The sequence below is a fragment of the Rosa rugosa genome, chromosome 7, assembly GCF_958449725.1.
Source record: "Rosa rugosa chromosome 7, drRosRugo1.1, whole genome shotgun sequence".
NCBI classification, from domain to species: domain Eukaryota; kingdom Viridiplantae; phylum Streptophyta; class Magnoliopsida; order Rosales; family Rosaceae; genus Rosa; species Rosa rugosa.
Window position 1 is genome coordinate 27085973 of NC_084826.1, and position 66795 is coordinate 27152767.

General features: G+C 38.2%; 6 protein-coding genes across 8 annotated transcripts; 3 read left to right on the forward strand and 3 right to left on the reverse strand.

Moving 5' to 3' along the window:
• The first annotated feature begins 6826 nt into the window (after window positions 1-6826).
• On the forward strand, window positions 6827-12624 carry LOC133720659 (protein ABC transporter 1, mitochondrial). The gene is made up of 8 exons (XM_062147072.1): window positions 6827-7562; window positions 7653-7881; window positions 7979-8131; window positions 8407-8565; window positions 9537-9696; window positions 9852-9961; window positions 11443-11559; window positions 11934-12624. The coding sequence occupies exons 1-8, from the start codon at window positions 7060-7062 to the stop codon at window positions 12327-12329; spliced, it is 1827 nt and encodes a 608-aa protein (XP_062003056.1). The 5' UTR covers window positions 6827-7059; the 3' UTR covers window positions 12330-12624.
• Window positions 12625-13317: 693 nt separating this feature from the next.
• Window positions 13318-20272, forward strand: LOC133720660 (pectin acetylesterase 6-like). 3 transcript variants are annotated; one of them, XM_062147074.1, is made up of 13 exons: window positions 13321-13665; window positions 13813-13895; window positions 13988-14117; window positions 14247-14320; window positions 14725-14811; window positions 14890-15014; window positions 15103-15163; window positions 15681-15734; window positions 15846-15923; window positions 16326-16431; window positions 16562-16707; window positions 18880-18983; window positions 19919-20272. In XM_062147074.1, exons 1-13 carry the CDS (start codon window positions 13425-13427, stop codon window positions 20052-20054), a joined length of 1425 nt encoding a protein of 474 aa, XP_062003058.1. In that variant the 5' UTR covers window positions 13321-13424; the 3' UTR covers window positions 20055-20272. The 3 variants fall into 3 exon arrangements, with proteins under 3 accessions (XP_062003057.1, XP_062003059.1, XP_062003058.1); XM_062147073.1 differs by having other exon boundaries at window positions 13318-13665; window positions 15681-15923; XM_062147075.1 differs by lacking the exons at window positions 18880-18983; window positions 19919-20272 and adding an exon at window positions 17380-17782 and having other exon boundaries at window positions 13320-13665.
• Window positions 20273-20317: 45 nt separating this feature from the next.
• Window positions 20318-22696, reverse strand: LOC133720661 (uncharacterized). Its single transcript, XM_062147076.1, has 2 exons — window positions 21396-22696; window positions 20318-21233 (listed from the first exon to the last, which is right to left on the reverse strand). The coding sequence occupies exons 1-2, from the start codon at window positions 22333-22335 to the stop codon at window positions 21133-21135; spliced, it is 1041 nt and encodes a 346-aa protein (XP_062003060.1). The 5' UTR covers window positions 22336-22696; the 3' UTR covers window positions 20318-21132.
• Window positions 22697-40115: 17419 nt separating this feature from the next.
• LOC133721146 (uncharacterized) lies at window positions 40116-43058 on the reverse strand. The gene is made up of 7 exons (XM_062147680.1): window positions 42717-43058; window positions 42442-42621; window positions 42131-42316; window positions 41662-41792; window positions 41036-41204; window positions 40791-40920; window positions 40116-40667 (listed from the first exon to the last, which is right to left on the reverse strand). The coding sequence occupies exons 1-7, from the start codon at window positions 42969-42971 to the stop codon at window positions 40381-40383; spliced, it is 1338 nt and encodes a 445-aa protein (XP_062003664.1). The 5' UTR covers window positions 42972-43058; the 3' UTR covers window positions 40116-40380.
• A 741-nt stretch (window positions 43059-43799) lies between these two features.
• LOC133721373 (meiosis-specific protein ASY3) lies at window positions 43800-49708 on the reverse strand. The gene is made up of 10 exons (XM_062147962.1): window positions 49516-49708; window positions 48858-48927; window positions 46714-48306; window positions 46458-46611; window positions 46008-46071; window positions 45747-45896; window positions 45615-45673; window positions 45077-45211; window positions 44409-44500; window positions 43800-44149 (listed from the first exon to the last, which is right to left on the reverse strand). Exons 2-10 carry the CDS (start codon window positions 48888-48890, stop codon window positions 44078-44080), a joined length of 2352 nt encoding a protein of 783 aa, XP_062003946.1. The 5' UTR covers window positions 48891-48927; window positions 49516-49708; the 3' UTR covers window positions 43800-44077.
• A 12509-nt stretch (window positions 49709-62217) lies between these two features.
• LOC133721915 (protoporphyrinogen oxidase 1, chloroplastic) lies at window positions 62218-66216 on the forward strand. Its single transcript, XM_062148691.1, has 9 exons — window positions 62218-62715; window positions 62935-63126; window positions 63221-63305; window positions 63799-63946; window positions 64035-64115; window positions 64241-64412; window positions 64647-64806; window positions 65027-65130; window positions 65597-66216. Exons 1-9 carry the CDS (start codon window positions 62299-62301, stop codon window positions 65894-65896), a joined length of 1659 nt encoding a protein of 552 aa, XP_062004675.1. The 5' UTR covers window positions 62218-62298; the 3' UTR covers window positions 65897-66216.
• The last annotated feature ends 579 nt before the right edge of the window (window positions 66217-66795 follow it).

The window sequence follows — 66795 nt, forward strand, 5'->3', positions numbered from 1 at the left end:
ATATGACATGTCTTGCAAAAATTATGTAGGGGTATAACTAAAAATTCTTGACAAAGGCGATTTTCTTTAATTTGGCAAATCTAGAACAATTATTCTTTTGCAAAACAATGTGTCATACTACACAAATGCATACTTTTTGAAAATTCTAACAATTGTTTCTAATAAAGTTCAAAGTCTCTTTCAATATCCCACACCCTGGTCAGAAGGGAATCAAAATTTATAACAAACAACGAGTGGCTTTGTGGTTTGCCATGGATCTATATCCATCAAGAGGATGACCACATTCACACCTACAGATGAACAAGCTCTAGCAAAGAAAAATGGCTGCAGAAGGGGCTAGAGTTTTTTTTTTTTATTTTGAATTATTTTAATTAAGGGTAAAATTGGATTTTTAAAGTAATAAAAAATTTAGGAGATCCAGATACCAATTTTGAATGTATGAATAGAAGCTCCCTCATATAAAATGTCTACTGTTATTTATAGATCAACAATGATTTGTTGAACAAACTTTATTTCATTAGCAGAAGAAAATAAATTAATGGAAATCTTCATTGCATGATTAGTATAGTACATAAAAGGAGAGACCACATACTCGCAACCAAATGACTACATAAACACATGGTGCAAAATGAGTCGACCAAATAAAACTAAATATATATAAATAAATAAATACATAATAAAAAATATATTGTAAACAAGCAAGTTTATGTACTATAATATTGCCATGAAGGGATATATATATATATATATATATATATATATATATATATATATATATATATATATATATATATATATATATGGCCCTTCTAGTGAGAGATCCCTTTTTTTGGTCTTTTGTAGGGATATGGCATTAGACCAACTTTTCGATCATATTTTCACATCTCAACCGTTCAGTTTTTAGGTCCTAATGTATATATATATATATACATATATATATATATATGTATATATATATGTATATATATATACATACACACACTAGCATGGGCCTACATACAATGTGTGTAGGGAGTTTTTTTTTTTTTTCAACAGTGTGGGGAGGTAGTGGGGAGTTTCTTCATAGAAACCCACCACGTTTCAACTACTTTTCTTTTTATTTTGTAAATTGACTTTATTATCTCTTTATTATCGGGTGCCCAGATCAATTTGGAATACACACACTAGCATGGGCCTACATACAATGTGTGTAGGGAGTTTTTTTTTTTTTCAACAGTGTGGGGAGGTAGTGGGGAGTTTCTTCATAGAAACCCACCACGTTTCAACTACTTTTATTTTTATTTTGTAAATTGACTTTATTATCTCTTTATTATCGGGTGCCCAGATCAATTTGGAAGTCCAATTCAGTATGGGTGTCCAAACCAATTTGGGTACCCAAGCTAATTTCTAATCTGAAGCCCAAAGTGATGAGTTCTGGTCTTATAGGGTTTCACAATTGCGATCCAGGAAATTGACGATATTGACTCAGCTAATCACTCTTTTCTTTATGTTTTTGGGTGGGTCTATGTACTATGGTTATTTCATAGTTTTATAGGCTCACTTTTAATAAGTGAGCATTAGATGTATAATGAGTGGTGCTAGCATGTCAGTTTCTTACTTGCCCGCTATGTTGGCAATGAAAAGTATGTATTCGTGCCGTTTTGACTTGAGATGAATTAGAAACTACTATGTCTTGATTCCAAAAAAAAAAAAAAAAAAATACTGTAATATTGCCATGAAAAAAAAAAAAAAAAAAAAGACTTAAATGTCTCTAACACCACAAGCCCAATTTGTTTTGAAAAATATATACTTGTCATTTTTAGGGTCTTTTGCCCCACACAAGTGCATACCTTATTGGTTAGTAAGCTTGAACTCATAAACGAATAAAAATGACCAGCATGATGCTCACAGCAATTTGTCTTTCGACTCACAGGTTAGCCAAACCAATTTTCTCGTCATGCAAACTCTAATTTATACCCAATTTCATAAATAATTAGTTACTCATCTTCATGTAAAAGAAGCATAAGACATACATAAAGTGGTCGAAAGGATATTGATCATGATAGTATCATGACAGAGACGCTAAAGTTTGGGATCTTGTGTTGCTCATTAGGAGCGACTGGGCCAGTGATCTTCAAAAACAAAAATTAATAAAATCAAGTGAGAAAGAAAAAAGGTCCAAACAAAACAACAATAGAGGACGGTGAAGGTGTACCATATTCGTTAGTCATTCGTGTGTCATCATTGGTGATGCCATAATAAGCGTTCCAATTTAAGATCTTCATTGAAACTGTTTGTGCTTTGCTCCCTTTTGCAAGAGAGGGCGTCCCATAGAGTTTACAAGTAACCATACCTTCCCATTAGCCTCAACACGTATATGAGAGTTTGAATCCAACCCCATAATCCCAAAACACTTATCAATCATAACTATCTTGAAAACAAAACAAACCTAATAGCAATGCTTCTGGAAATAACAAATTACTTTTAGGTTGTCTTCAAATCTCTGCTCTTTCTTTGTAATTGCATTATATGATCCAGCCAACCGAAAATTAAAAATTTTCTTTAACTTTAGAAAAGAAAAAGGAAAAGCTAGAAAGGGACACTGTTACGTCCCGTATATCAAATTTACCGGTTTACTAGTTATTTGGATGGTAAACGGCAATTACTTTCACTTTTTACTTTGTTTCGATACTTTTAGTGGCCCTAAAAGTTGACTTTTTTTTTTGGGTCAAAATTTGAGAAAATTGCCTTCATGAAAGTTGTAGAGGACGTTAAACCGAACGCATGCATATGTGGTACATAAAAATCGGAGTTCGTATACAAAAGTTATAAGCGAAATACTAAAGTTACTGTAGATGGTAAGTAATATATATTTGAATTTCTACTGTAGCCGGGTAAAAACTCTCTCTCTCTCTCTCTTCCCCCGCACTCTCTCTCTCCTCTGCAACTCCGGCCATCTCTCTGTTCCGGCCACGTGGGGACGAACGACTAGCACCGTTCGACTCCTCTACTCCTACCCAACCCCCCTACGGTGATGTATCACAGCATCGAGGTCGGAAAACGAAGGAACAAGGCGGGGAACCTCACGGGGCCAATTTCGGTCAACGTCCCGTTCTCCAGATTCCGGCCACCAAAAACCGGCCAAAATTGACCGATCAGAAGCTTCTTGAGACGTAGATCATCCTCCCCAAATATTTTGCCGAGAATCGAAACGTGGAGGAAGTACTGACGGCTGGAAGCTACGGGCCACTATTCACGAATCGGGTTCAAGCTTCTCCTTAATTGTTGAGGTACTTCTAGTCGTTTTCTGACTTTGTCACAGTTGAGGAAGTTGTTAGGCTTGTTGAGTAGGTGTTGCTGCCAAAATTTAGTGGCCATCGGAGGTGGTGTCCGGCGGCGCTGGGGGGCCCCACGCGCCGCCACTGTGGGTGGCGCGTTGAGGCGCATAAAGCATGTTTCTGGCTTCGATTTTTGGCTAGTTAAATCCTATAATTGTTGTAGAGCTTATATATATGAATTTGGTGAAGATTGGAGAAGTTTTTAATCGAGTATGAATTTCTGAAAATTTAAAATTTCGGTTATCGATTTACGAGAATCCGACTGTTGGATTTAGGGCTGGCTCGGTACCGGTAACCGACATTTTGTGGCCAACACCGTTACCGAACCGAAACTCATCGGTTTGCCTTTTTTTACAACCGCTGCCGATACCGATAAATCGGTTACCAATGAATCGGTACGCTGATGTTGCGGTCGGTTTCGGTTTGTCGACCGACTATCTCAGCAGCGCCGGTAGCGAGGAAGAACGGTGGCTAAAACGACGGCACGACGACCCTCCTCATTCGAGATCAAGAGATTTAGCTGTAGATTTGATTTTGATTCAAGTCTGAGAAGGAAGAAATGGAAGAATGAATAAGGAAAACGAGAAGAAAATGGAGGAAGAAGCAATAGAATGGAAGAAGAATAGAAGTCAAAAATGAAGAGAGAGAGAGAGAGAGAGAGAGAGAGAGAGAGAGAGAGAGAGAGAGAGAGAGAGAGAGAGAGAGAGAGAGAGAGAGAGAGAGAGAGAGAGAGAGAGAGAGAGAACGAAGAACATGAGAGAGAGAGAGTCGTTTCTGGAAGAAGAAGGAATAGCGAATAAGAGAGAGAGAGACACCGGATATGTTTCTGGAAGAAATGGAAGGTGAGAACCTTTTTAATTGTTTATGAATTTCAATTAAGTGTATATATATACGTCTTTTGCTTAACTTATCAGAAGTGAGCTTGTGGTCCAGTGGTAAGTGGCTTGAGTTCGCATTGAGGTTGCAAGGGTTCGATGCTTGGCAGACCCAAAAGAGTGGGAGTTTTTGGAATTAAACCAAAAACTTTTATGTCGGCTGGTTCGGTAATACCGAACCTATATGATAGGCTGTACCACTGCCGAGCCGAGCACCTACCTCCGGTACGGTACTACCGGTACCGATCGACTGGCAACCGTATTTGTCGGCGCCGACGGCGGCGGTTCGGCCGGTTTCCGGCCGGTTTCGGTAGGTACGGCATTTTCAGCCACCCCTAGTTGGATTTCTCTTGAATCTGCCCTAGAACTTGTAAATTAATGAAATGGTGTTAGTGGTAAAGTTTGGGTTGAATCGGGGAAGAAAATGAAGATGTTGACTTCAGAGGATTGATTTTGGAATCGTATTTAATTGCCGAATTGTTATTCACGGAATATAATTGTGTACAGGGCGCTATACCGAGTTACCGCTCGACGAAGAAACCCGTATGCGTGGTCGCCTAAATAGTACTGTGAGTGGACTTTTGTTTTAAATGTTGATGCATGCGTTTATTTCTTGAATTAACGCTTTATTTAATTTATCACGTTATATTTTGAGCATATAATTTTATTTCAAAATTTGATTTTCGATTTATCTTGTGGATTTGCTTTCAAGGACGATTCTCGGAGATCGAATATACTTTACCTTGATTATGATTTGCGAAATGGATTTGTATTACTATTCCTCGGATATTGAGCTTTCAATGGTTTATTTTTGACCTATGAGTATTATTCAAATTTATGTTTTATCTTGGTTATAATTTCATAATGATTTTGGCACTACGTTTTACATTCATGCTGCTCAATCATACCTAGATGACATAGCCTCTGTGTCTAGAGCTAGAAGGAGTGCTTACTCCAGTTCTTAGTCTTTTTGCTTTTTTGTTTGGGTCTGCTTGGCCCCGGTTTGTAACCAAAAAAAAAAAAAAGATGATATTGCGAGTTTCAAAATAAAGTATGATTTACGATTTTATTAATGATTTTCGACGAATTATTTTCTGAGGTGGTTTCCGGAATTAATTATATTTCTATTTGTCAATTTGTGATTTCTGAAAGATTTTCAGAATGGGATTTCGATGGAGATATATTTCTTATTTATTTATCGACTTTCGGTTTTGGCATTGGGAATGCCTTAATGATGATTTTGGATTTGGTTTTGTTTCTGATTTACTATTTATAATTTAATCTTATGAATTTTTACCTGTTTGAAATTAATTTGACGTGTGGGACACGTCGTTACTTTATTCGGATTTATTATGAGATTTTCACTGGAATTATAGTTATCGATTATCTCTCGCCTATTTGTTATGAATTTGAGAATATTTTGGCGTGCGGGGCCACGTCATTGGAATATACTTATTTTTCTTGTGAGGAATTGGGGAAACTTTATGGATTTACTGGTTTTCGATTATTTTCTTCACCATGCTGGGGTCGTTCTATAGTGTCTCCTCCTCACTTACTTTGTGTTTGTGAGTGGTAGTCGAGGTTATTAGTTCTCCTCGTCACACAATCTATGTGTGAGTGACAGTCGAGGGTAGAGCCTAAGGGGCTCCTTTACCCGTATGGTGATATTTCTTTCCTATATCCTATTATTACTTGACTAGCGGGACTAGTATGTTTTTACGAGATTTTGAGTTTAAAGAAATATGTTTTATAAACGTTGCATGCATCGAGGTTTTATAAATTTAAATAAGTGGGAAAGTATTCAAGTTTGTTTCATTTAAATTATCTTGATTATTTATTTTTGTCCACTCACTCTAACGTGTTTTTCAATACTTTTCCCCTGGGCCCTTCGATTTCAAATGCCCAGTTTGCAGGCTAGATTAGTTGAGGTCGGGCGTACATGGAGTTGAGGTATAGTTGTCACTGCTTCCGCATTGTAGGATATATCGATCTGTTACACTCTTTACATTTTATTCTAGTATACCTTTTGTTTTAGAATTGCTCTGATAACTTGTGGGATTAATGTTATTAAGTTGAGATTTGTGTAATGTGAATTGGAAGATGTTGTGATTTGGGGAGCAGGATGGCTCCAGGAGGATAATGATGGATTGTTTAGAAGTGTAAATGTCTTTCTACAGGTCTTGGGTAGTCCACTTTTAGGGGAAGTTCTGTCAAATTTTTTGGTAAAATTTCTCCTAAGGTGGGCCCCGCATGGCCACTTCGGATTTCATGGTGAAATTCGGGGCGGGTCCTGTCAGACACGATGCATAGACAGGGTCGCATCCTCATGTCTCACTTTCTTCTTCTTTTATTTATTTATTATTTTTTCTGGTCATAGTTTGTTATCCAAGATGTGGACAGCTGAATGTTGAGAAGTTCGAGAAGCCAAACTTAACTCATTAATTTGACGTATTCTCGTAACAAACTCAGTTTGTAAATATTTTTTTCAACCAGTGCCCCGCAACACTAGTATCAAAATACATGTTATCTTACTCTTTGGTCCTCTATCATTGAGAAGTCGAGAGAAGAAATGAATATTGCCATTTTCATTATTTATTTTATTACATCATAGATAGGGATCAAACTTTCTAATTCCAATGATAGGGTCGGGTACTCGGGTTGTTAGAGGCATTTGCTAATGGTGGTTTGGTTCAATTTGATTGTAAAGCGAGGGCAAATTGATTTTCTCTTTCCCCTTCCCCAAGATATTATGAAAAGAAAGCTTTTCATGTTTGGTCATTGGTGACTCTGGCTCTTAAGAATGGGGATATATGATTGAAGCCAAATCATAATCATAATATATAGCAAGAGAGAGGAGAAAAACAGAAATGGTACTGAGCGGGAGGAAAGGGAAGGACATTGCGAGATTGGCCAAAGGCTTGTCTCTAATCGCCGAGGAATTTGCGAAGCGATCTCCGACTCTCCAGAGCGCCAAGAACGGCGATTTCCAAGCCCTACTCAAAAACGCCGTCGTTTCCGCCACCGACCTCTCCGGCCTCACCAAAGGCACCCTCTCCCAATTCTCCAACGCTCCTTCTAACCCTACCTCCGCCGGTCCCACTGCTAACAAACCCGATTCCGTCGTCTACTTCAACCACCACCACGAACCTCCTCCTCCTCCTCCTCAGCCGCCGCAGCTTGAAGAACAACCGCCGCCGCCGGCAAACAATGCCGCTTCCTCCGTGGAGGTGGAGGTGCTCGATTCGAGGGCTCAACAACCGTTAGAACCAGAGACACAGTCGCCACAACCACAACCTCCGCCGCCGCCATTGCAGAGGCGGAAGCCCAGAGAGAGACGAGTTCCTTCCACTCCTTTCTCTAGAGCACTGGGGTGACTCTCTCTCTCTCCATTCTCAATTCACTGACATTGTGTTTTGAACTTTTGATTGATTGATTGATTGATTGATTCTTTTGGTGCAAGGTTTGCTGGTCTGGGAGCTGGGCTTGCCTGGGGAACACTTCAGGAGTCTACCAAGAGACTCATTTACGGCACGCCGCAGAGCTCACCGGGCAACCAGTCTGCTGTTTCTCCGTTTTTGTCTCCACAGAATGCAGAGCGTTTGGCTCTTGCACTCTGTCGAATGCGAGGAGCTGCTCTCAAATTGGGGCAGATGTTGAGCATACAGGACGAATCGCTTGTGCCTGCTCCTGTAACTATACTGATTCATATTCTTGTCTCTGTACGTTAGTTAGTTACATGTGTTAGTTTAGTCTGTTAATGTGTTTCTTCATTTCATTTGCTTGTAGATATTGGCTGCTCTCGATATTGTTCGTCAAGGTGCTGATGTGATGCCGAGGGCCCAGCTCAATCAGGTTCTGGATGCTGAGTTAGGACCTGGTTGGTCATCAAAGTTAACAAGTTTCGATTATGAACCTTTGGCTTCTGCAAGTATAGGCCAGGTGAGGCAGACTAGACAATGCTTAGTGCTAAATTTATAATAGCTTAGATTCTTTTTACAACCCCTTGTGCAGACAAGTTGCCTTTGATTTGGGAATTAAACCAATGAAAGGATCTATATGATATGACTCAATGTGCTTGGTTTATATGACATCTTTGTGCGTAACAACATTATCTATCATGGACTTGCTGCATTTATCGATGGATTTCTGTAATGATTTTGTCATACATCTTTACCTTCCCAGACTGTACCATTCTAATTACAGAACAACTTCAGGTGCACCGCGCTGTCACCAAGGATGGCATGGATGTTGCCATTAAAATTCAGTACCCTGGTGTAGCAGATAGCATTGGCAGTGACATCGAAAACGTTAAACTACTTCTAGATTATACTAATCTAATTCCAAAAGGACTTTACCTTGAAAGAGCTATGAAGGTAAGTTTATATGTCATTTATTTCTGCATTCACATACTTACCTGTTTGTTATATCAGTTTGAGTCATTGAATGGCCTTCGAAAGCTAGATGTTTTGAGTGTGTAAACTATGCCTGATGTAAGACAACACAAGATAGTGCTGCTTATGATTCTGTTGAGCTGTAGATGACAGAAGTTTTAGTAACAGAAGAACTGTAGACCAAAGAAGAAGAAGCTTTATGGTTCCTATAATTACAAATAAAATAAAATTAGAGAGGAACAGTAAGTGGGAGAGATATATAAGGATATTGCATCAAAGGCTTTCATATATGTCATTTTGATATATCAGGATAGGAATTCCTTTACAAGGATTACCTTACTTCTCAGCTCTAAATTTAGATCCCCAAAGGACTCTTAGAAATATTAAAACGCATTTAAGTAGAGGACTCTTATGAAACTAAGACATCTTCGTGGAATCCAAATACATTGTCTCTTCCTAACTCATGGCATATTTGAATAAATCTTTAGCGGACGATTTTTCTAGTGACATAAGAAAATGAAATAAATGAACTAGGCTTTTTTTTATTTTTATTTGTTTATAATCATGTACTTTCTGTTTCAACCAAAAAAGGCTTTTTTGATAGACTTGTGGTAAGTGGTAACTATTTTAGTCTTGGGCATCCAAAAAGGATATCTTGGCATAATCAAACTGTTGATGTTGCACTAAAATCACTTTCAGTCTTTAATAGGGACATTCTAACCGATCTTATTTTACAAATTTGGTGCCTAATCTACTTAACCCCTTACTATGAATGTATATAACCTCTGTTTTCTCGCTTGTTATTTCCCATGGAGTATGGAATTATTCCATTTTGGATGTTTTGGGAGGGAAATGAAGTTATGAATAATAACAAATGGAGGGCACAGATATGTGATAAAATGTCTTCTACAATTGATTGATTTTGAACTGCATATTTGCTTAATCTTTTATAGGTGGCCAAAGAAGAATTATCTCGTGAATGCAACTATGAATTGGAAGCAGAAAGTCAAAAACGGTTTCGTGATTTGCTCTCTGATGCACAGGGGTTTTATGTTCCGTTGGTTGTGGATGATATATCAAGCAAAAGAGTTTTAACTACTGAGCTTGTGTCTGGCAAGTAAAATGTCATTTGTGTTAGTCATTGATTAATATATGATTTTATGTAATTAGAACAATTGTTATCAGATTTATTCTGATGCGGACAAATAAAGTTAGTTGTGGACCAATGGAGCGAACTCATGATTGTTTTTTGTTCCCACTTGCTACAGGAATACCTATTGATAAAGTGGCGTTATTGAACCAGGAAACTCGTAACTATGTTGGAAGAAAGTTGCTAGAACTCACTTTGGAAGAGTTATTTGTTTTCCGCTTCATGCAGGCATGTTTTGTGCTGTCTACACACAAGCACACACACATATATCATTGATTTACATGTTTAATTTTTATTATTTGGTTCCTTTTGTATTTATTATGAGCTTTGTTCATCTTAAGTTTCTTTGTAAGCATTCACTGTAGTCTTCAGTCAACCTTAAGACTAGCTTGCACTCATAAGATGAAATTGGTACCTTAAGTGAAAGTGCTAGTAGCAATCCCTATAGATAGATAAATCTTCAAGAGTTAACACCATTGATGCAGCAACTATATTTTGATTAGAAAAGAATCATCCTCGTCTTTAGAAGCCCATAGTTAAGCCTGCTAAGTCAAGTACTCAAGTTTGTCAGTGAAGCCTTTTTGGTCCAAAGAGAATGATCCATGGTAGCAAGTAGAGTTTTATTTTCAATATCAGTCCACTTTCTCAATTGCCATTTTGGAGTTGGTTAAAAAGTAAATTCAACTCTCTGTATCTCTAATTTCTCTTCAATACAGCAACCCTAAATCATTTTATTTTTCTCGAGTTATTTAAACCATCTAAAGCGTATTATAGTCATGAGAAATACCCATCTTCCCTCGGATCAATATGGTACCAAAAATTTCGATGTGGTCAAGTTAGGAGCTGGACCAATTAAGAATGAAATTATGACCTTTATCCCTCCTTAAACAAAATGAAGGTGCTCATTTCATTCTTGGTGTAGTTCTAATTCACTTGGATCTAGTTCTTTATATAAAATTGATGTAGGACAACACAAGATGAGTATTGTCTTCGATTACTATAGACTGTAGATGGCAAAATTTTAGGAATTGAGCAAAGATTAGAGTAAAGAAGAAGAGGATTTAGGTTTGCCGTAATTGCAGAGAAGTTAGAGAAGGATTAAAAATACGTAGGCTTTGGCACCTGGGAATGCTATATAAGATTCCTTTGCCTGTCTGCTAAATTGGGAATGAATGGTATAGCCTTCCCCATGGTTTTGAAAGACCACACTCCACAGTATGGAGGTTTTGGATTCTGTTTTTCTTAGTGCTGAGATCTCTCTTTGGACCGAAAAGGCCTGCCTCATTGACAGATATGGGTCACCAGTCTTATCGTCAAGCTTCCATGAGGATATTTCCCAAAAAATATTATTTTTGCATCACACATTAGATTTAAACCTTCAGCTGCAGATGTAAACTAAATGTACGTTACTCAAAAATCCCTGAAGTGGACACAGTTCACTCAGTCGAATAGTCACCATTACAGGCAGGCTCAAGTTGCACAAGACTGACAGTGTAGTGGAGTTCATATATATGAAATACTTTATTTGTTCCGTCAGTGTGTTTAGCATCTCAGGGTGTCCTTTCTGCTGGTCATTCGTCAGTTGTACTTGGTTCTATGTTTATGTTTACTTTGTCCTCTACAAATTCTGAAGTTAATTAAGTCATGTGTTCCCTTTTTGTTTTAGGCTCTCATCTTTTCTTTCTTTTATCGCACTTGATGCAATGCAGACTGATCCTAATTGGAGTAATTTCTTGTATGACGAGGCTACAAATACAATCAATCTGATAGACTTTGGAGCAGCTAGGGATTATCCCAAGACTTTTGTTGATGACTATCTAAGAATGGTGAGATCTCTTTACTTGAAATTTAGCCGGTTTTTTTTGTTTTTTCCTGTTTTAATCCCCTTACAGAGTTAAAGGTTCCTACAATTTTATTTCCTACATACGGTATAAATCATGTCAGCCGAGCCACACAATGCAGGCCTCTCTTCCGTCACCAATTATGAGAGGGCTAATGTCATTTGAAACCTGCTCATGGAAAAATCGTATTTTAATCTTGAAGCGAATTCTTTTAGTTTTGACTAACAACTAAGTCATAGTTGTTGGATGAAGGCTTCTTGGTTGTATATATGGTCCCATAATAGTTGTTTATTTGCACGTTTATTTCTTTTTTAATGTGCCGCATGTAGCTAAGGATTTTCTGATGCATATTTGATCAGGTTGTTGCCTGTGCGAATGGTGACAGAGATACAGTCATCGAAATGTCCAAGAGACTTGGATTCCTCGCAGGAATGGAATCAGAAGTAATGTTAGAGGCTCATGTCCAAGCCGGTTTTGTTGTGGGATTGCCATTTGCAAAGCCTGGTGGGTATGACTTCCGGGCATCCAATATCACCCAAAGCATTTCAAACCTTGGGGCAACCATGCTACAGCACAGGCTCACCCCACCGCCGGATGAGGCGTACAGTCTTCATCGCAAGCTTGCAGGTGCCTTTCTGGCTTGCATCAAGCTAGGGGCCGTTGTCCCGTGCAGGGAACTATTACTTGACGTATATGAGCGTCATCAATTTGGTGACGAAGGCGGTGAAATATTGTCGAGTGGATTGGCTTCATGAGGGAAGGGATTATAAAAAGTATTGTTATCAATTTAATTTTTACATAACTTCTAAAGATGGAATAATTTCCATGATAGAATGAAATCATAGATCGAGCTCAAAATTGGAGGTAGACTTCCTGGAGTTAGTTTTCCCAGGTGAGTTAGGATCTTTTTGTATATTAAATTCAACAGCCATAGAACATTCTTTTACAATGATTCTCAAGGACGTTGTATGTTGTATAATAAGAGCCAAATCTTGTTCCCCGAATAAAATAAACAAGAGCTGAAGTTTTATATATATTTCATTTGTCTCATTCCCTGTGAAAAACTCAAATGTGTTTAAGAAAATTAAATTGCAGAGAAAAAGTAGAGAGAATTGTTGTCTTTCATGGATAATAAATGTCTCTATATGGAGAATTACAAGTACAATTTTGGTAAGTACAAGAATTTATATTCCATCTATGATAATGGAAATCTAAGATATTCTCTCCGTATTAAATCTAGATAAATAATCATAGTTTGACTAGACACATTAAATCGTGTTTCCTTCAACAAAAAATATATTTTTTTTTTTTAATAGACGGGAAAATCTGGTTGATCTGTACATAGTACTCCAGAGTTTCAATACTTTAGAGTATGAAACAGTTGAAATTCCCGAGTGAATCTGGACAAAGCAATTCTCTCCGGGACCAATTAGTCGGTCACTTTTGCATCCTTGTTGTGTCAAGGACTCAAGGTATCATGAAAGCCGCAAGCTGAGAGCCTGAGAGGAAAGAAAGCTAAAAGCCTAAAAATTTCGGGAATATAAGGTGGTGATTGATGAAAAAGAAAGGTGATGGAAAAATTGGTAGGCAACTGAAGAATAAAGGAAAATAAGAAAATGAAAAATAAAGTAAAATGGGGGACAGAGACAACTGGAAGTGGGATACATTTCTACTTTCTAGACACGAGTCTTGTCAGTGACCTTTGTCTTGTTCTTTCAAAGTCCAAATGAGTACAGAGTAGTAGGCACTAGGCACGCGAAGGACTAGACTTCTCCTCTAACCCTTTTTGACTTCACTCTCCTCTTCATCACTTTGTGAACAAGTGAGTGAGAGAGAGAGAGAGGCTGAGGATGAAGAAGCCGCAGCTGAAGCTGAATGTGTGTACAGTGTTGGTGGTGGCATTGGCAGCTGCCTTTGTCAATCTGAAACTCAATGTGGGTGCTTTGAGTTTGAACGAATCAGTGAACATTGAGAGAAAAGATGCAGTCTTGTTCGACAACGATCATGTCTCAGCCTCAGCCTCACCGACACAGCCTCAGCCTCTCATGGTGGCCCTCACTCTTATCGACAGCGCTGCTTCTAAAGGAGCTGGTCTCTCTCTTCTTCCCTTAATCCCAATACCTACATTGTTTTCTGTTTTCGTTTATCTGAGATTGTAGACTATGTGTATGTATGTCATAGATAGAATGTCAGCGTCTGAATCAAGTTTACATGTTTTTATGGCTATTGAATTGACAGTCTGTTTGGATGGAACACCGCCCGGTTACCATCTGGATCGTGGGTCTGGATCCGGTGCAAACAGCTGGCTCATTCAGTTGGAGGTGGGTTGGGTTCCGCCATTTCCCATTCCTGTGAATGCTAGTTTTCCGTTGTGTCAATTTCTTACTTTTTAAGGTTTTGTTCTGTTTTGCAGGGAGGTGGGTGGTGTAATACTATCAGAAATTGTGTTTATCGCAAGACCACTCGCCGCGGTTCATCCAAATACATGGAAAAGCAATTACCATTCACAGGAATTTTGAGCAATAAACCTGAAGAAAACCCCGGTATGTAACATACTTTGTGCACTTCAGAGATTTTTTTTTTTTTTTTGCTCTTCTTGTTTGATTGACATGTATGGTTGCAATTGTGAAAGTTCTAATGTGGTCTGCATTGGCTGGCTCCCATGGTTGCAGATTTCTTCAACTGGAACAGGGTCAAGCTACGATACTGTGATGGGGCATCTTTTGCCGGAGACAGCCAGAATGAGGTTGGTCTCTGATCATCTTTTGGACTACAATAGTAGTTTCCCTTAAGCATTTCCTCTTTAATAGGCATGGACTTTTATTGAGGTTTTCCTGGTCTCACAATCATGAAATCTTTACGTATATGGTGAAAGTTCTGGATTAGTTTGGTGGCTGGCTGGCATGTGTTTACCTTTTAGCTTCTCTCTATACAATTCTCAACACCAAATTGCAGTTAGGTGGTGTGACCTGTTGACCTAATAGGCTTTAGATGAGGAACTAAAGATAATGCCTTCACTGATGAAGTATCTCTACTTCTTTTACAAACCATATCCATCGACTATTCTCCTGAAAACCTATCAAGTGTATGAAGACCTCAGAGTGTTATTTATTGAATGTTCTGATTTGTAGAGTGATTCTTCATTTTCAGGCTTCACAACTTAATTTTCGAGGCCAAAAGATTTGGTTGGTTGCTATGGAAGAGTTGATGTCTAAGGGAATGCAGAATGCTAACCAGGTTTTTCACTGAACAAGCGGATTAATGTGACTGCACTTTGATATTTTTGAGTACCATTCTTACAATTTAAGTTTTCAGGCTCTTCTTTCTGGATGTTCCGCTGGGGGTCTGGCATCCATACTACACTGTGATGAGTTCCGGGACTTGTTTCCAACCAGTACCACAGTGAAATGTCTGAGTGATGCTGGGATGTTCCTTGATGCGTAAGGAGTTCATGGCTTTCATCAATGTGCAATCTTTGATTGAGTTATAAGTCTTTGACTGCTGGTTCTGTTTTGTTTTATTTTGTAGAATTGATGTATCTGGTGGGCACACACTAAGGAATTTGTATGCAGGAGTAGTTAGCTTGCAGGTAGTGTTCAGCTGTTTTCACTTTCATGTTTGATCAGAGTCAAGCTTAAAGTAGAAATTTAGGTTTATTTCTGACCTCAAAAGGACAAAGCTTGTATTTGAGGCTTTTACACATTCTTTTAGAAAAAACAAGAGCTTTTTTTTTAATTGTTTCTAACTAAATTATTTAGGAATGAGTTTGTTAGCTTCTGTAGTTTTGATGTGAGCTTGTCACAATAGGGATGGTCCTTCCTGCCTACAAAATTAGAGAAACAGTTCAGTTACCTGTCCGTAACTTCTTTTGAGTTGCTTTTAGTGCTTTCTTTGTGTTTTTTCTTCTAGAAGCTATATTTTGCTTCGTATTGGAGTTTACTCATGTTCATTAAAACGTTGTGGCACAGATTGCAGACATTTCATGTGACTCATAAGTTGTAACCAAGTAATAAAATCTTAATCAAACTGTCACATTATGGGTTTAGAATAAGCGTCACGCTATTTGTTTATCTAAAATTTGATTTTTATATATGTTATTATTTTAGGAAGTGCAAAAGAATCTTCCAAAGACTTGTATCAACCACCTAGATCCAACTTCGGTAATTCTCTATGCTGTATATTTCTATTTGTTGTCATGGAATTGCAAGTATGGTAATTTAAGAATTGTAAAGAGTTCTAACTCTCTCTCTCTCTCTCTCTCTCTCTCTCAGTGCTTTTTTCCTCAGAATTTGGTCGCAAATGTTAAGACGCCAATGTTTCTTTTAAATGCAGCCTATGATGCTTGGCAGGTAATTGTTTATTTGTCTTATCATTTTTTGACAATTTACTTTTTGTATGATCGCATATAGAGGGACTGGAAGTATTAGTTGACTATATGTATATATGCCTCCTGAAACACTGACTGCACGGTGCAATTACTAGATTGCCAGGACAATGCATTTCTTGTGCCTGCTTTTAAGAACCATATTTTAAAATTCAAAATAGGTACAATCCATGTGTTTACCACCCTATCTGAGACTGACATAAGCCCCCTAACGTGAGTTCAGCAATCACTGTTCTTCTTTTTATTTTATTTTATTTTTTCTCTAGGCAGGCTCTCATTGACTCATTTATGTATCTTCTCACCCGATCAATGGAAAAATTAATTTGTTGATAATTTGGTGCAAATGTCTTGTATTTGTTTTCTTCAGCTCCAAGCTAGTTTAGCCCCTCCATCTGCTGATCCTAATGGTTTATGGAATGAATGCAAATCAAACCGTGCAAATTGTAATTTATCCCAGATCCAGTTTCTCCAAGGTAATTTTCATATTTAAAGCTTTTTTTTATTTCTTTGATTGATTTGCCAGCAAGTATTCTTGTAAACAGACATGAGCACACACAAAGAGTTCCTTCTTAATACTGTTCTCTTATCCCTTTAATGAAGCAGATTTCAGGAATCAAATGCTCAGTGCTGTGAAAGATTTCTCAATGTCCCGTGAAAATGGTTTATTCATAAACTCTTGCTTTGCTCACTGCCAGTCTGAGAGACAAGATACATGGTTTGCTGATGATTCTCCTGTTCTTGAAAACCAGGTATTCCGGTCAAAATATCTATTGCTTTCTCGAATGATTGTGGAGGTTGTATTATAGGTTTAACAAGTGAAGTGTATGATTTTTCATACGGGCTGGTTCTATTAAAAATCTGTTTCTCGAAATGAGGCAGAATATTTCAGTATAGTTGCAATAATATTGTAGCTACACCACATGAAAGACTGTAAAAGTAGGTAGTGGAGACAATGTGGAAGCATGGTTTGATGTTTGAGGTTTTGGAAGGTGGGCAACTAGTAACACTGAACATGTTACTATCCAACTTCAAGAACTGTTTCATAAGGTTGAAACGCTTTCATGTATTCTAAAGTACCTGTTGTAAAGATGGGTTCCTTAAAAAAAAATTTCAAAGGCTAAACTTCACCTCTGAAAGAAAAAAATAAGGGGAAATGCTCATTTATCCAATTTTAGCTTAAAATTTGCCAACTTGCTCCACTAACTGTTTTTTAACCCCGTTTACCCAAAACACTCTAAGGGATTATTTCTCATTTACCCAATTAATTCTCTTTTTCTTCTTTTTATTTATTTTTAGGACTTTTTTGCCTTCTCCCCCCTCACTGATTTCTCTCTCCTCCCCCCTCACCGATTTCTCTCTCTCTCTCTCTCTCTCTCTCTCTCTCTCTCTCTCTCTCTCTCTCTCTCTCTCTCTCTCTCCAGCCGACGTCGGATTTCTCTCTCCCTCCCTCCATCCCTCCAGCAGGTCGCCCACGACGCCTGCTCTCGCCATCGCCGCGCCGAAACTCGTCATTGTGCTCTCCGCTGCCAGGCTCGACGCCAAGCCGACGGTCCTCGTCGCTGAGAAGCTCGGCGAGGCCGGGGTTGACCTTCTGAAGGAATCGACGACGGACTGAAAACTGCTATCTGGGACTGAAAACTGCTATCTGCTATTGTGCAATCATAACCATAAAAGTTGTAACATTAGTGCCCCCCAGTAGACTTTGTATTGGGGGCCAATGATGACTGCTTTATTTATTGACGGACTGAAAACTGCTATTCCAAAGTAAATGTAGTGTTAAATTGCAGTAGTCGATAAATGAAAAAAATTGTGTGGTTTGTGTCAGTCTAGTGGGGGGCAGTAGACAGAATATTGACCCTCATAATGTGTGTTTTTAGACATTATCTGTTGTTTTGAGTGTGAATAACTTCTATAATCTGTGAAACATAGGAAGCGGTGTAATGTTTGATGGTCTATTGGGGGGCAGTAGACACATTAGTGCCACCCAATAATGTCTTTCTTAGGAGACAGTAATCATCTCTTGTTTATTTGTTTGTGATAAAGTGCAATACACTGTGAATCCTTGAAACTGGTGCAAGTTTTAATGGTTTAGTGGGGGGCAGTAGACACATTACTGCCCCCAAATAATGTCTTCGTTTTAAGTCAGAACCTTTCACTTAACTATCATTGACAAATTATTGTACTTTAATAAACTCAAAACAACATAAGACTTATCAAAACTCTAATTTCAATGATTAATTAACCACAGTTAAGAAATTAGTGGGGGGGTAATAATCTGTCTATTCCCCCCCAATAGACCACAGTTTTGACGTCGTCCGAGACCTGCAAGGGAAGCCCAGACCCGATTCCGATGTGGAGCTTCGGAGCTTCCCGGACATCTGACCAACAAAATCGGCGAAGCCCAGAGGGGTTGGGATCGTGGAGTTAGATGGCGTCATCCTCTGGTGGTCCGACGGTGGGACAGAGCGGCGGCGGTGGAGGCCGACATCGACGGTGGAGTGGTGGCCGTGGTGGCTCAGAGAGAGAGAGAGAAAGAGAGCCTGAGACGAGGCTAGAGAAAGAGAGAGAAAGAGAGAGAGAGAAATCGATGAGGGGGAGGAGAGAGAGATATGAGTGTAATTTGTTAATTAAAATGAGGGCAATACTGTCAAACACTGTTAGATTGAGTAAATGGGGTTAAAAAACTCTTGGTGGAGTAAGTGGACAATTTTTGACCAAAAATTGGGTAAGTGGTCACAGCCCCAAAAAATAATGAAGGGCTTACTGTGGTCAGATTACATTACTAGAATATATTGCAGTATAGCAGTAGCACGAAGAGTACTGACTTAAATCAAGATGCATGTTGCATATGTTGTGTGATTTATTATGAGATAAATATCTTTCAAAATGCATGAATTTAGTTACAACTCTTTTTTATGCAGGCAATTGCACTGTCTGTTGGAGACTGGTACTTTGATCGAAGGACGGTTAAAGCTATTGACTGTGAATACCCCTGTGATAGCAGCTGTCACAATCTTAACTTCAAGTGAGTGAGAATTATTTTTTAATCTATTGTAGTGTCTGGATACTGTAAGAATTCATTTACTACAATATAATCCATGCTGCTTGCTCTCCAAGGGATTATGTTGTCTTTGTAGAACTTGAGAATATTTTGGGCTTGGAATTGGATCATGCTAATGGCTCATAATTAATGCACCTCTTTTGGATTCTTGACTAATACATGTAGTGGATTCTATCTCTTTTCAAATAGTCCTTACGGCCACAATCAGTGACCTTCTGACCAAAAGCTCCTTCTGGTGTGAGTTAATTCTCCACAGAAGACTGAGAGCTTTGAGCAAGAGCCTGTTCCGTGGTATATTCTCATAGTCACAGTTGGAAATTTCCCAACTTAAGTTCTTGGTCTTTTAGGTATTAACACCCAAAGCCATGTTGTTTTAGGTTTATATTAGAAGAACAATTCAAAAGGAACTAATTTAATTTGGACACAGACCTAATGTAAGAACATGATCTGAAGTTATCAATAAAAAGCTTCAGTTTACAAGCTTTCAACCGACTTGTTAGGGTTAGCTCGATCCATTGTTGGTCCATTCCCTATCACTTTCAGGTTTCAGGTCTAGTGGTTATCTAATATACCAGAGCCTTATATTGCAGAAGGTTCTGAAATTGTAACCATCAGCCCCACTCCCCAGTTATTTGTTGATTTGTAAGGTGCAGGGTGGAGCTACATTTGTTTCTCTATCTGCAGTTATTTGCCTCTCCACATGCATGATGGGGAACCACACGAGAGACTGTATTAGCTTGATACACATTGTTGGTCTATTCTTTTTAGATTTAGCTTTTTGGGTCTGTTGGTTAAATATTAGTTAGCAACCAGGTAGAAGAGGTATCTTCAAATTAGCAAATGCTTTTCTTCTCTCGATTTCAATAGTGAGAGACTGAAATGTCTCTTTTGCTCTGCAGAGAGGATGTAACTTCTACGACATTGACATATTCTCAGTCTGCAAAGTTGTCTATTACCGTGCTAAATCTGCTAGGTGCCTTGTTGATGCCTATAACGTGTTCGAGATGCATAACGTGGTTTTCATTTGTCCACTGATAACAGATTGTATCCCTGTTTATAATCACACAATTTTAAGATATAGATTGGGTTCAATTTACTAGTTCGATGGATTAAATATTCCGGCATGCATTTTGGGCTTAACTAAATCAGCTAATTCTTAACAGAGTTTGCTTTTAAGATCAAAGTTAGGACCGAAAACGGTGCCTTTCATTTAGTCCCATGCATTGATTTTCATCCATATATCTTTTGCTCTCTGGCCTCTGCTTCTTTTGGTATCTTGTTCATGACATTCCGATGCATATATGAATAGAGCACTGCAAAATTCAGATATATGTTTATAATTGGTACAACAGCAATCGCTTTACTATGTTAATCAATACCAGTGGGAAATAGCTTACACAAAGTACAGAATGAATTATATCTCGAGTCCATCTTCAGCTACATTATATTTACAAGCCAAGAACCTGAAGAGGTACGGCTGAAGTGCAGTGAAGGAACAACAAATAGACAACTAGGAATCCCAGTAGATAGTGAAAATCTTCTACCAAGGAGCCAGATTGTGCAAGAAATCAAAATGCAGTTTCTAGTATTAGTAGAGGACCGAAATCAGAGAACCTACTCATTTCACACCTCACACTCCAGAACTGGTATTCCGGCTACCCAACCTAAACTATTCCAATCCCTCTCTGATTTATACCCCCAATTTTGAGAATGCGTATCTGTAGAGCACTGCCAAAATTTTCATGACCAATACAACATCAACCTGAAACTATCAATACCAATAGAAACAGCTTTCTAGATGCATACATGGAACTGAAACTTCAAATTTTTTACATATAATGTACAGAATGAAGTGTATCTAATCTTCAGTTACGCTACACTTGCAATGTCGAGAATCTGAAGGCACCGGTGAAATACAAGTGAAGGATTCATCAACCAAACATAATACCCCAATATATTGCCAGAAAGAAAAATTGTGCTCAGTAGTAGTAGTAGGAAACGAAGATGGAGAAGCTACTCTCTTCAGTCCTCACACTGGAATCAAAATTCCCCCAAGCTCTCTCTGTTTTATGTCAACCAAAAAGAAGAAACTGTTAGAAGGCAACACCACTGCTCAGCTCGAGTGCCTTGTGGGAGTTGTGGGTGATGCAGATGCCAGAGCCACTGCCTGCGCCCAGACCTTGAGGCGAGCCTTGACCTCCTGCGGATGGTCCCCTGAAGTAGATATTTGCTACCCAGTTTAGACTTTAGATCTTGATATGCAAATTAATTGTGGACAGCATGAATCAATTGGCTTGCAATGGCCAAATGCTGAATGAGGAAGATAGAATCTAAAAAGGCATAAGACATGGAGATGCAAAGCAAGGCAAGGCATACCGGGACTGGAAATGGCCCAGTTGGCAATAGGGGAATTGCCACCGCTGCTGGTGGTGTAGTTAGTGTCGAGGGTGGTGGCGGATAGAGAAAGCCGAGAAGGGATCATCTCCTGCTGCTGCAGCATGCGGTCGTGCTCCAACTCGAAGCCGAGGTCTTTGCAAGCCTTGACTTCCTCCAGGTCCATGCAGAGGGACCTGTTCCCTCCTTTGGGCCTTGCTATCACCACCATCCCCGTACCCTCGCTCTCTCCGCTGAAGCTGTGACAATGATCACCACACACATTCATATTCATGCTCTCTTCCTCCAGGTCCGGTGTCGTCTTAGCTCCGTGGTGGAATGGTGGTGGTGGTGGTGATAGCCATGATGATCTGTTCCTCATCATTCTCCTCCTACTCCTCCTCCTGCTCCTCCTGCAGTCATCACTCAAGGCCTTCTGAGCTTCATTTTCGCTAGCGTACTCTTTGTCCACCATAGAATTGGGATGCACCTTGTTAATAAGAATCCTCCCAGCACCAGGCAGATCCCTCCTCAGCCTAGGGGGTGTCGCCGGAAGGGAGTAACAGGCCGGTTCCGTGTCGGAATCGTCATCCGTTGACATCCCAGCTGCGAGTACCAGATGAGAACTGAGCCGCTTCTTGGTGGATGATTCCTCTTCTTCATCAACATCCCCGTCCCCATCAAAGCTGTCTATAGACAAGAGTGACATGTACATGTTCATACCATTCTCTTGTTGGCCCTGCTGGTAGTAGATGGAATTGCCATTGCCACCATCATCATTCATCTGGTCATCACTATAGACGGAATTGCTGGTACACATGGACAACCTAGACAAGTGCTGATGAGGCTGATCCTGATCATACCCTTCGTCGGTATAATCGTCGTACTCACCTTCCTGCATAGAGATACAAGACCTGAGGGTCATACTCTCATCTGACGCCATATGATCGAGCTGCCTTCAAGCAGTGCTTCAATGGAAGAAACTCTGAAACTGAATCGGAAATGTAGCTAACAAGGTAAAGGGCCTTTAATTAGTGTTGTTGGGTATCAGAATCAGAATTATTCAGAGAGAAGATGAATGAATAGTAGGCCAGGTATTTATTTATAGTATAATAAAAGCTCTAAGCTAAGCTAGTAGTGAAAGTGCAAATATGAGAGAGAGAGAGAGAGAGAGTGGCTTTCGGGTTTTTGTGAATCATTCGTTCGCTCGCTCCTGATAAGGTAAAGATGGCAAGTAAGTGAGTTTTATGATATTTTCTGTATCCAACCTTCTCCTTCTACTTGTATTGACTCTTTGTATCCATGACTATATATAGCTACTGCTCTACCGCTTTATACTCAACTAAACTCATCTTCATCCTCATCTACCTACAATTCCCAGAATACCCTTCTTCTTCGAGCCTCTCAGTCACAGGTCACAGCAGGATGTATTAAAGAAACAATGTGATTCCAGGTGTCCCTAGCTAGATTGTACCTTGCCAAGGAAGGTCAAGACAGCTTTGACTGGGAAATAGTAGTGAATCATAGAGTTAACATCAATAATTATTTTTCAACAGGATTGTTTGCTTTATATAATATATGTGACATCAGGGCCTTAAAGAAGTTTCGCACACGAGTACTGGTATCTTCGGTCTATGGTTACTTACGATTGGTCCAGAGCTCCAAGCACAAGAAGGAAAAGAATGGTAAACTAATCGATTATCCGTGTCTTCTTAACCTACCTGCATTCCCATTTCACAAATGGAATGAGTCATGTAGTTGATTTATTGTTAATCAAAAAAATATAGTTGATTTATTGACAGTATCGTAGAATTAAGAAAAGAAGATATTAAAATTTGACTGAACAGCCTTACGTTTTTTTATGATTACATGCATTTTTCACCTGAGTCGACAATGAAAACACAACCTGGTTAGTAACTTATCAAAAATATTATGCTCAACCACAATTAGACGTAAATTCAACAGTGAAAATAATTATTTTTTAATTAAATTTTTGTATTAATCATCGCTAAAAATACATTTAACGGTGATTGAACATAATTTTTTTAATTAATAACTGACGCAATTGATTCCGAATATGTGTCTATCTCTCGGTGTACGAAAGAAAACGAAAAATGCAAAGCGTTTTGTAGACAACCATGAATCGGGGGAGAACGAATGAAAAGACTTTATAAGTGGAATTTTCTTTTCTTTGGCTATTTTTCTCGTTTTACCAAATATAGAATAGTTTTAGCCATGTTTTTTTGGATTACAAAAGGTACGTGGGAAATGACGTAATGCGAAACCGCGTGAATGGAAGAGGGGGAGGCACCTGTCCGCGTATCCGACACTGCTTTTTTTTATAATCACTTTTCCCCTAACAGCTAAAAATTTATAGGGAGATGCGCCTCGTGGGCTCCACTCAAACAACGAGGACGCGTGGTGACTATCCAATGCACCGGCACGTGTCGCCGGCGATGACATCAAAGATATCAAACTCCCAACAATTCTTCTCCCAGAAGTTCAACCCCCGATCCACATTAATCTGTGGTTTGATTAGCCAACCCTTTGGACTTGACAAGACGTTTCCAGCAGTAAAGCTGTTGATTATAATTAATCAACACCAATTGGTTAATACACTTGACTTGTAATAGTATGACTCTTCCGTTCACCGACCTTTTTAAAAAAAATACAAAGTATTTATAAATAAATGATTAAACGATATTATGCGGTAATTGATTTGGGGCGTCAAATACTCAAACGATTACCGACATTTAAAAAAGAATTGAGGTTATCACATCCGAGAGCCCAGTGAAGTTCACCGGTATCGTTTCTGACAATATATTCTCGGGTGTGATAGTCTTGCCAAGTGACATGGTACGCCCAACAATCATAGGCTTGTCACCCGAGAAATTTTTTTATCCTCCCGTCAGGCCGTCAAGTCATGTCATCAATTTAACATGGTTTGACGCACTACTAAATTTTTGACCCATGTCTCATAATTAATTAAGTTGAATCCCGTTAACTTCTTGAACAAATTAAAAAAAAATGTCGGTAATGGTATAATTGTTCAGGTAATGGTAAACTATTATGTATGATTTTGTAGAGCCGCCTATCTCCTTTCTCTCTACCTAAGGTTAGGGTTTTCTGTGCAAACTTCAACAATGAGTTCTATTGATGCCATGTTGCTCGCCTTGCTTCTTCTCTTGCTATCGCTGAGGGGGGAAAAGCAGGTCGATCTGCGACCTACACAAAGGAAAGGTTTGCGTCAGGCAAATGTTTTTTTGCTGGGACACCTTCTCACCGCTCAGGAGTACAAAGTTAGATCCTTCTTGGGAATGTTCTACAATGCTTTGAGAGTGAATGGCTCGCTGCATGTTGAGGAGGCTGAAGAACAGAGGGTCCTTTTCACGTTGTCAGACACGGCTATAATCATGCACCGATAGCCCTAGCCTACTACGACGGCGTCGCTAATATTAAATATGTTCCTTTCACTGCGTCCTCATACTGGATCACACTATAAGGCATCCCTCAAGCTTTCGATCTGAAAGGGTGATAATAATCATCGGTTATACTCTTGGAGATTTCATAGAGATTAACATGGTAAAAAAGTCGAAAACCTCTGGATTAGGGTGGAGATCCTCTTCACTCGTCCGCTGTCGTTCAAATGTTGGTATTGGGTTGAAGACGAGGTCGAGTTTCTCTACAAGTTCAGGTATGATAAACTATTTGGTAAATGTGCTACATGTGGATTTGTCACTCATGTAGGACTCCCCTGCTCGGGGCAACTTTGGAAGAAGATGACATTAAGCTAGAGCGCACCGTTTTGGGCGCTTAGACTATGGATGCTCAAACCTGCTCCGATGTTGCAGATGGTCAGGGTCTCGGCATTTGCATCTGATACAGCGACGACCGGTAGAATGGACGCAGATACTAGGGCTACGGTTTCGGCCTCTGGTCAACACCTAGTTTTTCGCAATTCTGTTCCAAACCAACTGCCGGAACAACTATTCCACAATCTGGCAGCTCTGTTACAGCGTCCTCGCCGTCAGGCTCATATTCATGAGCTGCCAGAGATGATGACAATTCCAGAAAGGCCAGCAGGTAAGCGGGGAAGTAGAGAGGAGGAGGGTGACTTTATCTCTCCTAAGAAACTGAAATTGAACCTTGCAGTGGGGAAGAGAATTGGAGCAGGAGAATTTTGGACTGGTACCATTGGTTGAAAATGAGGAAAATGTTGATAAGTTGAAAAGGAAGCGAGATAGGTCTGCTGGTAGCAAGAATAAGTTGCCCTATGGTGTAAAAAAGAAGGCAACAAAGGCTGATGATGATACTAAGAGAACAAGGTCAGCCAAGAAACAATTATTGCCAAAGCTTGACAAGGTTGATGCAGTTTCAAGCTCCAACTCGAAAGTGAAGGAGTTGGGTTTTTTTTAGTTTTTATTTCTAGTTTTTTTTCAAGCCTGTGTGAGTTTGGTGAAACTTCTATAAGTCTTCTATGATGTTTCTAGTCTCTTGTTTGTACCACAATTGCGTGCAAGTGAGGGCTAGTTGAATGATTTCTTTTCTGTAGAAGGCGAGGTTTAATCATTCTTGTATAGGCTTGCAAAATAGAGAGCATCATAGAGATTGTAATAGTTTGCTTTAGCTTAGATAGGGTAGTCTGTTGCTTAGACTTTTCTTATGTAAGCTTTGTAGACTATAGCTTTTTTGTTGTTGATCTAATGAATTTCAACTTCTATTTAAAAAAAAAAAATTATGTATGATTTTGCTGTCAATAAAATAGTTGTTATATTTCTATAAAAAATAAAAAAAGACTTTGATTCTCAAATAAATAATATATGTTGATTAAATCTAATTAAAAAGAGTTGACCTCGGATCTTAAGTAGTAATAATTACACCAAAATATTCAATAAATTTAGTTTAAGGAAATCAGATTATTTTTAATTTACTTTTGTATTAAATGAGGGCGACCACGTATAAAAACTAATTATTTTTTCTTAATTATTTTAGGTAAATATATAATTTTATAGGGTAATATAAGGAAATTCCAAAAACTTTGGGGTCGCGGGGCATGACCATTTTAATCGTTTTACGTCTTGCCATCGAACATAGAGAGAAAATAATTAAAGACAAAATTTCAGAATATTAGAGAATAGAGAGGACTCAAAAGGAATAAAGGAGAAGTAGATTGTTTGTTGAATCTACTTAATTAACGAGGTGAAGAAGCTAATGTTCTCATTCAACTTAGAAAAAGCAGTTTTCAAGAAGTTATTGATATGAAGAGTTGGTATTAAACTTAATTAACTATGGGACACGTGTAAATATTACATCGGGGGCGCCCGCGGGGGGGGGTGGGGGTGCATGGCCCGTATTACGTTCCGCCATTGAATAGAGAGAGAATAATTTAAGAAAAAAAATTCAGAACATTAGAGAGGACTCAAAGGGATTAAAGGAGAAGTAGATTGTTTGTTGAATCTACTTAATTAACGACGTGAAGAAGCTAATGTTGTCATTCAACTTAGAAGAAGCTAGTTTTCAAGAAGTTATCGACATGAAGAGTTGGTTTCCAGCTTAATTAATTACGGGACACATGTAAAAGTTATATTGAGTTGTGGGGTCATGACTATCTTTGGCCCGCATTACATTCCGCCATTGAACAAAGAGAGAAAAAAAATCACCTCAAACAGATTAAGGGAGATTTAGATCGTTTGTTGAATTTACTAATCTAAAAACGTGAAGTTGTCAATTCAACTTAGAAGAAGCTATGGACAGGAAGAGTTGATATTCAACTTATTTAACTAAGGAACACGTGTAAAAAAATTTGTATCATCCGAAACTGATGGCATGGCTTGACGGGTGGATAGAAAAATTTTACGTACTAGGAGCAACACAGACGCTGTCTCGTAAATTTTTTAAAAACTGTTCCAACTCACACCTTGTAAATATTTCTATTTCTATTGGTCCGCTGTAACATTCACGTGGGAACAGCAACCGTACCCAAAATCAGAAAATCTACACTAAGACAGGTGTTCCCTTTGTGGAGCAGTGGTGATGGGTACTGGTCACTGCGTTTGTTACACGTGTCCGATCTTAGTACTATGATAATTGATAAGTCTATGGCTGCTATTCCTGCTAAGTATCGGAGGTCCAGAAGCCGACGTGAAGCGATGAGGTCCTCTGGATAGGTGAGACCTTGAGAGATGGACACCTATGTGGTAGTGTGATCTGGGTCCAGCGTCGTTCATGTTTCATTATCCAACTGAATTGGGATTGATAGGTTTGACGTGACCCTCGCTCAGCTAGTTCAACTTTAATTTTTTTTTTTTTTTTTTTTTTTGACGATTAGTTCAACTTTAATTTGATGATCGTTAGAGAAAAGAAAAGTACCCAGAATCGTTCAAATTTTGGTTGTAATAGAACATGGAACATGTGTTGTTTAATTATAGATTATGCAATTGATTTGAAGGTATCAAGTATTTGAACTAATTTTTTTATTTATTATAACTATATGTCGGCAAGAGTTTCTGATTAAATAATGATTAACTATCTAAAACAAAAATGGACACTTAGTGACTATACTATACACCGAATAATAGTATACATTTTGGTGATATTATTCTAAATTATTGGTTTAGTCTTAATGCGCTAAACAATGATAGCCAACAAATTTAGATGTCTTCTCCGCCATGCCTTGCCCAATTTTGGTAACATTATATGGATGCACAGAGAGAGAGACAGAGGCTGAGGTTGTCACCTTTTGAGAGATGAATGAATGTGGGTGGTTGTCATATATATGGTGGCCTGGAAGATGATGGAGTTGTGTTTTACAGGGTGATGGAGTGAAGGAGAAGTTGAACTTAAAGAGGTTTCTATCAAATATCTTACACTAGATTGATCAAATGTTAATTAGTTGCCAGAAATCTGGCATTTGGACAAATAATATGTTGTCTAATTAATGGATCACACAAAATACGTACAAAAGATGAAACCATTAATTAAGAAGGAGCACAAAACCCTAGTCTTCAAAAATCAAAACTAAAACTTGTGGATCAAACATGGAACAAAATTGACGTTTGTTTAGCATAACAAAACCACTAGCTAGTGACACTGAAGTGTTTTATTTCCAAATTCCTGGGTGATCCGACAACGTGTCAGTTAAGAACAATTTAATTTCACATGAATAAATTTGCATTTTGAACAAGTGAAACACTAGAAATCGGTAAAAAGATTTGATCAGTATCAGATTGCCCTATTGCATGCATGCAATTTGGAAGGAAATAGCTAGTGTAAGGTGGTGAACACTGAAATGAATGGCATCCATGAATTTGCTTGGCATGTCGGCTATCTCTTTTAAGGGGTCATCTAGGGTACCTTGATGTATGTCATATCCTTATTATTTTTATTTTTTTCTATTTTTAATAAATTAATGTAGTGACCTATTGATCTGGTTAACAGATTGTGAGGGCGATTTTGTGTTTTGGATCTTTTGCAGCAGGGCCCTCTTGATTAAGCGAGACTAGGCCCGAAATTGATCAAAGGTTGGACCCGAGAACAACTTCGTTGTGACTAGCTGGATGGTAACAGCAACGATGGGAATTAATTTCACGAGAACAGAGCTTATAGGTGGATATGGTGTGGGAGCTAGATGCCTGTGAGTTTAGTGAGGAGGAAATTCCAGCAGTGGCATGGTTTTGGGTTATGATAAGACTATTTGGGTATTGATGGCGAGGTTTTTTAGAGAAAAAGCTTGATCTCTTACTTGAAGTTTCTGGGTCGTTCTGGCTTCCTTTCCAACAACAGCATACCAGCTTTTTATAGCAAAGGTGGAAGAAGAAGGTTGGTGACAAGGACTGAGTGTTTTTAGAGACCACTCTCAATTTCGGGAAGATAAATTGTGAAAGCTATGGAAATTTCTTTAAGCTAGGAGACTAAAGGGCAGTGGCACAGGTTTAGGACGGTGATCATCCCAGAATTTGTGTTGCTGTGATCTTTTGAAGATTTTAGTTCCTCAATTTCTGGTATTGAAACTTGTGATGACAGTCTACTAAGATTATTAAATGTTGAGATGAGATTGGGTTAGGAGGGTTTTCGTCGATTTTGAGCTCTTGCCAGAAATGGTGGAACACCAATCCCAGCAGCGATCTGATAGGCGGTGTTTCTTGTTCGGGCGAGACTGGGGGAGAAGATTACTCTAATGGGCTTTGGGTAAAAGGCCAAATGGACTTTGGTTAAGAGAATGGCTTTAGTGGGCTTTGGGTTTCACTGGGCTTGCTTTTCATTCCTCCACACTAGCCCATATTAAGACTTTGGTCCATCAAGCATGAATTTTGGTTCCCAAGTCCAAAATTATTGACGAACTTTATCTTAATGTGGTCCTCACGGGATCCGTTACCTTCCACACCACATCCCTCCGTATAAGCCCTGAATGTAGCTTGGGTCTACGCATATCGCATGGTAAATAAGCGTGTTGGCTTCTTTGAAAATGCATGTTAATCGTTTGAGAATTTGGGCTTCTAAGTATCGCTTGCTAAATAGAGAGCCTCCTTTTGACATGAAGTGGGCTTGCTTGAAGGCCTAATTAGGTCACGAGGTTGATGACTCATCCCTTTTGCTTGTCATTCGTTAAATTTGAACTTGTGGAAATTTGGGTATCAACACAGATTATCTACTGAAATATTGACACGTGTCATTTTTAAAAATAAAATTCACCATATTAACAACACATTCTATCTTAATATGTAATATTGTTCAGAAACATGTAACAAAATAGTAAATACAGAGCCGGCCCTGAGGGCTGCCGTCTCAGGCCACCGGCTCCCGGGGGCCACGGAGGATTTCCTTCTGTATATATGTTTACATATAGAATATATAGTTATTTTGTTTTCAAGTACTTGTTGTGTTGCTTCGCTTCAGCGGAAGTCAGATTAATTTGCAACCTCTCCATCCAAGGTTCGAATCCTGATTCCCTCTTTCACTTTTGTTTTATATTTTTCAATCAGTTGAGTCAATTCCTTGGGCCCAGTTTCAACCTTCTTCTCCCTTTCACCTTTTTTTTTAATTCAATTTAATCATTGAAGTCAATTTTCATTGGTTCTAGCCATCAAAAAAAACTTATATTAACTATTTTTGTATTTCATAAATTTATGTATGAATAAATATGCATAATTTTTTTTGTTATTAATTCTATATTTACTTTTATCCAAAACATATGATTTTGTAATGTTATTTGCCGCGATATATATATATGAGGCCACATTTTAATTCTCCGCCTCAGGCCGTTAGAATCTCAGGACCGGCCCTGAATAAATACATCTAGTAGAACTAAAATTACGACTTATAACCACACTTATTGTGGTTATTGTAATTAAGTGGTCAAAGATGTAAATATCATAGTTGGACAACTTTTATCAAATGGAGAACCTCCTTACAATACTGAATACTTACATATCTTTTGGTCTAATATTAATTTTACCATGTTCACAACACAAATGTTGTCGGAATTGTAAAATGGTTGATAATCTTGTAAATGATATATTTTTTGAAGTAATTATTACAAATAGAACAAAAATTACCACTTTTACATCAATTGTTGGGGGTTGTGGTAAAATGTATGGTCATTGTAGTAATCATTTCATTAATGATAAAAACATAAAGATTTACCACTCTAACAACAAATTTGTTGTCACACTTATTAAATTGTCCATAAACTAGTACATTAGTTTAGGTGGTGTAATTACTACAAATAGAACATTACCGTTTTTACATCAATTGACGTGGATTGTGGTAAAATGCATGGTCATTGAAGTAATTATTTCATTAATAATAAAAACATAAAGATTTACCACTCTGACAACAAATTTGTTGTCACACTTGTTAAATTGTCCATAAACTAGTACATAGGTTGTAGATGGAGTAATTACTACAATTTGAACAAAAACTATCGTTTTTATATCAATTATTGTAGTTTGTGGTAAATTACATTGACTGAAAGTAACTACAACTTTGATGATGGATATTACACAATATATTACTTTAATTACGCAAGGATGAACTTCTGTACACCAATGAGAACATGTGTGGTTTTATTCAAAATATAATGGTTTACCTATATGATAACACATTGTACGTGGTAACATTTGTAAATTAGTTCAAAAAAGAAGTAATAACAAGTTCTACGTGAGGTAGTTACTACATCTAAAACAAAGATTATCTATTTTTACATTAATTGTTGTGGTTGTCGTAAAATGCATGTAAAAATAATTATATTTGGTTAAGAAAACTACTAATGATATAACTAATTAGTAATAAAGACTATTTAACTAATACTAATTCCGTGAGCCTAGGTCAGAAGGTTTTTTTTTTTAATAAGGAAAAAATGAAATTGTCAATTGTCAATTGTGTAATTTTCAATTGATAATGAAACATTAATTAGTCAATGATAAAATTAATTTTTTTGAAAGAAAGAAGCTACTGATTTTATTGCAACACCTATGTCAATAGGTTACAATCATGATGTAGTACATCCCTAATACAATTAGGAGCTTGGCGATACCAGGCTTGTTTCCGATCAGATTTGAATCCAAGGTTGGCTAGTCGATGTGCTACTTGGTTACATGTTCGTGGAGCAAAAGTAATCCTGACTTGCGGCAGGTTGTGTAGGGTTGTACATATATCATCAACAATACTACCAAACTCAAAGAGGGCAACACCCTCATGTGTGATCTCTTGTACTGCTGCAAGACAATCAGTTTCTATAGTAGCATGCGTGAGCTGCAAATGTTGAATGAAATCCAGCCCCGCCCTGATAGCTAAAAGCTCCACTTGCTTGGCTGAAGAAACAAACTGAATAGGATGTGCAAAAGCTGCAACAAATTGACCTTTATAGTCTCTGATCACACCACCAAGACCCCCTTGAGTTAGAGTAGGCAAGAATGCTCTATCAACATTAATTTTTTACTTCCCCATGTTGTGCAGGCTGCCAACTAGCTTTAGTCTTTGGTTGAGGTGCAATAGGAGAAGTTCTAGCCTGTTTATACTCATCTAACCATGTCATAAATTAAGCTTAGGAAAAGAGCAGAAGCAGGTTTCGAAGTGTTCTCCCATAAACATTTCGTTTATGTTCTTCCATAAGGACCAGATGCCCATGAGAAGTCTTTCAAACACCTCCTTCTTGAGATGTATCGCTCGTTCAAGCATCCATTCTTTAAACACCATATTGGGGAGAATAGAATTTGGAAGATGAGAAGATAAGATGGAGAAGAACTCAACAGCAACAGGACACTTGCAAAAAAGATGCACACTGTCTTCCATTCTATGCTTACAAAGCAAACAACTCAAGTCACCTTCATAGCCCTTGGTGAGAAGACGTTCCCTTGTGGGCAATATATTTTGACATGCTCTCCACACACATATTTGCACTTTCCCCGGCACTTTGGCTCCCCATAGTCTTTTCCACAGTTCTTGAAAGGGATCACCGGTTGATGTAGTAGTTAAAGCATTCCCAAGAACATGAGCCCTAGCCACCCAATATGCTGATTTCACTGTGAAGATGCCTTTCTTTTCTGGTTGCCAATACTGCTTGTCACATGTGCTTCTTCTGCTTAAGGGAATAACAAGGATGCGTGTAGCCACATCAGTAGGGAAAATCGTATGAACTGATGTGGGAATCCAGGAACGATCATGCTCATTTATCAAGTCTGCCACCTTATCCAATCATCGTTCCAGATGCTTACTAGTTGACCATCACCTATTTTCCATTTGACTCCTGCTTTTAGCACTGGTCTGCCCTCAATAATGCTTCTCCATGAAAATGAAGGTGTCACACCTAGCTCAGCGTCCCAGAAAGAACAATTGGGAAAGTACTTGGCTTTAAAGAGCTGAGCAACTAGAGACTGAGGGTTGGAAATAATTCTCCACCCTTGTTTAGCAAGCATGGCCAAATTGTAAGCATAAATGTTCTTAAATCCCATACCTCCTTCTTGTTTAGTAAGGCATAACTTTTCCCAACTTCTCCAGTGGATTTTCTTTTTCGTATCAGAGTCCCCCCAGAAAAAAGAGGCACAAAGTTTATGAATATCATCACATAGACCTTTAGGTAATAGGTAACAATTCATAGCATAGAGTGGCATTGTTTGTGCAACTGCTTTGATAAGAATTGTTTTACCTGCACTGTTAAGAATCTTGGACTTCCAATTCACTAATTTCTTCCTCAGCTTTTCATGTATGTATTGGAACTTTGCAGTTTTGGATTTTCAACCCTTAAAGGAAGGCCTAGGTATTTGTCATGCTCATCAACTTTCGTCACTGCTAGAATGGATGCCAACTCATGTTGTAAAGTGTCTGGTACATTTCTACTAAACACCACACTACTTTTCTGGAAATTAATCTTTTGACCTGATGCTTGCTCATAGACATTGAGAATCTGTCTAATCGTCTGACATTCTTTTACAGTTGCAGCTCCAAAGAGAAAACTGTCATCTGCAAAAAACAAGTGGTGTAGAGTAGGAGCCCCTGGACACATTTTCAGACCCTGAAGTGCACCTGCTTCCACAACTTGAGACAAGAGGGCAGAGAGACCCTCTGCACAAAGAATAAACAAATACGGTGACAATGGATCACCTTGTCTGATACCTATTGTTGGTGTGATCACTTCAGTTGGTTCTCCATTAACCAAGATAGCATAAGTGACAGACTTGACACAACTCATCACCATTTGAATCCACTGTGGATGAAATCCCAATTTTGTTAACATGGTCTGCAAAAAAGTCCATTCCAGACGATCATAGGCCTTTGAGATATCCAATTTGAGAGAAAAGAAACCCTCCTCTTGAGTCCTCAATTTATACATAAAATGAGCAACTTCTGTTGCAACAAGTGTGTTTTCAGATATCAGCCTTCCTGGGACGTAAGCACTTTGTAGTGGAGAGATGATTTCAGCAGGGAGCCACCTTTTCAGTCTGTTGGCTATGACCTTTGAGCAAATTCTATAAATTACATTGCACAAAGCTATAGGTCTAAAGTGGGAGGCTTCTGTGGGAGTTTTAATTTTCGGAATAAGGCAGATGTGTGTGAAGTTGGAAGCTTCCCAAATGTCACCTGCTTCTAGAAAATTTATGATTGCCACACAAACATCCATACCAACAATATCCCAATATTTTTGAAAGAAGAAAGGAGACATACCATCCGGTCCTGGGCTTTTTGAAGGATGCATCTGAAAAAGAGCTCTTTTTATTTCATCATGTGTGTACGGTAGTAGGAGGTCCGAGTTCATGTGTTGCATAACCTTCATTGGGGTGACACAAAAGACCTCAGAGAGGGCAGCATCGTCAATGCCATCTGTAGTAAAGACTCCCTTGTAGTACTCTAGAATCATTCTTCTAATTTCAGTTGGTTCATTCTGCCATAGGCCTGCTTCATTGACTAAACCCTTAATTGAGTTTCTGCTTTTTCTGTTTGAAGCTTTTCGATGAAAGAAGGCAGAGTTCCTATCACCATCTTTTAACCAAACAGCTCGAGAACGTTGTCTCCAATATTTTTCCTGTTGGGAGAGAATCTGACTATGCTTGACATGCAACAAGCACTGCTCTTCATATTGGTTTGAAGAGAAGGGTTGCTTCATAATATCTTCAAGCTTCTCTCGAATTACACGCAGCTCTACCTTTTGCTTCTCAAATTCTGTGGTATGCCAGTGTAATAGTTGTGTACCGGTGTTAGAAATTTTCTATCCAATTTGATGCAGCATGTTGCCGGTTGTAGGGGCTGACCAGTTCTTTTGAATGATGGCATTGCATTGCTCGTTGCCATGCCACATTTCTTCAAACCTAAATCTCCTGCTGGCTTTCCTGAAACGATGTTGCTCAGATCACACTTCGACAAGGATGGGGCAATGATCGGACTCATTTGGTGGCAGTGTGATTGTGATTGTCCTGCTGTAAGGGTAAGACTCCCTCCATTGAATTGATTGAAAACTTCTGTCAAGACGTTCTTTGGTAAACTTATTGGACCAAGTATACCTACTGCCACTAAACCCCATGTCAACGAGGCCACAATCCACCATCGTTTGTCTAAATGAAGCCATGGGTACAGCAGCTCGTGGTATTCCACCGGACTTGTCTGACTGACACATGATTTCATTGAAATCAATCACCTGCCATGAGCCAAGGCAGATCACATCGTTCAGCCGCTAGGGTTAGAATTAAATCCCATGTTCTAGTGCGTTCTCCACGTGCAGCAAAGCCATAAATTCCTGTGAAACGATACGAAGCATGGCTTCCTTGTTCACAGACCTCAACATCAATGTGGTGAGAAGATTTTGTGCGCAGATCAACATGAATCTCATTGCTTCAGAGTAAAGCTAGACCTTGGGATCCCTCTTCGTGTGTGTAACATATATTTCCAACAAAGCCAAGTCGGCTTGTGATAGAGTCTATGCAAGACGACTGCGCAAGGGTTTCAGCCAAAAAAATTAGATTTGGTTTCTTCAACGGGACCAAGTCGATGAGGGCTCGTTGTGTCTCATTGCAGACTATGCCTCTGCAATTCCAGATCAATATGTTTCCCTGTAGCATGGCTACAGAATGAATTATGCTGCAAGATTGATTGGTGGCGTCACACAAACCCTAGCGGTGCTTGGTGGCCTTAGGTTTTATGATTTTGTCAATGATAAAATTAATTAGTAATAAAGACTATTTAACTAATAATAATTCGGTGAGCCTAGGTTAGAAGGTTTTTTAATTTTTTTTTTTAAAGAAAAAAAACGTAATTGTCAATTGTCAATTGATAATCAAACATTAATTGGCTAAGGGTTAAATAAGTTACCAAAAGGTGGGTGTACTAGAGACTTTTTGGGATTGTATTCTTCTAGAATAGGGTTTTCATGAGGTTCTAAGGAACGATTCTTTCTGTCTACCCCATATGGGTGTTTTGTTTTTGTACTGCTTGCTGAACTTAATGAAATGGCTGACCTATTTCGATCAAAAAAGTTACCAAATTTTAAATATTTTGGACCATTGGATATATTACTAATCCAATGGTCCAAAATATTTAACAAAATGAGTGCATGGCAAACACTAGGGTACCTAAGAAAATTCCATCTTTTAAATCTGTCTTGCTTTTTTTTTTTTTTTTTTTTTTTTTTTCTGATTCACTCTTGCTTGTGGATAGTGTCTCCGTGCCTCCAAGATGACAATTGACTAGCTCCATTAGAACATTGATATATTCATATTGGCGTTGCCCTATAGGGAATCCCTATGCACAATTATAGGGATCATATATATGAAGAGAGATAATTAACTTCAAAATCTGTGAATCTGTGATTTAGTTTTCTTTGGTTGATGAGTGGATCATGATGATCATTCACAAAAGTTTGTCGAAGTCTGCGTTGAGTCTTGCACTTCGATCAAGCAAATAGATTAGGGTAATGATCCAGAGCCTTCTGTCATAACACAGTTCCTCGAAATAAGGCAATTAGGTTATGCATGGACTAGCTGCACTAGCAAGGTTTTCAGCAAGAGGCTGGCCCTAGCTTCTTCAAGATGAATGTTTTGCAGAACATGGCATTCCTACATTACTGCTTGATCATTATGAGGCTGAACTGTCAGAGGCCACGATAGAAAGAAGGGAGCTATTTAATATTATGAGGCTAACTAATGCTCAACTCCTGAGTTTGATCCTTATCGCAACGTTTCGGACTTAGGGGGGTGTATTGTATTTGAATTTGTGCAGACTTTTTTTAAATGACAGACTTTTTTAAAAGTCCACAGACTCTTTAAAAAGTTGATAGACTGTTATGGATTTCTTAAAACCATTGATTCTAGCAACAGATTTTTATTGATTCATGAAAATCTATATACTTTATTATGAATGACTTCTATAGATTTCCTAGGATGTACAAAAAAAAAAAAAAAAACAAATGCAGCCCAAATACAAAACAAAATAATAACTTGTTGTCTCTTTAATGCTCCAGTATCTTCTAATAGAAATTGACTCAAATAAATGATTGTCTGTCTAGAGAGTTTGTTCTCATTCCTAATCTCCCAACAACATAAATATACAATATAGATCACTTGATGTTTATGGTTAATTATTCTCATCAATTTTGTTTTCGCCGATTAACATATATTGTAGCAATATTGGTCAATGTCTTGATCTATAATCAATCAATTGAAATTCAATTGTTCAACCTTTTTTTGAACCATAATATAAATTCAAATTAATGAGAATAATTAATTAATAAGATAAAATTTAGTATGGTTCAAGGTCTTAGGGTTAGACCACAATATTTGAGTTTAGGGTTTCATAAATCATTTTTATTGCTATTAGAGTTCGAAGTATCACAATTGAAAAAAAAAAAAAATCACATTCAACAACTACAATGAACATGTTGGGTATCAAAAAATGTTGATATCATAAAAGATTAGAGAAAAGACAAAAAATTAAGAAAGAGAGATGATGAAGGACAAACTTCTTCGTGCGTAGAGAGAAGAACTTTGATAGATCTTTTTTTTTTTTGAAGAGGAAACTTTGATAGACTTCAAAGATTTGGTATGTATAGTTAACACTACAAAGTCCATGATTATCCATGATTTTCTAATTCCATAAGTATGAATGATATTTTGAATGCCTCTGTATTTTTATTCATTTTTAAAAGTCCTAATTGAATACCCCTAGATTTTTGTGGAATTCAGGAAGTCTTTAAAAATCCTAATTAAATACCTCAAGACTTTCATGAACTGTTAAAAGTCTATATTGAATACACCCAGACTTTTAAATTCCATAGATTTATTTAAAAGTTCCACTAATTTCATATACAATACACCCCCCTTAATTGACTGGAACTTTGATACGGGCCTGCCATGCCCGAAGGGGACTTCTTGGAGTAGTTAAATAAACTGCTGTGGAGAAATGATTGACAGACTTCTTGTTAAGATTACAGTATATGAATTCACTAAATCAAATTAATCAAATCAAAGAACTAAAATACATATGATCACGATTATAAATAATTTGAAGAAAAGGGTTGGAAACATTTGGCATTTTGGCATGAGAAAAAAAAAAAGAGACATGACAGTTGTTATCCTGAAGCCGTAGACGCCTGCCTTCGCCTCCCCTCGGCAGTGTCAATCTTCAGCTCAATGCAGTTTTCTGGATCACTGGTGAGAGCATTGTGGTTTTTAACAGTGTAGGTGTTGAGCATTAGCATTTTGGTTGTCATCATGATTACTAGAAGATTTGGGGATCAATTACTAGTTTTGGGGCTATGGAGTATCATCAGGATCATTCACTGCAGCCAAGTTTCTCTTACTTTGGTTATCCCTTCGGATTTTCAGACCATAAATTGATGATGATCACTAGCACTCATTCAACCACAATCCAACAGCCATTTTGGTCAGACGGCCGCTGCAATACGATCTATAAGTGTATTACCAAGTTGATTGCTAATTATAGGATCAAAGGCGATTGATTATTTTTGTAATGAAGCCTTTATCATGAATCCATGATCCCAAAAGCCTTGCTCTTCTTACATCGGTTCATGAGTTCTCACTTTTCCAAGACCTAGAAGCTGCCTTGCTAGACGCGCCTGAACCCTTTTCACTCACCTTCTTTAATTCTCCAAAGATATTAATCGAGGTCTTAGTTCTTGCCCAAAATGGTCCTCCAAACCTGTTCCAGATTTCCCTCGTTTCCATGTTATACTAGGGAGTCATGGACTCATGGTGCTTGAATGGTTTGCCACAAATCTTGTTCTGTAGATAATAGCCAATACTCTTGGTATGATGGATGAAACGTAGGATCCCGTCAGAAGATCAAGAACAGGATAGTTTCGTTTCTGTCAGTTCAATCCGAAGTCTTGTTGATCAGATAGATACATAAAACATTAAACATGATTATGTTTCTTGCTTGCAAGGTTCGAGAGACTGGCGTGGGAAATAAATCTAGAAAGAAGTGAAATTTTATGGGAATACAGTAAAAGTAATCCGAGAAAATTAGAAAGAGATTTTGAACTGTTGCAAGATTTTTCGAGAAACAAACGATCAAACGAATCAGTACTAAATCAAGATATTGCGAAAGCAGAGAAATTGGCATGGGATGCAACAGTATTACTCGAGCACAAATTTCTTAAGGAATTTCTTAAGTTGAGACTCAAACAAAACTTTCACAGACTCGAACACTCGTGGGTACTCTATATATTTGGGCAGACCGCAGACAGATTGCTGGGGCTTCTCTTTTCTGGCTCAGCTTTTTCTTTAAACCGGAGCTCCATTGTCAGTTCTTCTGGGCAACTTTTGTGCAGCAGTCTGAGATGGTTGGAATTACGTGAACAATCACTCTAATTGTCACTCACTCCATTTTTAATATTCCTTCGGCTAAGCTCATCTTTCCTTGTCCTTGTTGTTTTCCATTGTTTCATAGATCAATTACATTCATCCATTTGTACACCCCAGATGAAACTTACAGATTACATCATTCGTATTTTTTCATCTAACTAATGACAACAAAGAGAGAGGGAAAGAGACAACCACATCACACAGGGTGAAAGACGAGAATATTTACGATCCAATGTTATACAAAACAAACTTTTTGCCTACAAATATTCAGCATGAGCTACTAACATTCCAAGTTTTCTGTACATACAAAGAACTTCAGCTATTCATTAGAAACAATGACTGAGCAAGAATTAAAATCATTCTTTTGAAACCAGAATGAGAATGAAGCTGGTTTCCACCAAGGGTAGATTATAACTTGCAGAACATTTGCAGAAGTGTCATCATGACACCTGCCTGAGAATTGCTAGAAACATTACTTGATTCAATAACTAATCTAGAGGTGAATAAATCTCATTTCTCAATTTTCAATAAACAAAACTAATTTTGTCAACAATTTTGGAAATGGTTGGACTACGTGTTTACATATGTACAAACCCTATGAAACTAGTAATGTGAATTGATTATATTCACCACATTAGCAATATGATTATAAATTGATTCTGGTATCCAGAATATGTTAGTTAGGCAGTTGCAAGCTCAGGACCTTTTGTTTTGTTGTTTCTTGCTGTCGAGGCAGTGCTGTGAACTGCTGGTATCCTTGCTTGACCACCATCCACGAGCTTGAGATTTGATAAAGAATCTATCAATGCTTCAGCAGATTCTGAAATGTCTGTTTCTACTGCATTATTAATCTCGGTTTCCTGGATTGGTTCGTGATCGTTTTCAAGTCCAATATCCAGTTCTAGTTTCTTGAACTCCTCTTCGATATTTTCTTCATCATCCGTAACTGAGTACAGGGGGGTTGATTCTGCAAAATCCAAAGACACTCAAATTGGATATAATAACAAAAAGCCTTTCCTCCATGATAATACTGCAACCCACCAATTCAAAAAGATCTTTACTTTAAATTTTCTGTTGAATAAGAAATTACCTATAACATTTTCTAATTGCTTTAATGTATCAATGCTCTCCTCAATTTCTTGTAGGCTATCTTCGACTTCTTCCATACTAATCCTATTTTCCTTTATAGCTTTAGCTCCAATTTGGATGGCTTCAGAAACCTGACAACAAGTCAAAATGAATGTCTTACTAAAGAGTTACATGGTCAAAAACACTTCGATTGCTTCCTATATTTAGAAGCTAATCTAAAAAGATTCTCTTTCCTCCTAAAATTACCTTCTTTGTCAATTCAGCATTTGCGATAAAATCAAGCACTTCCACCACTCTGTTCAAGAAGTTTGCACATTTTTCTCTACTCGCATTCGCCAACTTCAACTCCCTTGCATGCCTCAGAGCCACTTTCTTGTTTCCGGAATGCAAACAAGCTAATGCTGATTTTCTTAACCTGTACATAGATACAATCACCCCCCATCAGGAAAACATACTTCTTTGGAACCATAGTGTCCTTTATCCCACATAAAAAGTTAAAAACACATATTTAATTAAGAAGGCATACAGGATAAGCTCTATAAGAGTCCTACATGGTTGGACCCAGTATAACTATGACCAACCAATAGCCTCTGGTTATCCTATGGGGACCAATGTCAATGCATTTTTTCAACAAGCCAGCTACAGGCCTGATATCCAAAATGGGTCGTGCAAATTTCATGTCAACCCTGCGGCCAAAGTTAGTACAGTAACTGTTCACATATGCCTTTATAACTATCCATGTCTTAAACTAGCATCTATGTCATTGTCTAACACTGATGGAGAGCATTCTTAAGATATGTAAGCCTATGGTCTTTGATTCTAAACCAAGAAATTCCAGCATATAAGGAAGTTTAAGAGTGAGAAGTAGTTACGTTTCACAGCGGCGGTCAATTACATCAAGTTGCTGTTGAAGTCTCTCTCTAGTCCAATTCAAGTGCAAAACATCACGATCTAAACTTGAAACACTAGGAACAGAAGATGCTGAAATGGAAACTTTCACGCCCTGAAAAAAGAAAATAGAACGCATCAATACTACAAAAATTAAGTTCAACGTCTAAAACTTACAAGGTCATTTAGAAAAATGATTGCAGTAGAATCATTCATGTACTTCATTTGCAACACTATTTGCTAACTGTGTGTTGATGCATTTCCTTTCAGCTATTGCATTAACTTTCATCGCATTGGCAGAGAATGAATCATAAGTCTGAGAGATCCAAGTCAGTCTCATTTCCAAACTCAAACAAAGCAAATCCATTGTACGATTATGAACAATGACAATCAAGCAGAGATGCGAAAGATGCAGGGTTCCATTAATACCGCATAAGTATAAGAAGTATGTACCTCGAATAAGTCTCCCCTGTTGGGGAACGAGAGATACCGCGCCTTCCCTTGCGCAGACAGGTGAGACAAGATTGCAGAACCTTCAAAGGGTCCTCCACACAAGTCCCGGAACCTCTTCATGGTGACAATGCACCAAGAATTCCAATGGCATTCCGACAAACCTTCCACAATTTGAACAGCTTTATCCTACACCACCACATAACCCAACATAAAAAAAATAATAAAAAAAAAAACCAAATTCAAAACACTAGCACCGCAGTAACTAATTATCACTCAACAGTTAAAAAAAAAAAAAAACAAGAATCACATGCCTTGAGAAGTGGGGTAAGAACGAGACGATCATGGGACACGAGAAGCTGAGGAGTTGGGGTTGATGAAGCAAGGCCGAGCACGGAGCTGGTGACTCTTCGGAAAATCTGGGAGAGACGACCCGAAGTGGGGTCCGCAACATCCACAGTGGGCACAATTTCACCTTCATTGTACATCACAAACTGGAATAAACAAACCGCAGTCAATTTAGGGTTTTGGGAAAAATTTACAAATTCAAGAAGAAGAAGAAGAAGATGAGTGAGTGAGTGTGGGTTACCAAAACGTCGTCGAGGCATAAGGGAGTGAGTCCTCCTCGATTGAACCAATGGGTCTTTAGGTGAGAGGGTTGAATGATGAAGAGGCCTAATTGCCGAGCGATGGTGAGAATCAAGTTTCTCCAGAAGAGGTAAATGGGTTCCCAATCGGATCGTTGGCCACTGAAGGCTTTGAATCGGGCTCTGCAAACCAATTCGTCATCCCAATCTTGTACTTCCTTCCTGATCAACTCTCTCACTTTCTCGCTCTCTTCCATTTTTCCGTTTCTGCTTTTGCTGAAACCCAACTACTTCTCAGAATTCAAACAAAACCCCATAAAAACCACCGGAATACGTCGTCGTTTCAAACATTTCCTTTGCTGATAGAGAGAGCCAAATAGGCAAATACGCACTCTTAGAATTTAATGGCACGTTTACTTACCTGGAATGGAAAATAATTATGAATCGGAGATAATTGGAATGAGAGAAAAAAAGGAATCGGTATTGATTCCGGAAGAGTTGATTCTTAAACTCATCTCTCTCCTTCGTAATCATATTCCTGAGCGCTTCCTGAATAATTCCTTATAAGGAGGTGGGACCTACACCCATTCATATTCCTTCATATGTTAGTAAAGGCAGAAATACTTTTTTTTATGGGTTAATAAACGTAGAAATAGTTTTACTCCGTAATAATTCTCTCACATTCCAAGTAAGTAAACGTGCCCTAAAGCTTATAGTTTACGAGTGTTGTTTATTACATTAATGTACCAATACATCAAGCAAATTTAGTTCAATACATGGATAGACTAGTTCGATGTAGAAATAGAGTAGTTTCATACTAATCTACCAAATATCAATGAATGAAACATGTCTACCTCTAAATCGAATTTGAATTAATCTACTTGATATATCAATATATTTAATATACTAGACAACCCAGTTTAGTTTAATGGGTAATACGGCATCATGGCAGTTGCTATAGTCATTCATCTCAACCAGACAACCATAGCCCAGTGGGCATTGAGTAATGGTTTGAGCACTCTATTTGTCTACAAACTTATTCTACAACACAGGTTATGCAATGTCTTGAGAAGTATACTTGCTGGCCAACTGTAAACCGTGTGCAAATCTCTTACCATATGGAAATAATATTCGTCACCTAATACAGATCATATTGTAACGAAATGACCAAAAGATCAAATCATCCAGAGTGAGAATAGTTCCTTGTCTTTACAAATTAATAACCTAAGTCATAAGAAATAGAGAAATCGCTGGTATATTTCTAAGCAGAAATGTAACTTGCGAGAAGCAAATCTCCATGCCTGTCTCTAAGTATAAGCCAAGTCCTACTTGTTTCCCAGTGCAGCTGTACACATCACACTCATCAACTTAGAATTCCCTCTCTCAAACAGGAAGCTAGTTGGCGCTTTAACTGGAGCATCTGTCCACGTCTCGTCTGCAATAAATGAGGACAAGGTTGAAAAGTTTAGACGCTAAATCTCTGCTAGACTGTTAGAAAAAGTATTAAAAAGATAGGAACTAATTCATAGATCCTGTACTAACAAGGTCTATTAAGTGGCACGCACTAATTGGGGATTTTCAATCACTATATGCAGCCAGCCACCTATAATATGTGTTTGAAATGGAAATGGTCTAGTAGCCACATATTCCATATGGTGCAACTGAATATCTAGATTACAATAAGGAAAACTTGCCTCGTTCATGACTTTGATTCTTTTTTGGGCATCATTCAGTTGGTTCTCAATTGCTTCTTCCACTTGTGAGACAAGCTTTCGGTGTGATGCTTCTGCAAGTAAACAAAAGCAAAAAATTCAGCAGAAATTGGACATCAAATGATTTAAAAGTCAAAACTTTTAATTCATCAAAGGGAACTGCTAGCGCATAGCTTTCCAAATGAAGAGAACAGCAATTCACAGCATTATCTGGGTTTAATTGCAACATGTCAATGCAGCCATGCAAGAGAGAATCTAGACTTTCATTCATCATAGTTATACCAAGAAGGTTATACCAAGAAGGACAAGAGTTGTGTGGATTTAATGCATCAATGACATGTAGGCAGGCAAAGTATGAATGGTCTCCAACTCTCCATTGTAGTTTGCATGGAATTCAAAGCACTAAACTATGTTTACTCTAAAATGAGTTCACATGGTTTTCTCCCATTCCTTCAAGATCGGGATAAATTTTAATTTTTCAACATACTAAACTATCGTTGCAAGGCAGTATCTGCTAGGTAGCTTCTTAAATTTATGATTTATAGGGTAATCTAGTCTGGCATTACATACACCTACCTATACAAACAAATTTCAATATGAAATGAAGCAACAAATTAATACAATATCGGAAAGAAGAGAAGATGCCATACTTTGCTTTTCCACAGTTCCCTTAAACTCTGTCTGGTACACTTCCAGACCTTCAAATGTACTTCTGCAATCCTGAAGATGCTGATTGATCTGTTCCTTGAACTTGTCACAAATCACTTTCAGTTGTCCTTGTTGCTCTGCATGAAGAGACCATCCCACATACAATAAACCAAAACAGAGAAAGAATAAACTTTCCATTCATCTGTAGCTTTACCTAACATAGGACAATTTTGCAACAATATAGGAAACTAACTGTGGATATACTGTTCTCTTAAATTGATCATTTCATTGAAACCCATTAATAACTGATGGCAAGAGTGCTTGAAGATGCATCAAAAGATAAACTCTGCTTATACATCTTTGAAAATCTAATATGTGTGCACTAAAGGACTGTGGTTCAGGTTCATGTTTGGATCAGAAAATTATCAAATCACACTTAAGCAGGACATTGGAAGTATGGACTTAGGAAACATGTGGTCAATATTAAAACTAGGAAAAAAACAACAAACTAAATCTGTCATTGATATAACTTCGCCTTACCCTCAAACCTTGTTTCCAGCTTTTTTCTCTTTGATTTGCCAAGGTTTGTAAGCTTTCCCCTGAAAGATCATCACAAACACACTAAGTTATTGATATCTTTAACAGGGAAACCTGCTTGTTGAAAATACCTACATGTCTGTTTGAATCTGAGACTCTACATTCTGCAGCTGCAACTGAACCTCCGCAGCAACAGACGTCAAGATTTCAGAGGATTTCCTTGTAGTTGCTGTCTTCATTTTGGTTTTTAGTTTTTCTAGTCCCAAAGCAAATAGTTCAACGGCCCTAACAAGTGAAACAAAAGTTTAACCACATACAGAATGTGCATACAGATGACTAGTTGTATTTTGCATCAAAGAACATATGTGCACACACACAGACAGAGAGAAGAACAACCTAGCCAATCCATCCACTTCATTCGGCTCTGAAGGTTCCTCAACGCAATTATCTACTCCAGTCCCTGTAAAAATAGAATATGATGCAAATTATGCAGTTTGCCTTTAATAGATGGTAAAATAGGAATATAGGACTGATATCATTATAATGCCTTCATGGATTCAAAACATTTTATAGAAACAGTTTGAATTTAAATTTTTCAGCATTACTAGTTTCTGCAGAGAATGAATTCTATCTAAGCACGTGCACAAGACAGTCAGGTAAACAAAGTAGCCATCACTCCAATTGGGGGGAGTGGAAGAAACATATAGTGCCATCTTCCAACATACAGTTGAAGTATCTAATATCTATAGATGCATAACCAATCAGGAACCTTAATATGAGCAACAATTCATGTTTTCTAACATTCGTTTGTCATGCAGTGAACAGAAGTGTGCCAATTGTACATACATTTATGTCCTTGAATAACTGGAGAACCTTCTTCAAAAGTCTCCAAGTCCCTCTCCTCTGATGATGATAAAGACTGGCCAGATTCTGCATCATTTTTCTCCATGTCAGGTGATGTTTTCATCAATGGGGAATCCCTGATCTCCTCAGAGGCATCCTGAAATTCAATAAGGAAATCCAAAAGGCAGAAGCAGAATACTTGCCAAAAGTGGCACACAGGAAAACTATCCTATTGAAACCATTTGATAATAAAGGATACAGAAGATTGTGTTTGAGCATTTTCAGAAAAATCTTGTTTTGAAGTCGAGGAAGTTCTGAAACAGCGAATATCTCCCATATCAAATCGCCTCTCCATTGGTGCAGGACTACTATAATCTGCCCTTTGGTCTGATTTTGGGATTGAAGGAGAAGAACTTGACATGCGTGTTCTGATTCCAAATGTTGGACTTAGAAAATTATCTTCTGGATTTACAGCACTCTTCAAGCTTGGATTTTCACTATCTTCTCGTTGGTTCTTACTCTCTGGATTGTCACAATCCCCAAATTTCTTGCTTGTCAGTGGTGAGTGGCAGATTTCTTTCTCTGGGATAGTTTTCTCCTGTTCAAGAAACTCTTTTTCATTGTTAGGTAGAGAACCATGAAGACCTCCCATTTTAGTACCTCCAGAACAAGCTTTCTTAGCAGGTGGTCGTTTTCCCCTCCTATTAATGGCTTGCTTTATCTTAGTTGAATTATCCTTTTCAGGAAGGCAGACCTCATGAGTCTCAGTTCTGAAACCTGTATTCTCTCTCTTCTTCTGAAACTTTGAGGATCTGCCAGCAGAATCCTGTAGTGTCTCAAAGCATTCTTGTTCAAAAGAAAATACAGTATCTCGCTGTTTCCGTTTGTGGCCAGAAGATGGGGTAGGCTTTGCAGTTGTCTTCCCTACTTTGGCTCGGCCTCTCTTTGGGATCAAAGAACGAGTGACAGGTCTCCTGACAGTGTTCTCAGGACTTTCAGAGTCCGTTTCTATGGTATCTGAATTTTGTCTAGGTTTGATAAATGCATCACCCTTTTCTTTATCCTTGTCCTCTGGTTTATCAGAGCTCTTTGTCAGCTTGACGGTATCAGCCATTTGATCAAATTCTGGTTGAGGATTTAAATTATCATCACCAACCTCAGGTTCCTGAGATTTGGTGTGCTGATCATTAGGTGAAGCAGCAGCTCCCAATATATTCCAAAGCTTCATTCTGAGTGTTTCAGTTCTTGTGTTTTCCTGTGCATCTGTTTTGTCTGGTAGCACCTGCTTATCCGGCATAATAACTTCCTGCACAGTTGCAAATGTGAAATCCTGAACTTCCTCCACAGTCCCATTATTCACTCCCCTCTTTTTATAGGTAACTCCACTAAACTTCTTATGCTTGTTATCACCAGACTGTAGAATCGAGGAAGAGTTTGCGCAAAACTCAACTGAATATGTAAGTGGTGTGTTCCTTGCTCCATCAAGTCTGTACTGCCTCTTACTAACAGATGATAATTTAGAGGCTTGTTTTGCATGAAGAGCAGTATCTGAAGTCAGTATTTCCTCGTGGAAGGGTCTGGTACTGATCCATGGGGAACTCACCTGCTCTGGATTTTTAGTTTCTTTTGTTGTTTTGGCAGCTGTAACTTCTTCCCCGTTGAACTTTCCCTGTATGGTATTTGCTATGTTAGTATTTACTATTTCTGCATTTGGCACCACAACCTCCCTTTCCTTTGCACATCCAGACTTTTTCTTGGCTATTGAGTCCACCACAACTCCAATTGACATCTTCCTAGATTGGCTTGCTGGGTGATTAATGCTTCCATAGCTCCAGCAATTGCTTGTTTGATCCTGAAACATGCCATTTGAGTTTAGCATTATACTTTTTGTTTCAGACTCAAACTAAATTGCAAAACTTCACATCCCTTTGGCCTTGCAAATCCCAGTTCCACTTTTGTTTTCTTCATATTTGTTTCAGATGAAGATAAATTTAATAAACCTCAAACTATTTATAGCCAGTGACTAATACTTTTGATTTCCAGAATTCCGCAACACAAATCCGCAATCTCTTAAGAGTTAAATTATGCACAGCCAGATACAACTAAATTAGTATGTTAAATCAAGTAAACCAAAACCACACCTGTAGGGGTCATTCCAGATGACACAGTTGATTGAAAACCATACTGGTCATTTATGAGCTAGATAAAACATAGACTGAGCTACAGCCACAAATCATGTACCATCCAACGAAAAAGGAACACCAAAAGTGCAATTGGAAAGAGTTACAGATTATGGACCATCCAACAAATAAGAAAAGAAAAAGCAAAAGTGTAACAGGAAAGCTTCCACACGTTATACAATTAGCTATACAACTACAAGATTTCAAAGTTGTGAATGCTTACATCTCGCATATATTTTTGTCTTCCAGAATCCATCTAGAGAACACAGAAGCAGAACAGTCACAATTGTAACCTGAACAATAGACCGAGAAATTTAGTTAAAGAAACAAACCAAGCTATAGAAAGTATGGGGGCTAAATCTGTGTTTATGTGCTGAAGAACAAATGTGTGATATGAACCAAGAGAAACTCAATATCATGATAATTCACTTCTCACCCAAAACACCAAGAAAACAAACACACTAACATGAAGCATCCGATAGAATATTAATAAATGATAAGCTAATTCTTAGTTTCCTGGCCAACTAAACATGGTATAAATTTCAGAAACTACTCAATTGATGATATAATCAGCTCTAAATCAATGTGAACATAAAACGAGAATCACCTAACTATGTCAAATAGGCAAAGAACGAAAAAATCAACAATCGGTAAAACCCTAACAATCACGACCCATCCAATTCTCGTGTATAACAGTTGATTGATTCTCAATTACACTCGTCTAACCCTACAATAACACGAAGAAAACCCTAATTCGTCTAGAATTCAAGTTCCGGCGCTCCGATCTTTCAAGGATTTAACACTTTAGGCTCCGAATCTGGTTCAAGCAACAATCGGAGCAACGAAAACGAAATCTGAGAAAGCGAAGAGAAGTTGCTTACAGGTTGTTCGGATCCGATAACCGACGAGCTTGAGGTTGCCGATGACGAAGCTGAAGAGGGCTCGTCTGGAAGAGAGAACCGAACCAAACAGCGAGAGAGAATTAGAGACCCCCCAATTTTTGTTTTAACTTTATTTTTGAAATGAAAGAAAGAGAAGGCAGAGAAGCAATTTGAAAATTAGTGAAAGTGCAAGGCGGGAAAAACATGTGCGGGACGATCCAAAAGCCAGGGGTAAAGGAAAGTGAAATTAAATGTTTAGAAATGGGTAGGTTTTCAAAATTCCCTAATTTGTTCCATTATGTCACGAAATGAAATTTGCTAATTTGTTACATTTTCGTTTATAATTTCTTAATTCAAATCCTACAAATTAACTAATTTATTTTCGTCAAATTAACTAATTTTGAAAAGGCTACTTAGTTCACCCTATAAATTATATTTTTGTTATAAAAATTATTTTTTTTAGGAAAAATGGTCCGTATTGTAATTGACATTTTGCTCCTTATAAATTTCAGTATCTCATGTTTTGAAAATATTAATACGGTAGGAATGGCAATGGAGATCACAATACCATTCTCATCCCCGGGGTCATTCTCCACTCACATCCCCGCCCCAATCCCAATAAAAAAATATTGGAGATTCCCCGTCCGGCCGTCCCCATCCCCACTGGAGAATAAGCCTCCAAACCCGCCCCAAATCCCTAATAAGAATTTAATAAATAAAATAATTTTTTTCTCATATTATATTTTTTAAAATCAAAATCTACAACAAATAAAATTAAAACATGATTAAATTCATAAATCATAATTAGTGAGTGCAAAAGTCAAAACACTATTAAAGTAAAAGTGTGTCAATTAAAGTAAAGTAGTAAATATATATATATATATATATATATATATATATATATATATATATATATATATATATATATTATATATTGGGGCAGGTTTGGAGATGGGGATCACAATACCATCCCCGCCCCATCCCCAATCATAGATGGTGGGGATTGCCCTATTCCCCATTTGTCCTTGAATTCTCCCCCCATTAGGGGCGGGTATCCAATGAAGCTCCGCCCCAATGGGGATTTTTGCCATCCCTAAATATGGTACCTGAGGTTCTCAACCCGACTGAAGATAGGTACCTAGAGCTGTTAGCTCTGTTACGACATCAGTCAGCTGGTTTTGAAGGGTATTTTCATCTTTTCATACCTTTTTTTTTTTCCTAAGCATCTCTCTCTCTCTCTCTAGCCCTATCGCCTTCAACCCGAAAGCCCAAGCATGAACTACAAGAAGAAGAAGAATAGTCTATGAACAACAAGCCCCAAAACGACGATCCGAAGCGGATTGCTTGCTTTAGATTTTCACAAACACAAGCTGTGTATTTCCAAGAACTCCATAATATTCTCAACTCTCTAATAGCCCATAAACCACTAGCAGCAAAATTAGGATTTTCTGTGCTCTGTTTCATGAGTGGACCTGCAATCTGTCCAATTCCAGACCCTATTCAAATGAAGATGGGGCGCCTATCATCCAACAATTTACAGTAAGCTAAATTTCTATTGGGTACCTCATGAATGGTAAGTACTTGTTAAACAGCGACAAGCGTGGCCCGTGGTCCACCATTGTACCAATACTGTCCCAACTTAACCACCTGTTAGGTGTTGGGTTTTAATTACAAAAGGCCTCGATACAATTGGATGTGATCCACCCACTTATAAGTTATATTTTATTTGTCACTTTTCCAATGTGGGATATTTCCTCTCAAACACGCCCTCTCATGTGCAACCTAGCTCTAGGTATGCACGTGAAATTAATTAACAATCAAATTCCCACATTGGAAATTGGGACACAAGTCTCATATCGGAAACCTGGCCAATATAACAATCCAAGGCTCACATCGGACACTTGGTAACAATCCAATCGGAATATTCTGATGGCAATATAAGGAACCCAAATTCGAGCCCATGACAATTGGAGACGCAATTGGAGAGAGACCCGCTCTGATACCATGATAAAGTAATCTGGGGTTCACATCCAAAACCAATTGGCAATTGATGGAGTGGTCCAAACTCTTATAAACTCATAAGCAAGGTCCCATTTTTCCCATGTGGGATGTATATATTCTCAACAATACTAGTTTCAAGGTTGCTACTTTTCTTGTTTCAGAGTATGAAGGAATATAATTGATGAAGTAGTAGTTTTGGTTACTGGAATTTGTGAAGGTGAAGGTAAAGTAGTGAAACCAAAAGGTCACAACTTAGTTTCATGTAAACAAAAATGGGTAGTGTTAGTTGTGAAGGTGAAGGAGGTTGTGGTGAGAGTGCATGAGAGTATGATAGACAGATTTACTGAACTAGAACTGAAAGTTGTCCTACGCATTCTTTTCTTACTTCCCATAATTGAGCTTACCACTTTCGGATGTTACTTCCCATAATTGAGCTTACCACTTTCGGATGTGTGTCCAAATGCAAAGAACTTTATCTATCAACTCCCATATTGAATTTTGAGGAATTTTCTGAATTGAATACGAATTCATGCTTTAGTCGGCTTAGGTTGATCAATTCCTTAGATAGGTTCTTTTTCAATCGCGGGTCTAATCAAATAGTGGGTTTTCGTTATTGTTGGGGAAATCATTATCCAGATAAGGACAATGATGAAGAACCATGCTTTTGTGTTAATGGGCATTTTCGATTGATGAGGTGGATCAAAAATGTAGCGAGGTATAATGTTGAAGTGCTTCATCTAGAGATCTCTTTCTATGATGAAAATGATAGGAAAGAGTTGGTGCTTCATGCCTGGATCAACCACAACGACCTTTCGATCCATCAACATCAGATGGCGTCGTCAATCATAACCACCACCATCACCATTTTCTCACTCCACACCTCAATTTCCTCTCTTTACACCGACCCACCACTGCAATGTTCTCCAGCGCCTCAAATAGTAAGCTTAGTGACAAATCTCCATCAGCAATATGAAATCCCCAATCCAAGTCTTTGAATTTCAAATCCCTAATTCAACGAATTTGAAGAAGATGAGAGAAAGAGCTATTGTAGTGTTAATCGGTGGAGTGGGGACATGGCTGGGATTAGTGAGGATTAAGACATAAAATGACGAAAGTGCCCTTCAAAAATTGCCAGCTGTCAAGCATTGTAACAGAGTTAACGACTCTAGGTACCTATCTTCAGTTGGGTTGAGAACCTCAGGTACCGTATTGATATTTTCCAAACGTGAGGTACCAAAATTTAGGATTCGGCTCCTCTAAAGTGAGCAATTCATGAAGTTAGTGAATTTCATAAAATCTCCAACCTCCATATAATCTAATGGCTCAAACATATCCACGTCAATTAACAAAATTTTAAAAATTTCTTTTCCACATTAATGTTAATTCTATGTATATTTTTTTCTTTTTTTATCTTTATTCTCTGATTCTAAGAACCCGGTCTTCCATGGATCTCTCAGAAAAGCAAAGTTGTGGAGATTCATGTGATATATGCATGAGTGCTTCAGTCCTTCATACTCCACATAGACAAGATTATTGAAGTTCATGAACAATTGGGGTTTAATCCAATGAATTTATAAACCACAAGCTAGAAAAATTTTGGGGATCGACGCATACACATAACTAGTTGGAAACCCATCATCTCCAGTAATCAATATAGGATTTAAATTACAAAGCCCAGAAATTAATGGCAGAGGAAACAGCAAAATCTCTTTGGAATTATTAATTTGATATATAGTGAAGAAACAATTAAAGGTTTGCTATTCGGAGCCGAAAAAAAATCCTAAGAAAATTAACATCAAGTTTAAACTTATGAATTCAGATATGAAAATTCGCTTGATCCTAGTTTCATGAAGATAGGCAACATTTATTTATTAATTTTTTTTTCTGTTGATAGAGAAAAACATGACTTATTTAAATAAATAAATAATCCAAACAGTTAGTATTTCTTAACGTGGATATGTTTGAGCCATTAGGTTAAATGGAGGGGTTAGAGATTTTATGAAATTCACTAACTTCATGACTTGCTCACTTTAGAGGAGCCGAATCAAATTTATAAGGAACAAAAGGTCAGGTACCGTTCAGACCGTTTTCCATTTTTTTTTATATAAAAACCTTACTTTACCCATACGTTAATTAAAAATAATAAATATCAAACAAATACTGGAACCAATAGAAGAAGAAAAAAAACATGAAGAAAAAAAAAACAAACAAACCAGGGGCGGAACCAGGATTTAAATCTTGGGGGGGTCCAAGCCGTTACGTATATTTTTGTTTTTGAAAAATATTAGAAGAAATATTGTTAGATGTGTTTGCACAGAAACCTTCTAAAATGTTTGCTCGGATCCCTGTTGTATATAGACTAATGCACATTATAACTATTATTCATTCAGTAGTTTACGTTTTTTCTCAGAAAATTAATTCCCTTATAATTTATCCAAAAATTAGTCATGCATATCAGACTTCATTTGTCTTAATTGACAAAAGACTAGTATAATTATTTTTTGGGTACAGTAATAAATCTTATTGTTGGGTGAATGATAAAGTATATAATTTACCAAATAAATAGTTAAGTAATTAGTAAACTAACTAATTTAGTTATCAAAGCCATCAAATCCTATTCAAAAAAAAAAAAACTAACTAATTTAGTTTCTTAATATTATTTATTTCTGTTTTGAACTTTGATTAGTTATGATTTATGAGAAATTTTTGGGACAGAGGGGGGGGGTCCAATGCTTGAATTAAGCTCAGTTTTAAATATCTCAAAGCCTAATTAGCTAGTTAATTGAGATTTACCAAAACATCTAGGGGGGGTCTGGACCCCTTCAAGCCTTGGAATGGGTCCGCCCCTGAAACAAACACTACTATAGTAGAATTCGAACAATCCTCGTTTTTCTTTCTTCCCTTCCTTCTCTATCTATTTTTCTTCCTTTTGGGATGAACTTTTTAAGTACAAGAGTCATCACCATATAATCTTTGAAATGCATGATAAAAGAATCGGCATTCTTCATAGGGAGAAAGTGGGAAGCGTCACTTAGTATTAGCGACTTCATTTTTTGTCATCGACTGGCACATATTGCCGAGACAGATTCGTTCTTCAACTTCTAGCAGGGCCCCGCTCAAAAAATTCTTTGAGAGGAGAACGAGTAACTTCTGTAGCTAGAAGAGTGAGCCGCTTATGGTCCAAGGTGAATGGGCTGCACTGGAAATCCCAACCGCCATTCCTAAAGCTTTCTCTGAATGTGCTAGTATGCCTCTTTTCTTTTATTCGTTTTATTTCATGGTCACTTTCCATATAAAATTCTGACGCTACTTTTTTTTAATGTGTAGTGCATGTGCTTGTCTCCTTGGATTTTGTAGTTTGTCTGCAGTATATTATGGCTTCTTTCTTGCTCTTTTTGTAAATAATTTTTTTTCTTGATTATGTTCAGACAAGTATGAATGATGAGATAATTAATACACCAATGGAAGAAAGAGGAGAAGCTATGGCAAAAAGTGTACATGGATCGAGTAGAAGAAGACATGATCAGGCTAGAGGTGTTACGGTTAGGAAGCGAAAGAAGACTCCTCGCTATTGGATATCGTTAAATAGTTTCCTGTGACTGAGGATCAAATAGAACGTGCAAAATGCATAAAGTGTGGAGTTGTGTATAAATGTGATTCTATTGCGGGAACAGGTAGTCGTTTATATCATCATGATACTTGTTATAGTTCGAGTAATGTAGTCTCACCTCACTCTTCTACACGTTCTTCAAAATTTCAGTATGAAAAGTTTTGTGAATTGCTTATTGAGACCATTGTTCAGCATGATTTGCCATTTAGTTTTGTGGAATACGAGGGAATCAGATATGTCTTTCAATATATATATATAGAGACACACACACACACCGTTAAAGCCCATGTTTTGAAGCTATTTGATAGTGAAAAGTTGAAACTTTAGAATATGTTTCGTATCAAAAAAAAAAAAAACTTTAGAATATGTTAAGTTCAATATAAGGGACTAATATCGCCTAATCCCTTATTTATAAAAAAAAAAAAAAAAAAAAAAAAGTTCAATATAAGGGAGGATTTGTTTAATTTCTCATTTGTGGAGTTCTCAAGCAACTTATGGTTATTTGTCACTCACAGCACATTTCATTGATTCGGAATGGAAATTGCATAAGAGGATACTTAGTTTTTGTCATATGCTTCCACCACATAGCAAGTCATTTCTCTCCATAGCGTTTGGTAAAGGTAAAAAGGCCAGAACCCTTTGGGGTTGTGGGGTGCTAGCTGTAGTTTGGGTGGTCTGGATGGAAAGAAATAAAAGATTATTTGAAAACTATGGAGGGGTGGAGAAGGAAGACCTGTGGGAGAGAGTCAAGTTCTGGGCATCCTTATGGGTTTCTATTTCTAAGGAATTCAAGGATTATAATCTTTCTTCCATTATACTTAACTGGCAAGCAGCTGTAGTATAAGCCCCTAAGCCTTGATTAGTATTATTAGATGAGATGCTAGGCCTATAGCCCTAGCTGCCCTCTTTAGTTCTGTAGGGGCTCCGTGCCGCCCGGTCACTTATGCTTGATGACTTCATGCTTATAACTCCCCAACCAAGAAGCTTCTCTTGCTTGCGGACTTCGGGGACTTGTAGATACCTCTACTAGAATGACTAAATTGCTATGTCACCAAGCATAAGTAACACCCTCTTTGGGACACCCACAAGCCATGGGGAGGCCCAACCGCTACTTACATCTTGTAGCCCTATGTTCAAGCTACGCTACGGTATCCGGAAGTGGCAAATCCGTCGCCGGGAAGCCACCTTCCCGGCCTTGCAAAGTTGCCCTCACAAACATGCTTTCTAGACTAGAATAGTGGTTTTAGTCATCCCACATCTAAGAAAATATAAAGGAGATGGCTTCCTTCACCTATAAAAGGAATGCCTCCTCCCACAACTCAATCGACTCCATTACATCTTTTGTAATCCCCTTGGGCAGCAAGGCTCAACACACTAGTGTAACATTCAAGTGGACGTAATTTCCCGCTAAGGCGGGAGACGAACCACTATACTTCTTGTGTTGCTCTCTCTCTCTCCCTCTCTCTTTACTTATCGTTAATTGGACCCCTCGGTCACTAACGTTAAAGCGGACTCCTTGTCCGCCTCCCTATATCTCGATTTTTGCTTTTTTAATAAAAAGTTGTTTCTTCTAAAAAAAAATATATGCTTCCACCACATAATGGTATTGCATCGGCTGAAAAGATCAATTCACTGATATGTGAATGGAAAATTGATAAGAAATTGTTTTCGACTGGTTACATAAATCAGAAATAAAAAAATAAAAAATAAAATAAAACCTAATAGCGTTCACATCTTGGAAATGAGGTCTACAAGATGGTTGTTGTATCGTTCACATCTGGTCAGCGCTCTATGGCACTGCCATAGAGCGTGATAGCGTGAAGGAGGCAGGGATTCTGGAAAGTCTTCGCCATAAGTGTGGAACTTCCTGAGATTGGTGCGGAGAGCATCAAGATCATTGAGAACTTGGCGGCATAATTTAAACAGACTCTCGACCTTGTATCAATGTCGAAGCTCACAAATGAGGCTGAGCTCAGTGGCCAGGTTATAGGAGAGCTTGACAAATTGCCGAGTGTAAGCCCAGACTTGTGCGGAAACAGCCGTCTTCGATTTGGCCTCGACAATATTGTCTAGCATCTTGGCTCTGAGTAATCCAATTAAGGATTTCAGGTTGACCGCATTACTCTCCACCTTAACCTTCAAATCGTCGAGTACAAGATGCAGGACTGGGAACTCCTCTATGGTATCAAAGAAATCTTCCGGCAGCAGATCGGAAGGATCAGCCATGTCGTTAAACTGCCAACCAGAACCAAAGAAAGTGGTGATACGATTCTTCCACCCCTGAAAATCCATCCGAGATAGAGAAACAAAGACAGTGGTGGATGAAATAGAAGCTTGAGAGTGGGGGTTGAGGTTGGGTTTTTTGAAGTCTTTATATAGAGATGTTCAAATTTTGAGAATTTGAATTCCAAATTACATTGGATACTGCAACTGCTAATGATTCAATTGTTGAGAAGTTGCGAACTCAATTGAACTTTAGAGGGCTACTTTTGTAAATGGAAATTTTTTCCATGTTCGATGTTATGCTCACATCTTGAATTTAATATTTCAAGATGGATTGAAATCTGTTATACTCCGTACCCAAACTTACCTGTTTACTAGTCATTTGGACGGAAAACGACAATCATTTTCACTTTTTACCATCGTTTCGATCATTTAGGGGACCAAAAAGTTGACTTTTTGTTTCTTTCATTATTTGAGAAAAAACAAATTTCACCAAAGTTTTAGAGGACGTCAAACCGAGTTCGTGGACATGCAGCACACTCAAATCGAAATTAGTATGATGAAGTTATGGTCTAAAACATAAAAATTACTATTTCGGGAAAGTTTCTATAAAAGTGGAATTTAATTTGGCAAGTTTCTATTTTCAGAAACTTACCCAAAATGTCAGCCGAGTTTCTCTCTTCGCAATCCGGAAACCCGACTAGACCCGTTTTTGAAAACAGGCGATATCTCCACCGTCCGACTGCGGATTTGGTGGCTCGATTTGAGTCGTAGAAGCATAACAAGCCAAAGAAGATAGCAGCGGCGTCTTTTTCGGGTTCTAGGTCGGAACCCGCTTTTCCAGCCACCTTCGGCGACGATTGTTGTTGGGTTTTGAAGCTTGTATGATGGATATCAATCTCTCCAAGTGGCTTGAAGCCAAGAGACTGAAACGAAGCTTTGAAATCCTAGGGTTTCTCTCCGACGTTCGAGGTAATTTCTGATCAATTGGTTCGTTTCTGGACTTAGTTATAGTTTTAAGAATGGAAGGGGTTGTTGAGATGAACATTTTGGCATAGGTGGTTTCACCTAGTTTGGGGGTTGGAGAAGGCGGTGCGTGGGCCACTGTTGGTGGCGTGTAGGGCCAATTCCAACCTTCTAATTTGGCTAGTTGGGTTCCTTGTAAGTTGTAACATGTAGAACTTGTGGATATGAATTTGGTGGAAATAGGAGAAGTTTGGGTATAGATCGGAGATTTCCGGAGTTTGAAATTTTGGGTGTTGAATTATCAAAATCTGACAGTTGGATTTCCTTCGTTTATGTTCTACAATGCTAGAATTGATGAAATGATGATGTTGGTGAAGTTTGGTTTGTTTTCGAGGAGTTTTGGGATCTTTTAGGTTCGGAGGGTCGATGATTTTGAGTTTTCGGGTTTGTTTTAGAATCTTATTTAATTTAGAATCGTCGTTTACGAATTATAATTTTGTACATGACGACGTACCGAGCTACTGCTCGACGAAGGAAATCCTTACTCGTGACTACCTAAGCTGTACTATGAGTGGACTTTTGATTTTAAATGATGCATGCATTATCATCTCAATTATTCGAGCAAATGATTTGCGTTGCAATAGTTTGGATAATCTATTTTGGTTGATTTATTGGACTTTCATTTGTGATTTGCGGAAATGATATCACAATATATTTGAAATGATTTTGAGCATGTTGAATTGGTTTTTTTGAAAATGATTTACGATTTCTAATGTGTTTTCGACGAATTTTTTTTCTGAGGTGATTTTCAGAATTGTTTACGTTTTTATTCGTCGATTTTGAGATTTCTGAAAGATCTTTGAAAATGGGATTTTCGATAGAATTTACGAAGTTACTTTAATCTCGCTTATTTGTTTATTGATTTGAGAATATTTTGGCGTGTGGGACACGTCGTTGATTTATTTGATTTATCTTGAGATTTACGGAGTACGGTTGGGAATTGTACTCGTTCTTTCATTTGCAAGATTTTAGGGTAGCTTTTATGGATTTTATGGTTTTTGAATGATTTTCTTCACCATACTCAGGTCGATTTATTTAGTTCTCCTCCTCACGTGGGTTGCAATCGAGCGTTTAAGTTCTCTTCCTCACTTGCTTTAAGTTTATGGGTCGTAGTCGAGCCTAGAGCCTGGGAAGCTCTCTTTCACTGTATGGTGATATCTTCTTCCCCATACTTTACTTTTTACTTGACTAGTGGGGCTAGTCCTATATTGCTCGATCAGCAGGGCTGATCCTATTTTTACAAGTTATCAGAATTTCTCGGTTTTCCTACTTTGTTGTTTGTGATTAGCAGGGCTAGTCGGTTTTCTTGAACTAAATGTTATTTGAAATATTTTCCTAAAACTTGCATGCATAGATTTTAAAAATATATTGTGGAAAAGTGATAAGATCTCGGATTCCTGTTTATTTCGATTATTTATTTTTGTCTATTCACGCTAACGTTTTTCAATTACTTTCTCCTGGACCCTTCGGTTTCAAATGCCCAATTTGCATACTAGTTAGTTGAGGTTGGGCGTAGTTGGACTTGAGGCATAGTCACCAACATAGCTTCCATATATTTTATCTTATATTTATTTTCTTGTATACCTTGTGTATTTGATTGCTCTGATAACCTGTGGGCTATATGTTCTTAAGTTGAGACTTGTATTGTGTATTTGGAGTTGATGTGATTTGGAGAGCAAGGTGGCTCCAGGAGTTAAGGATGGTGTTTGATTTTAGAAGTGTAATTGTTTTTCTACATGTTCTGCATAGTCCGTCTTTAGGGGTGACTCTGCGGGATTTTCGGTAGAGTTATTCCTGTAGGGGCCACCTCGGATTTCAGGGTGAAATCTGGGGCGGATCCTGTCAAAATCAATTGATCATTTAGTTATAAAGGTACGTGATTGCATCAACTACATTAAAGGTTCTGTGGCAAGGAAGCAAAGATTTTTGGAGTGTGTTGCACAAGTGAGAATGGGAGGTAGTAGAAGAGGCTTGAGACAAGATGTTTCCACTAGGTGGAACTCCACCTATCTTATGCTCGATAGTGCAATTTACTACCGTCGTGCATTGATTAATTTTGCATTAAGTGACATTGATTTTAAGTGTTGTCCATCTCCTGATGAATGTGACAAAATAGAGAAGACTTCTAAATTTCTAGGATATTTCTATGAGGTCACTCTCTTATTTTCTGGAACCTAGTATCCTACTTCAAATTTGTTTTTTCCCAAGATATTTGTTATCCAACACAGCATTCAACAAGCCATGAGACACCAGGATGGCTTCATGAGACAAATGAGATTGGAGATGAATATAAAGTTTGAAAATTATTGGTCAGATTACAGCTTGATCCTTGGGACTGCAATTGTGGTGGATCCTTGGTACAAAATGAATTTTGTAGAGTGGGTTTATGGCAACTTCTATGGTGTGAACTCTGAGCAATTAAAAAACTTCAGAGACATTGTTTTCTCTGTTTGATGTGTATGTGGAGAAGTGGTCTAATCCTAATAAGTCAAGTTGTTTCATGAGCAAGAGTCGTTCTCAAACTAAAGGTGAAGACACCATATTTTGGAGGTAAACACCATTATTACACATCAAATTTTTTTGATTACATTATGCCTATGAATTATACTATGAATTAAACTTGATTCATTGTAGTGGATAGTGTGTTACTAGCTTACTGTTTGATATTTGGACAACATGAGCTAGCTTGCATCTTTGTATTGGGACAATATCATATCCTAAATCATTGTGATTTAAGTGCATGTTTGGCTTATTTTTGTGTAGGAATTTGACGCTAATTACAAGAATGGTTCGCCTTCGAGTATAAACCCATTTTTTATTTAATTAAAAAAAAAAACTCTTACCCCACCCACCCTTACATATGCCAATGAGAATTAAACCTATGATATTTACAATATTGGATTTATAACTTACCAACAGGTTATAGTCCAGCACATTAGTTAGAAAAGAATTTAAAAATGCAAAAAAATAAAATAAAAAATCTTAGCGATCTTAATGGGTTCCAACTGGTAAACCGCGAACCCATCGGGCTCAACCCATTATAATCCGTTATCTTAAGGGGTTATACGAGTTGAGCCCGTTACCGCACTGTTGCTAGGCTTTAGTGAGGCACCCCCATTTTTTTTTTCTCTGGAATCTTAATTCGCCAAACACAAGACCCAATTTTAAAGACCACAAATTAGTTCGTGAAGCTCTCAGTCCCGTTCCAGTCAGAAGTAGGTGAGGAAGTTTTCTATTGAATTTTTCCACACGGGAGAGTCTTTGGTACACGGCGTGAAGATACACGCACAACTGAGATTAGACGGTTTTGAGTGATAAATAACGGATCCCACATATGGACGACTGAGATTGCATAGTTGGTATATGTGGACTTGCACCGCCGTGTATAGAAGAATTTTCGCAATAATGAACTCAATCGAAAACGGAAACCCAACTAAATGAAATTCAGAATGTGGAAGTAAGCACCATAAGGAGGAAAAACTTCAAGAACCAATATTGCTTCGACCTTTTCTGGATTCGGTTCTATTTCCCATAGACGGCGCCAACTGTTGGTGCATCCTCACCTACTTCTTCTACATGGAGCGAGAGTGAGAACTTCGTGTTCAAGGAACTGATTTCTAGTATTTAGAATTGCTTCTTGTGTATGACGAATGAAGCTTCCAAAAGTATAATAAAAGTTTTTTTTCTCTCTTTCTTACAGAGGATCAAAGGATTTCACTCCACCCATAAAAAAATAAAAATTTCTTTTCAAAAAATAAAAATTATTTTTTTCATAACTTCTCTTTAAATAAAAGGAAAATCAGAAAAAAAAAAAAAAACGAAAACAAGGGAAAACAGACAGGTGTGAGCAGTTGGTTTAAAGATAAGAAAACGGAGGTTGACGGCCTTCTCTCTCATTTTCCGCTGAGGCTGTCAATCTCGCCATGACCACACTTTCCAGGCTCGCCGACCTCCCTTCCTTCGCCGCCCCTCCGCCTCTTCTCACTCACCGACCACCTCCCTCCGTCTTCCTCACTCCCAAACCTACCAAGCCCTCTCCTCCTCATCACTTCTTCAAACTCCGATGCTCGGTCGCCAAACAGTCCACCGTTACTCCGGTAGAGGTCGCCGCAGACGGCGCGATCTCCTCCGTTGACTGCGTGGTGGTCGGCGGCGGAATCAGCGGACTCTGCATCGCTCAGGCGCTGGCCACCAAGCACAACGACGCCGTTCCGAATGTGATAGTGACGGAGGCCAGAGACCGAGTTGGAGGCAACATCATCACCGTAGAGAAGGACGGGTATCTCTGGGAAGAAGGCCCCAATAGTTTTCAGCCGTCCGATTCCATGCTCACCATGCTGGTATGCTAAGCTGAATTTTGTAATTGAATTTAGTTCAGGTTGTTGTACAATTACAATGCTTCTTGATAATGTGCATATAAGCAATTCTTAGAAAATTTTGGAGAGCTTGAATTTTGGTTAAGCCTACGACACCGAAATGAGACCTAAATTTATAGTAATGGAGATTGAGGATTGTGTGATTCAGTGAAGAATGTGTGTAACTGTGTATGTGTTTGGCAGGTGGATAGTGGTTTGAAGGATGATCTGGTTCTGGGGGATCCGAATGCACCTCGGTTCGTATTGTGGGATGGCAAGTTGAGACCTGTACCTTCTAGCCCGGCGGACATAGCTTTCTTTGACTTGATGAGCATTGGCGGCAAACTCAGGGCTGCATTTGGTGCTCTTGGAATTCGTCCCTCTCCTCCTCCTCCAGTTTGTCCACTCTCTCTTCCGCCCTTAATTGTTATGTTCTTGTAATTCCAGGATTGTATTTCTCATTTCGCGTAATCTTTGACAAAGGTCACAGGGTCAGGAGGAATCAGTTGAAGAGTTTGTCCGTCGTAATCTTGGAGATGAGGTTTTTGAACGCCTGATTGAGCCTTTTTGTTCAGGTAATCTCATTATGGCAATGTTGTTAATCCCTTGTTTACTATATTCTCTTGCTGCATTTCTCTAGTTGTTCTCCATGTTCTTTTTCTGCTAATGGATTCTAAGATGGGATTTGGAATCAAAGCCTCTCCTTCCTTACGTATTGTTTATCAATTATGACGTTCATGCCTTGGTGGAAGAAAAGGAAAAACTGTTTTCACTTTGTCAACATGCCCTTCTTCCTTTCTTATTTATGCAAACAAGTGCCCTGTCAAATGGGCCACCGCATAAAATAGAACCTTCCACAATGTATAGGTAGAACTTTCAAATGGTAGTATTGCACAGAAGATCTGATTTTTAACCACATTCATATATTTAGCTGTGCTCTTTATCTACAGAAGTCCAGTTCTTCGGTCTACTTTCTGAGTAGTGTGTCTTTTTCATCCTTCTTAGCTGGCTAAAGTAATTTCATAGTTGCCCTAATACTTTTTTCCCTAATACTTTTTTCATATGCAGGTGTTTATGCGGGTGATCCTTCAAAGTTAAGTATGAAAGCAGCATTTGGCAAAGTTTGGAACCTAGAGCAAAATGGGGGTAGCATCATTGGTGGAGCTTTTAAAGCAATCCAGGAGAGAAATCGTGCTCCAAAGACACCTCGAGATCCGTAAGGAACACATTCTTGCTTTGGAGCTTGTGTCATGATGTAAATTATATAGTTTATTTTCAATGCCCTGATTTTAGTTATTCCATAGGCGTCTACCAAAACCCAAGGGCCAAACAGTTGGATCTCTTAGGAAGGGTCTTTCCATGCTGCCAGATGCACTTTCTTCAAGGTACCCTCTTTAGCTAACTTAAGTACTCTTGATGGCAAGGGTCGAAGGAATGTGTTCTTTCATATGCAACACTCTTAATTTTCTCAGCCATCATGGTTGTAATGTGTTCAGTTTATGTTTGGCAGGTTGGGTGACAAAGTGAAGTTATCCTGGAAGCTTTCAGGTATCAGTAAATTGGACAAAGGAGGGTACACTCTGACATATGAAACTCCAGAAGGATTGGTCTCAGTACTGAGTAAAAGTGTTGTTATGACCATTCCATCCTATGTAGCAAGCAGTCTATTGCGTCCTCTATCAGTACGTTTCTTTGTTACATTTCTTTTCCTTTCCTTTAGTTACAAAATATTTACTGTTGTAACCCTAAGGCCTAATTAAAGCACGTGTTTCTAAAAAATGGTATTTTTTTTTTTGGACATAGGTAAAAAAATGGTGTCTAAAGGGCTAATTGCGGTAACATTTGCAGTTTGTTTATTATGGGCTGCCACTCAAAGTAATTTTTGTTTAGCCTCATTGTTTTCTTTTCCCCTGCAGGCTGCTGCTGCAGATGCATTATCAAAATTTTATTACCCGCCAGTTGCAGCTGTGTCTATTTCATATCCAAAAGAAGCAATCCGGACTGAATGCCTAATAGATGGTGAACTAAAGGGATTTGGTCAACTACATCCTCGTAGCCAAGGGCTGAAAACATTAGGTAGATTTTCTGTTGTTCAGAAATTCATTAATTTTGTCTACAACTCATGACGCCTAATGAGGGGGTTTCTAGCTTCAATGGTATATAGGGTTTACCCGTATGCATGTGGTGAGAGTTTGGCTCTTGCTCTTCCCCTTCCCACACCTTACACCTCCTAAATCAAACAAACACTCGGTGATCAGAATTTTTAGTACTTAACCTGTGGCTTTCCTGGGTGCAGGAACTATATACAGCTCATCACTCTTTCCTAATCGAGCACCAGCTGGAAGGGTACTGCTCTTGAACTATATTGGAGGGGCCACCAATCCCGGTATTTTGTCCGAGGTAAGACAATTTCAAAGGATATGTGTGTTAAAAAGATGCATTTTGTCGTATTGAGGCACTGTGATGGCAAGGCTGGGATTAGATGTATGGAAGAGTGTATTGTAAATTTTTCATAAATTGTCAGGCAGGTGTGAAAGTATACTTCAATACATCGAGTGAGTTAAATACATCTGTTTTCAAATGTTCCTCCTTTTAATCCTGATTGTTCTCGAGTGAGTATCTTTTAAATGTTTCTGTTTTGACGGCCAATGTCGATACATGGATAGTTAAAATAAAATAAAAAAATAACAAATCATTTATGATTTTGTACTTGAGCATATAATCCATATACTAGGCTAGTCAAGTAATAATGTCAAGTCAAGCATTGTAAGAGTTCATCTTTTTCCAAGTCTGTGATCTTTTTCTTCTTCTTTGTTCAACTCTTTTCTACCTCTATTGAGAAATGTTATATTTTTATTCTTGACAGACAGAGAGTGAACTTGTTGAAGCAGTTCATCAGGATTTGAAAAAAGTCCTCATAAAGCCTAATGCTAAGGATCCACTCGTATTGGGTGTCAGAGTGTGGTCACAAGCGATTCCACAGTTCTTGGTTGGTCATTTTGATGTTCTAGATGCTGCAAATGCTGCTCTTAGGGATACTGAGACCCAAGGGTTGTTCCTTGGTGGGAATTATGTGTCCGGTGTAGCCTTGGGCCGGTGTGTTGAGGGTGCGTATGATATTGCAGCTGATGTGGCCAATTTTCTATCACAATATGCTTACAAATAGTACACAGTAATCTGAATCCTATAGAATGTAATGCTAGAGGAAGTGGATTTTCGGATGTTCCTATAGTGTGTTGGGCAGCCTAGGTGAGTCTAATCGCCTCATCAACATAGAGTCCTGTCTAGGTATTTTGTTTCTGTTCGTATAATCTTATTTATACTTAAAATTACCTTGGAGCTGTGGCATCAATAATTGCTTCAGTGTGAATTGTGAATTGCTCATTCCATGTTTAGTGCTGAAACTTCATTATGTAGATTTGATTTGTTCCGTGTGAATGAAAATGCGAGTTGCAAGGGAAATTGCATGAGCAAAACATTTTGTTTTGTTTTGTTTAGTCTTTAATTTGGTAGCTTTTGATGTGCATATAGTTTCTTATCTAATCCCCAGAGTAAATATCAATCAATGGTTATAAAAAATAGTAAATCTACGCACCAATCAGTTTGATGATGATCATAACTGATCAGCAGGCATGTAATGCATGTATGGTAAAGATTTGGTCATGTCATGCTTTATGGTAAACCAGCCGTCGTAATCCCTCATGCACGTCAAAGCCGCTTCTTCCAGGTTGCTGTTCTTGCCCCTCCAGCTTCTCGGTACATATGCAGGCTCTGAGCACCATGAACTGTGAGTCCAAAACAACAAATGAAAAGCGTAGCCTTTAATCCTAATGACTAAAGGATTAGCTCCAAGATTCCATCTTCGAAACACAGAGTTTGCATGTGACAGTTCTTGTATCTCCATTTGCAGCTGCTTAATTCGAAGTCACCCCATGCCAAGAATCTGGCCTTAATTTGTTCACTCGTATCTTATTAATCTCCGACTCAAGGATGCTAGAGTCCGTTAAAACACGAATCAATGTACTGCTTGTTAGTAGTTGTTACACAAACAACATGATTCTTTTG

Excerpts from the sequence above, each read along its gene's own strand:
- LOC133720659 (XM_062147072.1), top strand. The coding sequence starts at position 7,060 with ATGGTACTGAGCGGGAGGAAAGGGAAGGACATTGCGAGATTGGCCAAA. Across the intron at positions 7,882-7,978 it reads AATCGCTTGTGCCTGCTCCT|ATATTGGCTGCTCTCGATAT; the intron begins GTAACTATACTG and ends ATTTGCTTGTAG. Across the intron at positions 9,697-9,851 it reads AACTACTGAGCTTGTGTCTG|GAATACCTATTGATAAAGTG; the intron begins GCAAGTAAAATG and ends CACTTGCTACAG.
- LOC133720660 (XM_062147073.1), top strand. The coding sequence starts at position 13,425 with ATGAAGAAGCCGCAGCTGAAGCTGAATGTGTGTACAGTGTTGGTGGTG. Across the intron at positions 14,812-14,889 it reads GAATGCAGAATGCTAACCAG|GCTCTTCTTTCTGGATGTTC; the intron begins GTTTTTCACTGA and ends TTAAGTTTTCAG. Across the intron at positions 15,924-16,325 it reads CAGCCTATGATGCTTGGCAG|CTCCAAGCTAGTTTAGCCCC; the intron begins GTAATTGTTTAT and ends TGTTTTCTTCAG.
- LOC133720661 (XM_062147076.1), bottom strand. The coding sequence starts at position 22,335 with ATGGCGTCAGATGAGAGTATGACCCTCAGGTCTTGTATCTCTATGCAG. Across the intron at positions 21,234-21,395 it reads CTGGGCCATTTCCAGTCCCG|GGGACCATCCGCAGGAGGTC; the intron begins GTATGCCTTGCC and ends TATCTACTTCAG.
- LOC133721146 (XM_062147680.1), bottom strand. The coding sequence starts at position 42,971 with ATGGAAGAGAGCGAGAAAGTGAGAGAGTTGATCAGGAAGGAAGTACAA. Across the intron at positions 42,317-42,441 it reads TTCTTACCCCACTTCTCAAG|GATAAAGCTGTTCAAATTGT; the intron begins GCATGTGATTCT and ends GTGGTGGTGTAG. Across the intron at positions 40,668-40,790 it reads GCAATTAGAAAATGTTATAG|AATCAACCCCCCTGTACTCA; the intron begins GTAATTTCTTAT and ends TGGATTTTGCAG.
- LOC133721373 (XM_062147962.1), bottom strand. The coding sequence starts at position 48,890 with ATGGATTCTGGAAGACAAAAATATATGCGAGAT. Across the intron at positions 45,674-45,746 it reads TCTCAGATTCAAACAGACAT|GGGAAAGCTTACAAACCTTG; the intron begins GTAGGTATTTTC and ends ATGATCTTTCAG. Across the intron at positions 45,212-45,614 it reads GCTGGAAACAAGGTTTGAGG|AGCAACAAGGACAACTGAAA; the intron begins GTAAGGCGAAGT and ends CTCTTCATGCAG.
- LOC133721915 (XM_062148691.1), top strand. The coding sequence starts at position 62,299 with ATGACCACACTTTCCAGGCTCGCCGACCTCCCTTCCTTCGCCGCCCCT. Across the intron at positions 62,716-62,934 it reads ATTCCATGCTCACCATGCTG|GTGGATAGTGGTTTGAAGGA; the intron begins GTATGCTAAGCT and ends TGTGTTTGGCAG. Across the intron at positions 63,947-64,034 it reads CCAAAGACACCTCGAGATCC|GCGTCTACCAAAACCCAAGG; the intron begins GTAAGGAACACA and ends GTTATTCCATAG.